Genomic DNA, 72,089 nt, shown 5'->3' on the forward strand with positions numbered 1-72,089 from the left:
CTCGTAGTATATTTTTCACTTACCCTACTTTTTAAATTTCTTCATGCATCTATTAAGATTTAAACCAGAAGCGAGTTGCAGAGAGATTTACCTTCCAATTCCTTGCTGAAGATATTCGTGCGAATAATGAGACGTTGCAAATTCAACTAGATCAAATAAATAACCAACATTCATATTCGCTCGATCAGATTAACAATCTCATGAAAATAGTCACCTTAATTAAGAGATTGAAGTATTAAATACTCAGATTTCCCACATGTCTAAATTGTTATATAGTGTTGATTTAAGACATCCATCCTTATCAGAAGAGAATCATGTTGATTTAAGACATCCATCCTTATCAGAAGAGAATCATACTCTTTTTATGGAGAAACACTCTTTTTTAAAGAAAGAAGCAATGTTTTCGCATCAGTACTTAATTCTCCAGAAAATAAATGATAATCAAGAACAATCCCTTCGTTCACTAGAAGTTCAGCATGAAGCATCACTTAAGGAATTAAATACCCATAAAGAGAAAATCATCCAAAGTAAAATAAACTTGACTGTGAAGATGAACCAGCTTCAAGAACAATATGATCAGCTGAAGTATTCTCATGATGACCTTAAGAAAAAGAATAATTCCTTCTCTGCTGATAAAAAGAAGATTCGATCTCGTCTCAATGGTTTAGTTGGTGAAGATTTTGATAAGGCTATGAGAAGTATGAAGAATAACACTCTTGCCTTTTATAAATTCTGCAAAGGTAGTCAGCTTGAGTTGACTGCCTTAAATTTATAATCCTTTTATTTATTTCTTCGAATTTTTGTTTTCAAATATGATTCCATATTAATCTTTGCAGAGTCCGAAAAATCGAATCAATCCACTATATCCCAGTTGAGATCTGACTTAGCTAAAGTTCGCAAGGACCGTACGAACCTGGAGATTGCTTATACGAATCTTTAAGTTTCTCTTACTGCTTCTCGAGACCGAGCGCAAAGAAGATTCGCATATCTTCATAATTTCGCAGAAATCAATGCCAGAAATGTTGAGAAAGAAGTTATTCGCAAAACTCATGTTAATGCTCAGACTTTAGTTAATCAAATCCTTTTGAGAAACTCTCTTTTTCCAGTAACTGCCCCTCCTCTTAATATAAGAGAAGACGAGAAGTATCTAGAACCGGATAGTGACTATGAATTTGTAAGCGATGATGAAAAAGATCTTGAAGATGATATTGATGCTTCTTTGTCAGAGGATCAACTTGAGAAGAATAACTCTGGTAATGTTGATTCTGTTGATAAGACTACTGTCGAAACCAAGGAACCAAATCCAAGCCACAAGATTGATGCTGCAAAGTTTTTAATTGAACATGATGTACCTTCCAACAATGCTTAGTCTTCGCACTCCTTAATTATCTGAATTTCCCTCTTATGTTTTGATACATTTTGAACTTGTTTCATAATCAAGAAAGATAATATCTTTTATTTTAACTCCCCTACTTGCCTCTTATTATATGTCTTGTAAGAAACAAGTATATGGATTTTACGGCTCCTGCTATTTCCCGTGAATTCCCTGCAAAACAACATTAGTATATATATAAATTTTCTCATAAGGTCTTATGTTTCCTTCCTAAGTAAAGGTCTTATTTTTCCTTTCTTTATCTTTTATTTTTGTGTGACGAAATCGCAGGCGGTCGTTACACCTAAATGTAAGGACCCTTTGATTTCGCCTTATCATATTCTTGTATTATTGCCTCTTCAGGTTTTTATCGTGCGTAAATATGACAAGCCTTAATACTCCCTTGAGTAAAAAGCCTCATGACATTTACGTCTTTTGACACTATTCATCTCCCTATGGAGGGTGCCGTCCTTATTTTCCCCCCGGTTACCCCATGAAGGAAGCTTACCTCTACCGGGTTAAGGTTGGATCCTCCCATCTGGTAATACAACAACCAGTTGATTTCGCAGCCTCTTATCCCTCCACCGATAAGGTTTATGGTTACGAGACCGCACCCTAAGTGGGGTATCTTCGGACCGAGTGCATCATAGTCAAGACTTGTCAAGAGTGGCAAGGTACGCTCCAGACGCCCCGGGCACTCTTGACTCAACCGTGTACCTCGGCGCTCTGGTCGAGTTTCTGCACTCCTTAAGAGAGACTTTCTTACCTTGGTCTCTCAATCTAAGGCAATGGACTTAGACTAAAATTTTAAGGCACCTCTCCTGGATGGGCTTTTTCGTTTTTTCTCACCCCAAATCTCCATGACTCAAGTTCCAGGGTCGATGTAGCTTTCCCTTGAGTCATGCTTTTCAGGTTTTCCCCAAAAGTGACGTGCGATAGGTCTTACTTTTTACCTCTTGCATTTATGCGAACTAGGGTGCACGGCACAATTGGATGCCTCTCTTCTGTGGTTATATATTCTGTTGCCTTATATTAAGGTCTTATTATAAGGACTTATATTTGCCTTTTTATGATGAGAGAAATTCTTGAGAACAAACGGAATCTTCAAGCTTGTTTATTGTATTGAATATTACATCCATGTTTTTAAAATAAATAAATAAAAACTCACATCCTGTGCGATTTATATCGCATATGTTTATGGATAATATTTCTTCAAATATAACCTATTCCAAGGACAATCTAATTTTCGTCCTACATCTCTTCCTTCAGGATCTCCCAACTCATAAGCTCCATTTCCAACTATTCTTTTATTATATATGGTTCGTCCCACTTCTTTTCTAACTTCCCATCTCCTCCTCTCTGATAAACCGGTATTTCTCGCAATACTAATTCTCCTGGTTGAAATTCTCTTATCTTAACCCGTTTATTGTACTCTCGAGCTAATCTTCTTTGATAATTTTCCATATGTTGCAAAGCGAGCTCTCTAGATTCTTCCAGATCATCAAGTTTTGTTAAAATTAAATCCGCACTTAAATTCTTCTCCCAAGCTTCTCTCTTTGTAGTAGGGATAATGACTTCTGTTGGTAACACTGCTTCTACCCCATATGTTAAACAAAAAGAGGACATTCCTGTCGCTTCCCTCCTTGTTTTTATATATGCCCATACTACATTATGTACTTGTTCGCACTAACCTTTATTATCCCCTTCCAACTTCTTCTTTAATGTGTCTGCGATCGTTTTGTTAGTCGCTTCTACTTGTCCATTACTCTGCAGATAGAGGGGGATAGACTTTCCACTTTGAAATTTGAACGTATTGAGTAGCATCTCTATATTCTCACCCTCAAACTGTTTTCCATTGTCAGATACTAACTGTGCAGGGATGCAAAATATGCATATGATATTTTCAAAAATAAATGTGAATATGTCTTTATCACGAATATGCTGAACTGCTTTCACTTCTGCCCACTTTGTGAAATAATCTGTTGCGATAATTAGATATATTTTTTGCCCCGTTCCTGGTATAAAATGACCAACAATGTCAATTCCCCATTTTCCGAATGGCCATGCGTTTGCTGACGTGTTTAGCATTGCTCCTGCTGCGTGTATTTTCTTCCCATGACGTTGACATTCTTCGCATCTTCTTGATACTTGTTTTGCATCTTCGTGCATGTAAGGCCAATAATATCCTTGTATCTTCGCTCTGTATGTGAGTGATCTTCCACCACTGTGGTTTCCAGCGTCGCCATAATGTAATGCCTTTAAGATTTCCATTCCTTCTTTTCGCGTGAGACATCTAAGCGAAGGTCCGAGAAATGATCTTCTATATAGAATACCATCCCTTAATTCATAATTCGTCGCTCGACTTTTTAACTTGTGTGCTTCTAATCTTTTTCTAGGTAACTCTCCCTTGTCTAGATATAAATGAAGCTCAATTCTCCAATCTTTGTCCTCATTCATTTGTTCTCCTTCCTTGTCTTCTACTATCATCACATCTACTTCTGTTTCGTCTTCTTTTTTTATAGATGGTAAATAAAGTGTTTGTATCTTTATATCTCGTGAAATTGGATCTATTAACATGGAAGGTATGTAAGCCAATGCGTCTGCGATCCTGTTATCTTTTATGCCTATATGGCTCCAGCTTATGTTTGGAATTCGCTCTGCTAATTCCATTACCAATTTCTTGTATTTCTGTAAAGATGGTTCATTTGTACAATATTTTCCTTCTATCTGTCGAATTACTAATTGGGAGTCACTAGTTACTCGCGCCTCCTTTATCTCCATTTCAATTGCTAACTTCAATGCATGTACAACTGCCTCATACTCGGTTTCATTGTTTGTGGATGTGAACTCAAACCTGAATGAGTAAACCATTCGCGCTCATTTTGGTGAAATAAAGACAATACCAATACCATTTCCTTATCCATTAGATGATCCATCTATCAGTATCTCCCATCTATTTGAATTTCGATCTATTAATAAATCATTAAGATTCCCATGTTCCTCATCCACGTCCATCATATCTTCTACATACTCATCTTCCTCCAATGGAAATTCGGCCAGAAACTCTCGATGATTTGTGACTTTGGTGAAGATAATACTTCAAAACCGATTTCAAAATTTCCCAATTGTGCATTCCATCTTTCAATTCTCTCTGATTTTTTTGAGTTTTTCATCGCATGCCAAATTGGTACTTTGTTAATACCTTAATCTTATGAGCCTGAAAATAAATGCGAAGTTTAAAGGATGCATACAAGAGTGCGAGAATTAGTTTTTCAATATTTGAATAATTTTTCTTTGCAGAATTATACGTTTTGCTTATGTAGTATATTGGTTTTTCTACCCCTTGATCCGAACGTAATAATAACGCGCTTAATGCATATGGTGTTGATGCCAAATATAACAGCAATTCTTCTCCTGGCTTAGCCTTTTTCATAATGGATAAATTCATTAAGTAATTTTTTATGCTTTGTAATGCCTTGTCACATTCCTCTGTCCACTCAAATTTTGCTCCTTTCTTTAATATGTTGAAGAAATGTTTACACTTATCCGAAGAACGTGAAATAAATCTTCCCATCGAAGCTATTAACCCATTTAACTTTTGAACATCCTTCACCGTTGCTGGGAGTGGGATATCTCGAATCGCTTGTACCTTGGTTGGATCAACTTCTATTCCCTTCTTAGAGACTATATAACCCAAATTTTTTCCTGATGATACTCCAAAAACACATTTTTCTGGATTCACTTTGATATTGAACTTTCGCATTTGCTCAAAGATTTCTCTCAAATCATCAACATGATCTTCCGCATCTTTGCTCTTTACCATCATGTCATCGACATAGACCTCTACTTTTTTATGTATACATTTCTCAAACACCTTTTCTACCATTCGCTGATACGTCGCACCCGCATTCTTCAATCCAAACGGCATTTTCTTATAGCAATATAATCCTCGGGGTGCGAAAAAAGCGGTATGTTCTTGATCTTCTTCATCCAAAGGAATTTGATTATAACCTTTATACCCATCTAGCAATGAGATTCTACCATTTCCTAAAGCTGATTCTACCATTTGTGGAATATCTGGTAAAGGATAATTGTCTTTCGGACATGCTTTATTTAAATCACTGAAGTCTATGCAAATTCTTATCCCCTTTGTTTTCTTTGACACCACCACCATGTTTGCTATCCATTCTGGATATTTTGCTGGTCTTATAATCCCTGCTTCTAACATTTTTTGTAACTTTGTTTCTATTTGAGGATGATATGTTGTTGCGATTTTCGTATTCTTTGTTTAAATGGCTTTGCATTCTTTTTTAAATCCAATTTATGGAATGCAACAGATGGATCTATTCCTGACATTTCTTCCATACTCCATGCGAAGATATTACTATATTCACGCAAGATGTTTATTGTTTTTTCTTCCTCTTCTTTATCCATCTTTGTTCCTATTTTCAGTATTTTTGGTTCTTATTTTATACCAACATTTACTTCTTTCGTTGGCGTTGTTGCAGTAAAATTCGCTCTTGATTCTCCCATTGGTGTTGACTCCTTAATCTCTTGAATTGGTTCACCTTCCTTCTCTGGTATTTCCCTTGGTATTCCTTTCCCTTCCTTCGCTCTAATCATGTATATCCGACATTATTCTTATTTCCTTAACTCCTTTGCTTTTCTCCAGCGATTCTTTCGCTTCTTTGCACGTCCTTCATAATTTTTTACATCTACCTGATGGCAGATCTTCGCACTTGTAACATCTCCTCTAATTTCACCTATTCCGCTTGGAATTGGGAATCTGACGCATTGATGTAGTGTGGACGCTACGGCTTTTATCGCGTGCACCCATGGCCTCCCCAATAACATGTTGTATGGTGATTCGATATCAACCACACATAATGTTGTCTTCACTTCTACTTCTCCCAACAGTATTCGCATTGTAATCTCTCCTTTTGGTTTTGTGACTGCTTTATTAAATCCATGTATATTATAAGCTGGACATGTCATGTCCACATCTCTGTATCCCATTGCTCTGAACTCACGATAAAATAGGATATCAACAACACTTCCGGTATCTATCAACGTTCTATTAATTCGCCCATTCTTCTGAGCTTTCCGTCCTATCACCAACTTTTCTTCGCTCAGCCGTTATTGTAATCACCAATGGATCTGTTCTTCTTAAATTTTCTTCCGGAATTTCATCTGCTGCAAACGTTATCTTCGTCTTTTCCCACTCTTTTAAAGGAGATTCTTTTTCCACCGTCGTCACCTTCTTTCCTTTATAATCTCGTTATGTATTCTTCCTGTGATTCCTGCTTGAAAATGCGCATCAGAAAGTGGTGCTTTAGTTATAGAATTACACTGTATACCTCTACCTCTTCCTTGTATCGTCATGATTTTTATTTTTCTTATAGATCCTATAGATTCTTCGCTTTTCATCTTTATCTTCTCCAAAATCTCCAGATCCAATTTTTCAAGATTCTACAAACTCGTTGACAGGATTTATCACTCCCTATTTCTAGCGCCAAAATGTAGTTGCAGGAAATCCTACAACCACATCCATTCTATACTATATAATTCTCTAAGTAATCATGATGGAAATCACTTGTTTATTAATCAAGATCTTGATATCGAATACAAAATATTACAAAGACCTTACTTGTTCTCCAAATAAACTTTCTCTCTCCTAATTTCTTGTCCAACACTCACCTTAGAGATCTCCCTCAATACACAGTTTCCTTCCCCTTATATAAGGTAATACATAGTGGATAACAACTAATAGATCCCCTATTTTCGGAATCACTGTGCGTTACAATCGCTCATGTACATCCGTTCAACCTCGCATATTTTACTCTTTCGCACAGATCATCACACTTTACTCATGACTATGTTGACATCATTAAATACGCCATCCTAATTTTCTATATGCGATGAACTTCGCTTACATTAAATGACCTTTACTTCGCATATATAACGAATGTGCGATATTTCACTCCTACAAAAGAAGTGAAAAAAATGCAAAACCTACTGTGTGAGCTGAGAACCAGGCCAAAATATCAAATAACCAAGGGAAAATGGACCAGAACAACTTATCGTTAAATTTCGCAAGGGACATATCTAAATCTTTGTACCCCTATGTAAGAGTTCACAAAATTCAACAAATAGGCCGCCATTTATTTTTATTACCTAAAATGTGCACTGAATATTGTGTTTTCAGTATCCTTGTCAAGTAAACAAATTTGCACAAGTTAGGAAAATATGAAGGAAAATAAAGACACTATGCAAAATTATGAACGTATGAACAAGTTGTAGTTTCAGGAAATCCTACAACTACACACTTAATGTAATCTTAATATCAACTCAAGTAAGCATCTTAAAATTCATACATTCATTCATAGAATCTTCAATATGGTTATAAGATTTGAGATGAACTTTAACTTGGAGAGCAAACAATATTTTTCTCTCTCCTAAATTCCAAGTCTAAGCTCTCAAAAAGATCTCTCCCTTTACATGGTCGCTCGGTCCCCTTATATAGGGATTTTGCATAGCGGATGACAGCTAATAAAGCCCTTATTTTCGGATCTGGCGTGCGTAATTAACGCACGCTTACTCTGACCCTTCTCGTACATACTCCATAACTTCGCGCGATCATCAAACTTTTCTCGTGATTCTTCTGACGTCATATGATGCGTCATCTTAAATATACTGTACGCGATAGCCTTCGCTCATTCATCGAACCATTTCTTCGCATACATAACAGATGTGCGGTATTTAGAATCTACATTTTGCCTCTTCTCATGTCGTTTCTTTGGAAAGGGAGCGATATGAGAAACTCCCATTTACAGTGCCGCACTCACTCACCTCTTCATATTCTTATCATCCGACAAGCTTCCGTGATTTGAGTGTAACAGTCTACAAGTACTGATTTTCTCCCTTTTTACCGGCACGTTCGAATTTAACCGGTCACTTTTTCATCTATTTATTAACCAAATTTGAGGAAAGATAATCTTTTCTTGTCCATTTCAACTTCTCTTCTTGTCTCTGCAAATCTTTATCTTCTCCAAATTCCTCCATCATTCTTTCAAGGCTTCATCTCTAAATTTTGATGTTGTTCCCATGGATCCTGATCAAAGGTTTGTATCGTTTGCTGGAATTGATATGATCTTTCTTTATGTTATCGATTTGTCGTCATATTAATCTCCATACTTATTCTGTTTCAGCAAAAATTCTTCTTCTAGGAGTATAAAATTCACAATTCCGAACCCTAATTCTTCTTCAAGCTTGAAGGACAAAGAATCTCTCAAGAGGAAGCCATCAAATAACAAAGGAGTAAGAAATACTTTCTTTTGTATAAACAATATTGTTGCCTCTGTTTCGTATCTGATTTTTTATTTCGCAGGAGTCCGAATGTGAGATTGATGGTGGTAAGAAACCTAATATGAGAAGAATTCGCAAAGCAACTCCACTCAGCAAGAATCTCTTAATTCCTGACTTCGATTGCCAGGAGGTTGATGCTTCTTCTTGCGTCAATACTGGAGCTCCTGCGCCAAACTTGAATGCTCCTATTTTTTTGGATTCAACTACTTCTCCAAATGAGACTATCGCTTTTCAGGAGAATGCTCCTACTGATGAAGTAGCGAAGAACATTCCCTTTTCTCCTTCAGTATCCGCACCACCCGTGGTCCACACTGTTTCTACCTTCGTCAATATTCCTTTGTCTGCTAATATCCCCACACCTATAGAAAATGTCATTGCTTCTGCTTCTGCGAATATTCCCGCATCAATGGAGAATGTTACTGCTCCTGACTCTGCGAAAATACCTCTTCTTCAATAATGGGAAAATCTCCTTCCATATTAACAAACTCTTCTTCTCTTTCTTCTAAATTTTCTCCTTTTTCTCTAGAATCCCTTTCTATTGATAATGAGATTTTATGAGAGATGAGTTCCACTTCTCAAGCTTTATCTGAGCTTATAGACTCTGTTCTCTCATCTTCTGATGACCCTTTTAAGCTACGCATCTGTAGGGCTCTGAAGAAATTGGTGTGTGATTCTCCACCCAACAAACCAACCAGGGGCGAAATCTTCTCTGAAATCAATCCAAGCGTACATATTCTTTTGGATGTCCTGGTAAACATTTTTTCGCACATCTTTTTATTCTCATTGTATTACTTCGTATTTATTCATGTTTCTTATTCCCCTTTTAGGAAGCTCGTCGTCGCATGATTTTAGCTGAAGGCTATTTTGAATTCCATAATTCCACAATGGAACTTTCTCATCAAAAAACCATCCTAAAAAATGAAATTAACAAATTCAAAGAAGAGCTTCAGACCGCAACTCTTAAATCTGATGATCTTCGTAAGAGGAACCAAGACCTAAGAGGTACCCTTCTTTTTTCCTTTACTTTTCTCTTATTGTAATCTGTTTTTCTTTTTTTTTTTGAAATTCGCATACACGTTAAGATTTAAATCAGAAACGCGTTATGGAGTTATACGGGTTTCAATTTGCTGATGAAGATGCTCGCTCTGATAATGAGAAGTTACAGAATCAGATAATTCAACTAAACAACGAACACTCGTATTCGCTTGACCAGATTGAAAATCTAACAAATGAGAATGTCTATTTGTCTCAACAATGAGAAACATTGGATTCCCAACTTTCCCATCTGTCTTATTTATTAGATATTGCTGATTTGAGACATCAAACCTTATCACATGAAAATTAGGGTCTTTCCCAAGAGAAACGCTCTTTTCTGAAGAAGGAAACGATGTTTTCGCGTCAATATCTTATTCTACAAAAAGTTTGTGAAGATAAAGAAGAATCTCTTCGCTTATTACAAAAACAATATGATGAATCTTCAGAGAAATTGACCGCTCAGAACGAAAAGATTATTCAGAGTAAGATAAATTTGACAGTGAAAATGAATCAACTTCGAGAAGAGTATTCCTAATTGAAAGAATCTCATGATGCTCTTATGAAAGAGAAGAATTCCCTTGCTTTAGATGAAAAAAGAATTCAACTTCATCTTAAAGGTCTAGTTGGTGATGATTTTGATAAGGCTATGGAGAATATGAAGAATAATGGTCTTGGTTTAGCTCAATATCTCATTCTCAGAGGGAAGGTAGTCACACGGAGCTGACTGCCTTAATTTACTTATCTTTTTTAGCTATTACTTCAATTCTGTCGTTGCGAGAACTTCTCCTCTTTTATAACTCTGAATTTCTTCAAACAGATTCTGAAAAATCGCACCAGTCTACCATCTCCCAGCTAAGATCTGATCTGGCCAAGGTTCACAAAGAGCGTGCGAAGAAAACAGAAATATCCAAAGATCTTTCAGTTGTACTCAGTTCTTCTCGCGACCGAGCTGAAAGGAGATTTTATTTTCTTCAAGATTTTATGGAGGTTGATAGAAGGAATGCTGAAAAGAATATCGCTCGCCAAGCTCACACTAAAACTCAGAATATTTTCAATAAGATTCTTCTAAGAAAATCACTTCCTCCGGTTATTGTTCTTCCTCTTGAGATAAGTGATGATGAAAATCTCCCTAAGCCTGATAGTGACTATGATCATGTAAGTGATGAGGAAGAAGCTCTCAACATCCCACATCAAGAGAATCAACTTGGGGAAAACAAATCTGGTGAAGATTTATCCAAAGATCCTGAGAGTGAAGTCAACATCGAAGCTTCTACAGGTGTTTAAGATTCGCCTTCTAATCATACTTCGCTTTTTTCTTTTCTTAATTTCTTGTCTTTTCGCAAATGTATTTTGGGTTACTTCAAACATTCACTTACTTTACATACTCGTTTCTTGATAAGGAAGATAATATGTCTTTTCTTTCAATCTCCATACTTGACTCTTATTTATTTTACTGGAAAGAAACGTGAAGTAATTTTGAACATCTCTTATATAACCTGCAAAATAATATTAGTGTGAGTTTGTGTTTTCTCATGAGGTATTATCGTGCCTTCCCAAGTAAAGGTCTTATTTTTCCTAGTATATTAAATTCTTGTGTGCGACGAGATCGCAGGACGTCTTTACGCTTTCGCGCAATGACCCATTGATCTTGCCTTATCATCTCCTTGTATTATTGCCTCTTCAGGTTTTATTATTGCGCGAATATGATAAGTATTAATGCTCCCGTGAGTAAAAAGTCTTATGATATTCGCGTCTTTTGACACTATTCAGCTCTCTAATGGAGGGTGTCATCCTTATATTCCCCCTGATTGCCCCTTCAATGAGGCGTACCCCTACCGGGTTAGGGTGGGCTCCTCCCATCCAGTAATGCAACAACCAGTTGTTTTCACGGCCTCTTATACCTCCACCTATATGGCTTATGGTTACAAGACCGCACCCTAAGTGGGGTTTCTTCGGACCGAGTGCATCATAGTCAAGACTTGTCAAGAGCATCCAGGTACGCTCCAGACGCCCCAGGCACCCTTGACTCAACCGTGTACCTCTGCGCCTTGATCGAGTTTCTACACTCCTTAGGAGAGACCTTGTCACCTTAATCTTTCGATATAGGAGTCTCTCCTGGATATGCTTTTATTTCGCCCCAAATATCCATGACTCAAGCTCCAGGGTCGGTGTATCTTTCACTTGAGCCATGCTAACTAACATCCGAATTATAACGTGCGTTAGGTCTTATTATTGCCTCTTGCCTTATGCGAACCAAGGTGCACGCCGCAATCAAATAGCTAGGCTCCTTAATTGGAGACTTTATTTCTGATGCCTTGTATGAAGGTCTTACTATAAGGTCTTAGTTTTTCCTTTTTCTTGTATAATATCTTTATAACGAAATCTTCAAATTCATTCATTTAATTAGTACATTCTCATTGAATATTTAGGAATTCGCATCTTCATTTTCGCTCTCTTAACTTTCACATACATGTCTGCCTCTTATATGTATGCGATCATCATCGCATTATCTATGTATAATATTTCTTTAAGTATAATCTGTTCCATGGACATTCTAATTTTCGACCTGTGTTCCTTCCTTCAGGATCCATCAATTCATAAGCTTCATTTCCAATTATTATTTTAATTATGTAGGGTCCATTCCATCTTTTCTCCAACTTTCCATCATTTCCTCTTTGATAAGGCGGTATCTCTCGCAACACTGATTCTCCTGGCTGAATGTCTCTTATTTTTACGCGCTTGTTATATGTTCGAGCTATCCTCTGATGGTAATTTTCCATATGTCGCAAAGCAACTTCCCCTCTCTTCTAGATCATCCAGTTTTGTTAGGATTAAATCCACACTTAAAATTATTTTCCCATGCTTCTCGCTTAGTTGTAGGAATTATAACCTCAGTTGGCAATACTGCTTCAACTCCATATGTCAAGCAAAAAGGTGACATTCATGTAGCTTCTCTTCTAGTTGTTCTGTATGACCATACTGCATTGTGTACTTGTTCGCACCATCCTTTATTATATCCCTCTAATTTCTTTTTCAATATATCTGCGATTGTCTTATTGGTCGCCTCAGCTTGACCATTGCTCTGTGGATACAATGGGTTGGACTTCCCGCTTTGGATTTTGAACGCATTAAGCAACATTTCTATATTTTCTCCTTCAAATTATTTTCCATTATCGGAAACTAGTTGTGCTGGGATTCCGAATCTGCAAATGATATTCTCAAATATGAATGTGAAAACATCTTTATCTCGAATGTGCTGCACTGCTTTCACTTCTGCCCACTTTGTAAAATAATCTGTCGCTATTATTAAATATCGTTTTTTTCCATGCCCCTGGTATGAATGGACCCACAATGTCTAGCCCCCATTTTCCAAATGCCCATTCACTTGTTGATGAGTTAAGCATCGCCCCGGGTGGGTGTATTTTCTTTCCATGACATTGGCACTCTTTGCATCTCCTTGACACTTCTTTCGCGTCTTCATGCATGTATGGCCAGTAATAACCTTGTATCTTCGTTCTATACGCCAAATACCTTCCTCCACTATGATTTCCTACGTCTCCATAATGTAATGCTTTCAAGATTTCCATTCCTTCTGTTCTTGTTAAATATCTAAGCGACGGTCCAAGGAATGATCTTCGGTAAAGTACACCATCTCTCAGCTCATAATTTGTTGCTCTGCTCTTTAACTTGTGTGATTCCAACCTGTTTCTTGGGACTTCTCCTTTTTTAAATACAAATGAAATTGGGTTCTCCAATATGCGACTTTATTCGCCTGCTCTTCTTCTTCATTGTCTACTAGCATTGCATCTACATCTTCGCATTCTTCTTTATTAATTGATGGTAAATTGAGTGTTTGAATCTTTATGTCCCTCGTAGTCAGATCCACCATCATAGACGGAATAAAATCAAGTGCATCTGCTAGCCGGTTATCTTTCCACGAAATGTGCATCCAATTTATTTTTGGAATTTGTGCTGACAGCTCTCCGACAAGCTTCTTGTATTTTTGCAATGATGGATCATTTGTGCTATATACCCCTTCTATTTGGCGAATGACCAACTGGGAATCACTAGTGATTCGCGCATCTTCTATTTTCATTTCAATGGCTAAACGTAACGCGTGCACAACCGCCTCATACTCACTGGTGGACGCGAATTCCAGTCTGACTGAATATGCCATTCTTGTTCATGCCGGTGAGATGAAAACTATTCCAATTCCATTACCTTCTCCATTTGATGATCTATCCACCAATATCTCCCATCTAGTGTTATCTATCTACATGTCTTTAGGGTTCCCACACTCGTCATCTATATCCATCATCTCTTCCACACTTTCATCATGTTCTAAAGGGAATTCTGCCAAGAAATCTACAATTACTTGCGACTTTGGGGAAGATAATATTTCATACTTGTTCTCAAAGTTCCCTATTTGCGCATTCCACCTCTCGATCCAACCTGATCTTTTTGAATTTTTCATTACTGACTCAATTGGTATTTTTGTTAACACTTTGATCTTGTGAGCTTGAAAATATATACGAAGCTTTTGTGTTGCATACACCAGTGCGAGTATTAGCTTTTCTATTTTTGAATAATTGTTCTCTGCGGCATTATAAGTTTTGTTTATGTAATATATCGGTTTTTCCACTCCTTCATCCAGACATAACAGTACGACACTTAATGCGTGTGGTATTGATGCTAAATATATTAGTAACTCCTCTCCTTTTTCCTCCTTTTGCATGATGGACAAATTCATTAGACGGTTTTTTACACTTTGTAGGGCTTTGTCGCATTCATCCGTCCACTTGAACTTAGTCCCCTTTTTCAGAATATTAAACAAATGTTTGCACATGTCTGATGATCGCGAAATAAATCGCCTTAGTGAAGCTAGCAATCCATTTAGTTTTTGGACATCTTTTACAGTCGCGGGTGATGGAATTTCTCGAATCGCTTGTACCTTCTCTGGATCAACTTCTATTCCCTTCTTTGATACAATATAACCTAAAAACTTTCCCGATGCTACTCCGAAAATGCACTTTTCAGGATTTACCTTAATATTGAATTGTCGCATCTGTTCAAAGATTTCCCTAAAGTTGTCTACATGATCTTCAACTTTCTTATTTTTTACCAGCATATCATCAACATAGACTTCTAATGTGGTATGTATCCACTGTGCGAGCACCTTCTCCACCATTCTTTGATATGTTGCACCCGCGTTTTTCAAACCGAAAGACATTTTTATATAAAAATATAATCCTCTAGGCGCGAAAAAAGCAGTATGCTCTTGGTCTTCTTCAGCTAACGGAATTTGATTGTAACCCTTGTATCCATCCATCAATGATATTCTGTCATTTCCTGCTGCCGACTCAACCATCTGTGGTATGTCTGGCAATGGATAACTGTCCTTCGGGCATGCTTTGTTTAAATCACTGAAGTCAATGCAAATCCTTATTCCCATATTTGCTATCCATTCTGCATACTTCGCCGGTCTTATGATTCCTGCTTCAAGCATCTTCTGTAGTTCTTCTTCTATCTGAGAATGATATGTTGTTGCTATCTTCCATATCCTTTGCTTGAATGGTCTTGCATTCTTGTTAATATCCAACTTATGACATGCGATGGATGGATCTATTCCTGGCATTTCTTCCATGCTCCATGCGAAGATGTCTTTATATTCTCGTAAGAGGTTTATTGTTTTTTCTTCTTCTTCTTTGCCCATCTTAGTTCCAATTTTTAATATCTTTGGTTCCTCTGTTATTCCAACATTTATTTCTTTTGTCGATTCTGTTGCGATAAAATTCGCCTTGGGTTCTCCTAGTGGTGTTGGCTCTTTTATTACATGCATTGGTTCGCTTTCTTTTTCTGGAACTTCGCTTGGTATCCCTCTTCCTTCTTGTGCCCTGATCATGTATATTCGGAATTCTTCTTCTTTCCTTAATTCTCTTGCTTTTCTCCAACGATCTTTTCGCTTCTTTGGGCGATCTTCATAGTTTTTTATATCTATCCGGCTGCATATCTTCGCACTCTCAATATCTCCTTTGATTTCTCTTATTCCACTTGGTAATGGAAAACGGATGCATTGGTGAAGAGTTGATGTTATGGCTTTTATCGCATGTATCCATGGTCGTCCCAAGAGCATATTATACGGTGATTCCACATCAACCACACACAATGTCACTTGTGTTTCTATTTCTCCCAACAATATTTGCACTGTTATTTCTCCTATTGGTTTTGTTGTTGTTTTATTAAAACCATGAATATTGTAACTTGAGCGATCCATATCTGTATCCTTATATCATATTCCTTTGAACGTGCGATAAAATAAGATGTCCACCGAACTTCCTGTATGTACTAAGGTTCTATCCATCGCCCATCTATCTTGTTCTTTCACTCCAACATGTTTTTCTTTGCATTATACAACCAATGTAACCACCAAAGGATTTGTTCGTCTTAAATTATCTTCTCGTATTCTTCCGCCGTGAATGTTATACTCTGTTTCTCCCAATCTTTTAGTGGAGAAATTTTTTCTAGCGTCATAATTTTCTTTCCTTCGAAATCATGCTTGTGTATTTTTCCTGTAATTCTTGCATGGAAATCATCAATAGTGTTCTTGGTTATTAAGTTGCATTGTAACTTCTTGCTGCCCTTAGCTGCTTCAATGATTTTTGTCATTTTTGTTTTATTACTTCAATTAAAAGAATAATCTCTTTGTAAAGATCCAAAAATTTGAACAATGAAGATAAAATTTCTGAGGCTATCCTTCTGAACCTTTAGGTTTGAACTTCTAAACCTTCACCACCACAGTATATCATTCCAAGCTGTTTTCTAGCGCCAAAATGCAGTTGCAGGAAATCCTACAACTACACCCTTAATGTAATCTTAATATCAACTCAAGTAATCATCTTAAAATTCATACATTCATTCATAGAATCTTCAATATGGTTACAAGATTTGAGATGAACTCTAACTTGGAGAGCAAAAAATATTTTTCTCTCTCATAAATTCCAAGTCTAAGCTCTCAAAAAGATCTCTCCCTTTACATGGTCGCTCGGTCCCCTTATATAGGGATTTTACGTAGTGGATGACAGCTAATAAAGCCCTTATTTTCGGATCTGGCGTGCGTCATTAAAGCACGCTTACTCTGACTCTTCTCTCACATACTCCATAACTTCGCACGATCATCACACTTTTCTCGTGATTCTTCTGACGTCATCTGATGCGGCATCTTAAATATACTATACGGGATAGCCTTCGCTCATTCATCGAACCATTTCTTCGCATACGTAACAGATGTGCGGTATTTAATATCTACACAAGTTGTGATTTAGGAGGAACGCGCGATTGGGGATACTTATATTAATTGGGGGTATGAATTACTAAAGGGGTGTTTTTGGGGGCGAAAATACTAAAATACCCTTCCATCTAAATTAAAATTTAAAACTAATAATCAAAATCAAATCCTAACAAGTTCTTAAAGATATGTTAAATTGAATTGTTGTTGAACAAGAAGAAGAAGAAGAAGAAATGGCTTCATTGAGAAGGTACATGATACCCAATCATATTTAAAGTGTTGTTGTTGTTTTAAAACTTCGTTTGGGTTATAATCATAAACTGAAGTTTCAATCCAACTCCTGGCTTGTTGAATACTCTACTGTTTTTTTTGCCGGCATGGTTTTTAGGATGAATACCATGTCAATCTCTAGTGCCGGCATGGTTTTTCAGGATGAATACCATGCTGATACTAGTGCCGGCATGGTTTTTAGGATGAATACCATGCCGATACTTTCTATTTAAGACAGAATTTTTATATGTTTTTGTCCTCAAACCGGCATGATATACTTGGGAATCGACCATGCCGGCACTACTACCGGCGTGCTCGATAATGAACTTTCCCTGCCGGCAGTGTACTTACAATTTCAAAATTGGGGTATATTGCGTATCGGCATGGTGAAAGTATGAATACCATGCCGATTTGGGCATGGTTTTCATACTTTTACCATGCCGACACTGAGTTTTTCAGGCGTAACAATGGCGGATTCGATGTAAAAGAAATCAAATTTCAATACATTAATACCTATATATAACTAACTGGAGCACTTGTATATTCAGCTTGTTTACTTTCCTGGGTTGGTTCTTCACCGGAATCTTCATGATCGCAAATATTTGTGATTTAATGTTAATGCATCAACAAATTCAATGATAATGATTCATTCTAATGATTATCAAACTAATCTATTAACTTACCTAATTATATTTAACCACTAAACTTAATTAGTGAGGGGTATATTGGGAATTAGTTAAACTACATGGATAAGGGATGACTCTGATTTACTATTTATATCCTATTTTTGTCTTTTCCTTTATCCCTAATTAATATAAGTATCCCCAATTGCGCATTCTTTAGGAGCATGCTTAGCAACTAGGAGTTGAAACATGTATTAATACAAACTATGAGTTCAAATATAAATTGATAATTAAAACAACTACTAGTTAAATAAACAATTAGGATATTGAAAGGACTCTATCCTCCGAATTCAAGAAAAAGTTCCTTCAATTCAACAGGAAAGTCATCAACTGAAAGTTCCTCTTTCTTCCCACCATGGGACACCATCTTAGCCATGTAATCATCGGGTATGTTCCAACCTTTACAAAAGGCATTTACCATAACACTACGTCGCCTATATTGTTTTCATGCATCAATTATTTGCTCCATAATTTTAACGACATCAGGAAGTGAATCACCCTCCCATAACAACTCCGACAGACAACCGACACATAACATATCACTTTCTTTATGGGGGTGTCGACGACAACCACCCTCACGGCCGCTAATAAAGCATTCTTGAACGGCTTGATTCACCCTGTGTGAATTGCACACACAATAAGCCCACTTAATGTCATCGAACTTCTTAGCAAGATATAAACCATGTAAAAGACCCTCTAAAGCGTGATACAATGTTGAGAATTTCTTTAAGGAACTCCCCCCTACAGCAGCAAAAGGGCCACCATCTAAGCCACCAGTCCATATCACAGCTCCATACCCACCAGTTTTAACTTTGTTGTTTTTCCTGTAAAATCCATCAAAGGTAATTAGATGCACATCTTTTGCATCCTGAAAACACTTGTTTTCTTCATTTATGGCCTCGTATAACAACCTTTCATCCTCTGCATTAAATAATGATGAAGTTGTTTGAGGTGCAGTTATGGTTTTATTAGCCCCATCATCAGTTTCTTCAGATTCCTCATCTTCATTCCATGTATCAACCTCCTTAACAACACCCATCTCATCTCTTTCAAATTCAATTCGCTTAAGGGTATCATAATATGTAGGTTGCTTGATGGAGGAAGTGGAGAAACCAGAAAGCAAACCATGAGGACGGATAGAATCACCAAGATGATCAACTTGAGCACACCACTACTACTACCACACTCCATCTCATCAATGTCACTGACAAAAAAAAAGCAGATGCAATATATCAGAAACTGTGAAATAAAAGAGATATATAATTTTGAAAGTACTCAATCTCTTAATCTCTTGCATAATTATTCTTGAGAGTTAGATCATCACCGAATAGCTTGTACAATAACACTTTCTTTTTTTGATGGCATTGTCCGGCAACGAGGACACCGTTTTAAACTGTGAGGATAACGATGAGCACAACAAGTACACCTACAAAAAAAAATATATATATACCAAAAAATTGTCTAAAAAATTGAAATAAAGGATTTAATTAAGAGACTAAACATCCGATCATTACCTTAGAAGAGGACCACCACGACTACCAACTTCAAGCCAACCGTCACCTTCCTCCATGTGTCAATGAAAAGGACAAGTAGGCAAAACATCACTAAACATCCGATCATTACTTAATTTAAACAAAACAAATATTACTGACAGAAAGTTGGAAGTTGGGTTCCGACCGAATCAACTTATTTACATGAAGTGAAACTAGACAGATATGACGTCCGAACTGAATTTTAAGATGATACAATAAGATGTAAGGGTTCTCCATTTATAACACTACTATGGAAAAGCTAATTATAGTTATAGCAGAGAATAGAAATCCAGAACAGAAAAAAAAAAACCTGAAACACACTATCTAGGGTATTCTTTTTTTAGAACGCGCAATTGGGGGATAAAAAAACTAAGCGGAAATAGAGGAAAAAGACAAAAAATAAATTTAAATATCAAATCAGGGTCACCCCTTATCTAAGTATTTTATCTAATTTCTAATCTACCCCTTACTAATTATGTTTAGTGGTTAAATATAATTAGTTAAGTTAATAGATTAGTTTGATAATCATTAGAATAAATCATTATCATTGAATTTTTTGATGCAACAACATCAAATCAAGATATTTATGATCTTGAAGGTTTAGGTGAAGAACCAACCCAGGAAAGTAAACTAGATGAACATATAAGTGCTCCAATTACTCATATATAGGTATTAATGTATTGAAATTTGTTTTTTTTCATTGAATTCGCAATTGTTGCGCCTAAAAAACTCAGTGCCGGCATGGTAAAAGTATGAATACCATGTCGGTAGTGACCAAACCGGCATGGTATTCATATTTTCACCATGCCGGTACACAATATCCCTCAATTTTGAAAATTGGAAGTACACTACCGGCATAGAAAGTTCATTATCGAGCATGCCGGTAGTAGTGCCGGCATGGTTGATTCCCAAGTGTACCGTGCCGGTTTGAGGACAAAAACATACAGAAAACTTGTCTGAAATAGCAAGTACCGGCATGATATTCATTATAAAAAACCATGCCGGAACTAGTACCGGCATCGTATTCATCCTAAAAAACCATGCCGGAACTAGTACCGGCATGGTATTCATCATAAAAAATCATGCCGGCACTAGTACAGGCATGGTATTCATCCTAAAAACTATGCCGGAACAAAAAAAAAGTAGGGTATTCATCATAAACACAAGCCGGGAGTGGATTGAAAGTTTTAAAACAACAACACTTTAAATATGATTAGGTATCATGTACCTTCTCAATAAAGCCATTTCTTCTTCTTCTTTCTCAAGAACAATTCAATTTAACATATCTTTAAGAATTTGTTAGGGCTTGATTTTGATTTTGATTTTTAATTTAAGTTTTAATTTAGATGGAAGAGTATTTTAGTATTTCCGTGCTCCAAAAACACCCCTTAACGGATATTATTGGATGTGGTTAGTAATTCATATCCCCAATTAATTTTTTTATTCCCAATTGCGCATTCTTTTTTTACCCAAAACACCCCCTTTTCAGTAGCGAAGACATTGAAGAACATGTAAAATATTTAAAGTACAAGGAAATAGGATTCGGAAGAAGTAGCAAACCTTAGTGGAGATCGAAGGTCTGGAGTTACCGCAGAAGCTGGTTGTATAATACCTTTCCTAATATAGTATAGGAAGTGAATCGTAGCCGTTGTGATTATAACCAAATTTAGTGGGGCGTAAATATAGAGAGCGTGAGATGGTGGGCGTTAGTATAATGCACTTCGTAAAGGTGTAGATAAAATTGTGGCAGGCTCGTTTGATTCGCTAGATTTCCTGAAGTTGGAAATCTATCCTGGAGAAAAAAGTAGAAGTGTAGATAAATTCAAAAGATGCAACTGTAAGTGGTTTCGGTGAGGGTGCTGGTGTGGCTGATGTGAGTCGTCAAACAAACAAGGAAGCCCTTTGTATTGGGACTTCGGATAAGCCAGATGATTGGATCAAAGATGAACTCTAGTAATGCACTTCTAGGATTCAACTCATAAGAGAAAAATGGGTTTCCAATTATCATCTCTCCTCCACGAACTCACACAACCTCGTCAAACTCTTTCCGTATCGAAACAGTTACATGCCTTGATCGTCAGACTAAATCTTTCGTCTGATCCATTTTTTGCAACAAAAATAACCCGATTATATTCCATTAATCATGATCTTCATTCCGCCCGTAAGCTGTTCGATGAAACTCCTGACAGAAGTGTTTATCTCTGGAATTCCATGATCAGAGCTTACGCTCAACAACACAAATTCAAGGATGCTTTCTATCTCTTCACACATATGCGCTGCTCAGGTACACCACCCGATAATTACACTTATGCGTGCATCATACGTGCGTGTACTGAGAGAACGGATTCTTTCGGATTGAGAATTGCTCATGGTGGAGTTATTGTGTCAGGTTTAGAGTTTGATTCGGTCACGAGTAGTGCACTGGTTAGTGGTTATTCGAAACTAGGACTCGTTGATATAGCTCACACGGTATTCGATGGAATATGCCAGCCGGATTTAGTTCTTTGGAATTCCATGATTGCAGGTTATGGGTATGGGAGGCCTTGGTGTGAAAGCTTAAAATTGTTTAGTAAGATGAGGAAAATGGGAAAAGACCCAGATGGGTATACTTTTGTTGGATTAATTTCGGGTGTTAATGATCCACGATTATTAGGAGTCTGTCAGGGAATTCATTGTTTATGTTTGAAAAATGGGTTGGATTCAAATTCTCATGTAGCATCTTCGATTGTGAGTATGTATTCCAGGTGCAACTGCTTGGATTCAGCTTATAAAACCTTTAGCGGCTTACCGGATCCTGATATAGTTCAATGGTCATCTTTGATTACTGGACTTTCTCAAACCGGTAACTCGGAAGAAGCATTGTTTTTATTCAGAGAAATGATTCTGGAAGGTGAAAGAGCCGATCCTACTTTAATTGCTAGTGTGTTGGGAGATTGCTCTAAGTTGGCGATGGTTGAACCTGGTAGACAAATCCATAGTTTTGTTTTTCGCCATGGGTTTGAATCCGATGTTAAAGTTGCATCTTCACTCATTGATATGTACACAAAATGTGGGGCTCCCAAGTTGAGTGTTAGAGTTTTTGAGATAATGCACGACAGGAACGTTGTCACATATAACTCTATAATTTCAGGTCTTGGTTCAAATGGACTAATTTCAGAAGCTTTTTTAGTGTTTCAAGAGATGGTGGAAAAAGGATTCAAACCTGATGTTTCAACCTTTTCAGCTCTTCTTAGTAATTGCAGTCATGGGGGATTGGTTAGGGATGGCAGGGAGATTTTTCGAAGAATGGAAGAAGATTTCGGTGTCACACCTAGAATTGAACACTATGTATATATGGTGAAGCTCTTAGGGTTGGCTGGAGAACTGCAAGAGGCTTATGATTTGATTAAGAAAATGAAAGTGCCATCTGATTCAGGAGTTCTGGGTGCTTTATTATCGTGTTGTGTAGTCCATGGGAATTCAGAATTTGGCAGAATTATAGCTGATATGCTTTCAGAAATTGATCCCAACAAAACTGCATATAGAGTTATGCTTTCTAACATATATGCTGCAAATGAGAAATGGGATGAAGTGAAGAAAGTGAGGGATGAAATTTCTGTTTCTGGTTTGAGAAAAACACCAGGAATTAGCTGTATTTGAGTTTTGAGATAATCTTCAGTTCAGCAAACACATTATGGACCAAGATGCAATTGTTTGCAACTAGTGTTCATCGATTCAACAAAGAAGTCAATTCCAGCTGCTTAAACCATAGGATAGGAGCTCAGTGTCAATTTGCTCAGACCATTGTTGTTGTTGTTGCTGTGGGCGTAAGGGAGGTTCCTCTATCGAGTTTCAGACCGAGCAAAGCAGAAAGTCAAGCAGAGGAAGTAGTGCCTGCAACTATGGGACCCTCGTTCTTACACCTCACACAAACTGCATCTTTAAAGTCTCTCTCAGCTATGAATTACAACTCCCAAGGTTCCTTTCCTCATCTCCCATTGCTGAACTGCATAAATTTTGCACTGGTATGAATGAATCCTCATATGTAATGAAATGCTTCCCAACTCTCCCATTCCATTGGGTAAAATTAAAATCCTCTTTTGTATACAGAGTCTCAGATTTCTACTCACTGAAGCACTATTATATACTAAAATTTTGATCTCTTTTTCATCATAGAACTAAAAATAATACTGAGAGAGAGTGATGCTTGGTTGTTCCATACTTCCATGAAATTAGATCCCATCAAACACAACTTAGATATATCGTCTTATGTTCATGTGGAGACTAGGATCAGGTCTATTTTCATAACAAACTTATTCCAAATGGAGATTTAAGCAAATAGATACGTCTTATTTCTTACACTGATTGCTCAAATATTTAACAACATTTTTCATTACATAACCTTGACATAACCACATTTTATTGTCTGGTTGTAAGTGGGTGGTCATGCCTGGTGTGCCTGGTCCTATCCAGCGTCAAGATCTTGATAAGGTTGCCAAGACGTATGGCAAGACCAACCATTTTTGGCAGGTTGACAAAGGTGATGCATTTCCTCTTGGGCTGCCTCAAATCATGATGGCCCTCACTAGAGACGGTCAGCTCCAAGACAATCTTGCTAAAGGTACCTTTTTATGCCATGAGTTTTTTGTTTTACAAATGATATGTTTTTAGTTGCCCAAGATTCATTCTTGCAATTGATCACTTATTCTGTAATGACAAGAACATGAATAATTGTTTTTTTGTAGATGTGGAGAAACGGTTCAATGTATCATTTGATGCTGAAAGAGAGAACAGAGCCTACATGAAGGGATCTGAGCATGGAATACATCATCTGGCGAATGGTGGAGGGAAAGGGATTAAGACTGTGTTGAGGGAGACTGATTGCAAGCCTGTGGAATCTGTGCCCAGGGTTTTCGTCTGAAGTGTCTACTTAAGTTTTTCTCCTGCTGCTGTTGCTCATAAATATGTAGTAGCTGTAGAGTTGTTATTTCGTCTTGCAGACTAGGTAAATAGTTTTTGTTTGTACCCATTCTGTAAACAGTGTGACTAGGAACAGGTCTATTTACAACTAGATACGCATTATATCTTACACTGATTGCTCAAATATTTAACAACATTTTTCATTACATAGCCTTGACATAACCACATTTTATTGTCTGGTTGTAAGTGGGTGGTCATTTCTGAAGCACAGAGAGGTTGAAAAAAGCACCTCCCTTCCTATTAAGCTCTTGAAATGTTCCTCTTTCGACCACCCTCCCTTCCTCAATCATGGCAATCGAGTTAACATTCTTAATTGTATGGAGTCTATGCGATACTACAAGAGTGGTCCTTCCGAGCATTACCCGCTCTAATGCCACTTGTACAAGGTGTTCTGATTGCATATCAAGGGCGCTCGTAGCCTCGTCAAGTAATAGTATCATTGGATTCCTAATGATAGCTCTTGCAATGGCAATTCTTTGCTTTTGGCCTCCTGACAACTGCACTCCTCTTTCCCCACATTCAGTTGCATAACCATCTTTTAATGTTCTACGTTAACAATTAAGTTTTAGTAACTACGGTGGACAACTAGATCGGATGCATATAAAAACTTGTGAGATAACTTACGAGATGAAATCATGTGCGTTAGCAGCTCTGGCAGCTTCCACCAACTCACTTTCCGACGCTTCAAGCTTCCCAAAGATTATATTATCGCGTATGGTACCCGAATAGATTACAGGTTCTTGACTAACCAGTGCTGTGTTCCCTCTGTACCATCCTAGGTTGAGTTCCCTCAAATCTACACCATCCACCATAACTGCGCCACTCTTGACATCATAAAACCTCTGAATTATTCCCAGCACCGTGGATTTTCCGCACCCACTTCTTCCAACAAGGACAGTACTCGTACCTGTCTTTACCTTCAAACAGAATTGGCGCAAAACTAGATACTCAGGCCTACTTGGGTATGCAAAATCAACTTTCTTCAACTCTATCTCACCGATCATTCTACTCCATTTTTCGCCTTTCGAATTTTCGCTCACCTGATTGACAGGTTCAAATTAGTAAAGCTAAAAGTTAGTTCAGAAAAGACTTGAACAAGATTTGATCTTACATTGTAAGTTCCTGGTATCAGCGATTTCCGATCAAGCACCTTGAACACTGAAGCAACTGCTGTTGCTCCCTTGGCCAGGTCAGATGTCATGCTGCCAGTTTCGGCAATAATCCTAGTTGTGCTCACCCAGATGATGAAGATCTTAAAAACATCCGCAGCAGGTATTTGGCCTAAGTCAACTAGTTTCCCACCATACCAATACTCAAAAGCCCATGACATGAAACTCGCGCACAATGCTGATGCCATCCCTATCCCTGCATACAATGACTTCTTGGATGCCTCCTTCCTCGACTTATCTTGAGCGTTATCAAAAAGTTGAAGCATCTTTGCCACACTTCCAAATGAAGTGACAATTCTGTGATTGCATACTGCTTCAACTGCAGTTTGAGTGCTCATATGTTGTGCGTTCACAATGCTAAGATTAACACTTGAAAGTAACACTTTTTGTGTATAAATAGAAAAGATGGCCAACGGCTGAAGCGCTATAATGACCAGTGCAAACTTCCAAGATATGACTAGACTCATGATTGCAGCTGTAATAACAGCTGAAAATGATTGTAGTAGTAAAGACATCCGATCAGCAACTAGGGACTTGACCATAGAGGCTTGGCTGCTAAGCCTAGAGCACAATGCACCACTTGAGTTTTCTTCTTTATCGAACCAGGCAGTTTCAAAGCTGAAGATCTTCTCAAGCATAATCAGTCTAATTCTTCTAGTTAAATGTTCACCCATATAGGCAAAACTGTAGTGTTGGATTACACTTAAAATAATGGAGAAGACTGCAAGCAAGGAGAAGATTAAGGAAAATGTATGTATACGAACCTTCATTTCATCATGCTTTTGTGTAAAGAATGCTGATATCATGCTACCTACTGTTAATGCGGCAATGGGTTGTATTGTACCAAAAATTATCGTGGATATGCCACCTATTAGACCTTGTTTCCACTCGGGATAGTTCAAAGCTAAGAGCCGGCCGAAGGAAGGAGATGCATGAGAGGGTTTTGTAGAAGATGAGTTGTCAATTGTTAAAGGAAACGAGGAGGAGGAGATGGGGCTAGATCTTTCTATGCTTTGGCGGTTCGTAATTGAAGGAATACTAGATTGAAGTAGATGTTCTTTTTTGGAAATGCCGAACTTGCTCTGAAGTTTTGCTAGTTTGGCATAATGACCATTTTCCCTGCTAATGAGGTTTCTGTGAGATTCCATTTCAATGATACGGCCGCCATCAACTACTGCAATTTGATCCGCTTTTTCTATCGTGATGAGTTTGTGTGCAACAACCTGGATGATGACAATATATTGAAGTAAGTTTAAAAGGTAAAAATGGCTGAATTGGTGCGATATATTTAAACAATGTGTACGTATACCAGTGTTGTTCTTCCGATGGAAGCTTGTTCAAGGGCATTTTGAACCTGTGCTTCAGACTCTGAATCAAGAGCACTGGTAGCTTCATCAAGAAGGAGAATTGCCGGATTCTTAATAATGGCTCTAGCAATGGCGATCCTCTGCTTCTGCCCTCCAGACAAAAGATCTCCATGTTCACCCACCTTGGTGTCATACCCTTCTGGTAGCTGCCTTATAAACTTATGAGCATTGGCTGCCACTGATGCAGCTACGATCTCATCCATGGTTGCATCTGGCTTTCCGAACAATATATTCTCCTTTATTGATGTCCCGAACAGTGCATGTTCCTGACTAACAAGGCCCATTTTTGCTCTCATCCATTTTAATTGTAGAGTTTTTATGTCTACGCCATCAATCCTTATTACTCCAGAATCTGAATCATAAAATCGTTGTAACAATGCGATTACAGTCGACTTCCCACAGCCGCTTGCTCCGACAAGTGCAATTATCTGTCCTGCTTCAACCTTAAGATTGAAATCTCTGAGGACAAAAGAGTCAGGTCGTGAAGGGTATGCGAAGTTAACATGCTCAAATTCCAGTTCACCATGAAGCTCATCTAAAGCCAGGCATTGTGGGTTTTCCTCGATTTTTGGAACCCTATCAATCCTCTCGAAAATTCTAGCTGCAGCAATAGAAGCTTTCGTGATATATTTAATCTCAGGAAATGCCACTCCAAGAGTTCTGCAATATGTCAGAAACACCAAGAAAAGTTGTTGAAACTTGAAATGATATCCTCCAACAACATGCTACTCCTTTCGTTTCAGAAAAAGTTATATTTTCACTTTTCAGTTTGACCGGTTTTAAGGCAAAAAAGTAAAAAGGTGAAAGTATCATTTTTCCTGAAACGGAGGTAGTATAATGTAATAATCCATATCTAGTAGATTAAAATTTGTAGTTGTAAAGAAACAAGTGTGTAATTACCTTCCACCTATGATGAAACAAAGCCCTGCTGAATGAATATTTCCTCCACTCTCTCCTTTGTGCATTATTAACTGACTTCCATACCAAGCGATAAATGCCCATATTAAGAACGCAAGGCCATTGCTCCCCACAGCTAAGCCTTTCGCAAGGCCTTGCTTTAACCCGATTTTCAATGTTGTATTTAGCATTTCCGAATATCTCTCTATAATCATCCTCTCAATTGTCAACGAGTAGATGGTTTTGATGGAGCTTAACGCTTCTCTTATTATTGTATTTTCTCTGTCGTATTCTTTTGAGGATTTCTTAGAAAGATGGAGTAGGTACTTCGCGTAGATTATTCCCGGAATCAGTAGTAGAATAACTAGAGGAAAGACTACTACGAAGAGCCTCCACGAAAGGTACATCGAAAGTGCAAGTCCGGAGACAAAGGTAGATGTATGCATTAAGAACAAGGGTACCTGAATGAGTGAAGAGCAATGAAGTGATTAATTAAGTGATGTTATACCTCTCTTGCAATAATATTGTACTACCATTTGGATTACCTTTTCACTTAAAACTTCTTGAATGAGTGAAGTATCCTTAGATATACTGTTTATAATCTCTGAAGTCGTTGCCTCTTGTGAATCAAAGAACCCAACTTCCTGTCTTAAAATAGCTTCCAAGTACTTGTGTCTGATTCTACGCACTTGTCTTTCGCCCGTCCAACTCCAACAATAACCCTCTGCAAAAATTCTTCTTAATTCACCATTAGTACTGAGTTAAGTATATTACTACGTGCAAGGTGATTTACATAAAAGAATTTAGTATACTTACCCATAAAAGCTGCAACCGTGACTGCTAAACCGACGTAAACAAAGTGCAAGATACTCTGAAGACAATGAGAAGAAAAAATTAAGTAAAAACTCAAAACATGAGAAGCAAAAAGAAAAGCTTAGAGGCTCTAAATGTTCCAACCTTTTCGACCTCATTCATGAAATGTCCTTGATCATCTTCAGTCTTACCATGTCCTAATGTGTTCAAAAGATGGCTTGCAAAAGCTAAAAATAAGTTTATGGCCATTCCATCTCCTATTGCCCCGACACTTCCTAGTAGCATTAGCAAAACATCAAGTCTGTTAGAATATCTGAAGATGACAAGTATAGATTTCTTGTCTACCATTTTCTTCTCTTTTTTATCTAACTTATCAATAGTTGTCATTTTATTGCTTAATTTGGACAATTCATGTTTGTTTATATAGGTTGGGGAATGACAGTTGATGTCATACTAGTAATGTTAGTATTGAATCTTCAATGAAGGTTCACTATTTTGTGGAGTTGTTGGGTCTGAATTCTGAAACACTAGTTTTTGCTTCCTGCCATTCGACTCGCACTATTCTTTCTTTAGTTACTTTATATTATCCTACGGAAAACTTTCCAAAGTTTGTTGCATTCGCTCTAATCATATTCTGGGAGGAACCTGGTAAGTCTTCGTCTTTCAAACACGTTTTCAATAGTGGTGGTTTCTAAATTGATGGATGTCTGCATGTACGCAGTACGCACCACTTTCTGAATGTGCAACCAGATGTTGCTGCACTTCATAAAAAGATAGGTGTCGGTTTGGTTTTTTCTTTACTATCTGAAGTATGTGTGGTATCTTTGTGCTTGTTGTCCGTGGCCAGGGGAGGAGCCAGATATAGCAAATGGAGGCAGTTACCACTACCAGCACTTGCCAACTCGCTGCAATGCATATAATTTATGCAACAAAAAAGAAAAAATCTTTTGGGAAAACTTGTTTCTATCTAGAGTGGGGATTTTTTAATTAACTATTCCACAAGATACGCCCATGAAACCCAACTACAATTTTTAGATGTTTTATTAGCTTACTAGTGATTTTATTGTATGCAAAAGTTTGAGCTTTTTCTTGTCACTTTTGTATTCTTAAAAGTGAATGTTATGCTCGACTTTCAAGGTTAGAAAAAGACCTGAGATTTATACTCGGTCAAGATCCAAAAAAAACTTAAATACATAATGGCTAGATTATACATGGTATTGGATATCTACAATTTTCCACTATTGAATCATCAAATTAAACAATCTTTTCTGCCTTGCAATGACTATCATCATGTATATGAGTCATCCGGGATATGACATCACTCTTGCTTGTTGTGTTACCGTCACGCAGTATGACGTCATAGAGTCATAGGCACTTCATATAGAAATTTGATGGGATTTGTATTTTTTGATTTTGAGTTGGAAGTTGGAGTTGAGAATTGGCTTAACAAGTTTTACTCTTTACTCTTTCCTCGAACAAAAAAAAAAACAAGTTTTACTCTTCTAGTCTTCCGCTTGTGAGTTGTGACTACTCCATTCAAGATTGGTTTAGATACAAATACCCCTAATCTTATATTTTATTTGCCTTACAGGTATGGATAAAAATGACATTTCCTGCTAGTTTTATACGACCTTTTTGTCTTTGGTCAAATGACCAAGGAGTTGTAATGGTTTCTCACCTACTCAAAAGTCAATTTATTAGTACTAATTTGATTAGGGGCGTACCCAATCAATCAATCGTAAGAAAAGTTTACCCCCTATTAATAACTAAAAAAATGTTTTTTATTTTTTATTTGTTTCTAAGTTACAGTCTAATGTGGCAGTTGGGGCCCGATGCGGGTGGTTCAAAACTAAAGGCTTGGTTAAGAAAACAATCGCCTCTGGTTTGGTTTTTCATTCATTTGGCATTTGCACGATTTATAAGGACTGATACCAGCATTACTAGGGGCTGATATCATTTTAAAATCTTAAACGATCTTGATCGTTTGATCGCCTAAATGGTATCAGTCCCAGTAATGCTGGTACCAGTCCTTATAAATTATGGGCATTCGGATCTGAAGAATGACGTGCAAATGTTGTTCTTTTCTTCTTGCATGCATGGACTATAACTACTGCACGCATGCATGATGCATGGTTCGGCCTCAACCATATTCCGGTAAAAGCTAGTCGTGTTTTTAATGTTGCACCAGCTCTCTTTTCCTCTGTAAAGTTATTTCTAGTGGAAATGTTTAATTCATCAAGACTTGGAAAATTGATGGAACTGATAGGCACATGTTTTAGGTCCAATAGAAGGAAGGGATAGTTTCAAAAGATGTGTTCATTGATTGATAATGGTAGTTTATAAGGCTTAAAGTGCATCACTGCCAAAGGAGGGTACCGTTATCAGCAGGAGGTACCATTATATATGAGACAAAAAGTTGAAACGGATACAGAGCGTCGGATCATTTAGACGGTACTTTTGCTAACCCCGGTATCCGTCTTTAGCAATCATGTTAAATTTAAACAACAAAAATGAAATTGTCAATTGCTAAATCTGTCTTGCTCTTTAATAGATGTGTGTGTACATCTTACACTAAGCCAAAAGTAACTAAATTGTAAATAATGCACATTGATTAGTCCTATAAGCATGTCTGAATAATATGGGCACAACAACATTACATTTCATCTAAACACATACTATGGTTTTAGTGATCCTACACACACTATTACGTCTAAATACCACATATGAAGTTGGGATTAGTGTGGACATTTTAACGATCAGAAACTTCAGTTGTTTGATTAAAATTTGTGAATAAAGTTTGCAGAAAATGGGCTATATAGCTAAAATTGTGTGTTTCCTGGGCTAAATGGACAGTTAGGATTCAGTCTGGGTCAAATGGACAGAGAAATCTTTTTAATTGAAACTGACCCAATTACCCCTCTCCAGATCTCCACCATTTCCATTCTTTCTTCTTCTGCTCTCGATCTTCTGTTTCTCCACCACCACCGTTTCAGTCATGGCTGCTGTTACTTCCGTGAGATCGAGAATTGAGAGATTTGATGCGCAGAGAAGATGGTGGTCGACGTGATGTGTATGATGGCTAAGATCGAGAATCAGTAATGGGTTGACTCGAATTTGGATTATGAAATTGAGAGTTGCAGTGAATGAATGGAGTTAGGGTTTGCTTCTTCGGGTAAATCAGATGAAGAAATTGTGAATTGATAAGGGTTTCTGAAGATAGAGAGGATGAAATTAAGATGGGTTCGATCTGTGAATCCGTGATCTGAGAGCTTCCACAATTAAATTGATTCGAGACTGTGTAGTTGATGGGTTTAATGGTCGATTGAGTTCAAGAAGATGAAGTTGCAGAAATTGATATGGGACTGAACTTAGTTACAGCAGTGGAAGATTGAGAAGCAGATGGGATAGAAGGAGGAGCAGCAGATGCTGCTGTTGAATCTGAAACGAAATTGTAATGGTTTTGAGGTTGGATATGTGATGGCTTGCAGTGAGGTTATGAACTTGAAATTCAGGGTTTGACTCAACACAGGAAACGGGGGTTTGAAGCTGCTTCTGATTGAATACAATGGTGGTGCTGAGCATTAAAAATTTTCTTCCATCAATTTCACTGGTAAGTTTCTTGATCCTATTGGTTTAACTTTTGTAAAATCCATTTTAAAATTCATTGAATTTTGTTTGTATGTAATTAGTTTCATCTGGGTTAAGCTTGTGTAAAATCTGGATTGACCTGAAATTGCTTTTATCCATGTTATACTAGGATGAAACCAATATCATCCTGTTTTGAATTGACCTGAAATTATTTTCATCCATGTTATACTAGGATGAAACCAGTATCATCCTATTTTGGATTGACCTGAAATTATTTTCATCCATGTTATACTAGGATGAAACCGGTTTCATCTAGTTATACTCTGTGATATAATTGCGTTTTCGTCAAAATACTCAAGATGAAATCAGTTTCATATAGATCACTCATTGGTATAACTTTATTTCGTGAAAATACTCAAGATGAAACCGATTTCATCTAGTTGTAGTTCTGGATTGGCCTGAAATTGTTATTATCCATGTTATACTAGGATGAAACCAATATAATCCTGTTTTGGATTGACCTGAAATTATTTTCATCCATGTTATACTAGGATGAAACTGGTTTCATCTATTTATAGACTAATATATAATTGTATTTTCATCAAAATACTCAAGATGAAACCAGTTTCATATAGTTTACTCATTCATATAACATGCAGATGGTAGTAGTACCGGTGGATTCAATTTTACAAACAAGTAAGTTTCTTAACCCTAGTTTTCTTTTTGATTAAATTTTATGAACGACATAAATTGGCCTGTGTAAAATAGTTTAAAATCGATTGAATTTGGTTTGGTTTCACATAATTCTAGTTGTTGATCTACCTGTCAACCACTGGTTTGCTAATTGAATTATTAATTAGTTGATTTTGTTTTAGATTGATTTGAATATGGTTATCCAGCTGCACTTTTGCATTGTCATCTATAAAAAAATATATATATTCATTTTGACGAATGCTTGACTAGTAATTAAATGTACATATAATCGATCCCCTGTCTGGCATTTAGTATATATATATATGCATTGAATTTTTTTCCAGAACGTTGCAGTAGTAGGCCTAACACACATGCACCAAGCTATGCAATCAAAATGACTATCAATTTGCAGTGGCTAAATAAAGCAAAATATTCTCTTTTATTTATCTCTTGTCCTGGTTGTCATATGTTTAAAACTAGGTTGATAATGATTTCGTTATGTTATAAATTGTATTGAATTTTCCTTAGCCGATGGTTGGACTATGATGAAACTGGTTTCACCCATGTTTAAACTAGGATGAAACTGGTTTTCATCTTATTGTAGATTAGGTTGAATTTGGTTTCACTCATGCTTAAACTAGCTGAAACTAGTTTTCATCCAGTTTTGCATTAGGTTGGATTTCGTTTCACACATGTTTCAACTAGGATGAAACCTGGTTTCGTCATATTTTATCATAGTTTTAGCAATACGATCACATTTTTTGCAAACTGAATTTAAATCCAGTACCATATTGGCATGTTTTCTACCTTTAATTTAGTAATTTAGCAGTAGTACTCTCTTTTTCTGCTGCATTACCTGTCTATAACAGCTATCTCTCAGCCTTTATCTCTTCAACTTGCTTTCTCATTTATACCATTTGGTCTATTTTCTTGTGGTGGGGAAAGAAGGAATCTTAAGGAGAGAAAGAAAGAATATAGTTGTATCCTTTGAAAGGCAAGAGCTGTTAACTTTGTTTTATTGTCTGCTGAAAAAGGTATGCCATGTTTTATCTTTTAGATACACAGTTACTGTGTCCATAACTAAACCTTGGCTCTTGGTATATTTTGGTAGGCTAGTTAATCATCATTTTCTTTCTTAGCTTTCCTTTTCTTTCTGCATACATTGTATATTGCAGTAATACTATTATCATTATTGATAGGACGATGATGGTAATGGCTTTGAAATTGACTTGACACGTTTATCAATGGAGGGTTAGTGTGTGTTGATTGATAATCTTCATGAATTATTGATCAAAGTAGTGTGGGGGTGGAAATAGCCAACTCATTGTATAGAGAAACCAACAGCTAGGGGCTCATGAAGTTGATTCAATACATGCGTCATGCATATAGTACAGTGGCTAGCTAGCTAGACCAACTATGTAGCCAGGGACCAAGTGTTTCAGGTGGGAATAGTACCAGACAGTACTGCAGCTACTGCTTAGACAAGCACATCACACATTATATACTAATATTTAATTTATGTTTGTTAATTATTGTTTAATTATTTAGTAAGTGCAGGAGTTAGAATTTTACATGAAGAATATTTGATTAATTAGAAAGACAGCAAGGAGAAATGTACTCGGTATGGAGGAAATGAAATGTGTTTGAGGAACTGGGGAAGATGCAGCTGTTATGAGTCCAAGTGCATCTGAAAATATGAGTAAATAAGTCATGTGTGTTCATGGTGGAGCAGTTGGATGCAGTGAAAGTTGAAGTTGCAGCTAGATGTAAAAGTTGAAGTTGCTGACTTTCTTCTGACTCAGTGACTCAGCCTCGACATATTTTTTTTTCTTTCAGATTTGGTATTGTTGGTGTCGCTCAAATACTCAAAGATTTTGGGATATTGATGTTAGATTAAATTTGTACGTGGGACAAATTTGTTTGCTATAAAAAACTTAGTTTAAAGGGTCAAGGGGTATTTTAGGTGATTGATATTTTTTTGTTTTTATTTTCCTGGGTCAAATATCCATTTTGGCTAAATGAACAGTATTTTTCTATTTTTTGGCTATATAAACAGTATTTAAAGCTAAGAATCTATTTCACCCATGAATTTTCTGTTTTGGTCTTTTTGACCAATTTTGTGTTAAGTTTGACTGTAAACCTCGTATTCAAATAAGAGTTTCTATCTCAAGTTTTTTTGTTTTTTCCTCCAACACCAGGGTTTCTTTTTTCTTGCCTCCAACTCCAAGGATATCTGTTATAGATTTCCTCTCTTTAAACTAAGTCTTATGGGCAAGATTTAAGATTAGCTTTGTGTTGTAATTCAAAAACAAAAGTGTTGTCTATTTGTTAACACTAGTTCTCTCTCCTAACATTTGCTCGTAGTTGAAGTAGTAGCGAGATAGTTTTGCGGAATGATTTAGCGCAATCAAAATCACCTTTTCGCGGAATGGTTCAGCGCATCTAGGTTTATTTTTTGATCTGACGGCTGAGATTGGTTGCACTGAACCATTCAGCGCAGCTTCCTAAATCCACTTTTCGTTGATTCAGCGCGTCTAGTATGCTAAATTAGAGCTACCATAAGACTTAGAAGGTTGTCCTACCTGATGTGGACTGCTAATCTAACAGCTAAATTAGCACACCATATATATATATATATAGGACTAAGCCTTAGTGGCCCTTAAAGGGCCCATTGTTTTGTAAAACAAAAATCTCTCGGACCGTTGCCAAGAATTTACTCATATGATGTGACCTGACGGTCCCGACCTCTTACCGCCTACCTGCGGCTCAAAAATTTGCTCATGTAGTGTAGTAGTTTACTCTATGACTTTTAGTCTACATTTGACCCAAATAATTCTTATAGGGACGAGTGGTGGTGCCAAAAATATAATTCTAAGGGGATAAAAATTTATATAAATAAGGAGTTTTTTGTGGGCTAAGTTCTAATGTTTGGTGAACTAAACAAAAAAATTTAAAGATAAAATGATGGGCTTTTATGCCGTGTTGGAAGCTTTGATAATTGTAAAGTTTGGAGCTTCTCCAACGGAATGTATGTGAAGATAAATGTCTAAGTCCACCTAGGATTGATATTCATTTTTCTTAAAAATTTTCTCCAACCCAAATTTCTTAAATCAATGTGAAAATGACATGGCTTAACTTTTGTTAGACATTGTCAAGGTGAATGTCAAGTTTTAGACATTCACCTTTACAATGTCAAGCTATCCTCGTAAGTTTTTGCTTAACTAAAATTAATTTCAGTATATTAAATAACAACTTTTAGCTCTAATAAAATCTAAAGGCTACTAAAAATAAAATTTATATTTAATCCATAAAAATTACAAAACAACACCATTGGTGATGAATTATTTTAACCCCTTAAATCTAATGAAAAATTGGAATCAGAATGTTTTGTTTCAGTTGCCACCTAGAAAACACACACAACCTCCATTGGAGAAGCTCTTAGGTTTGTCTCGCCATACTTTAACCCAATATTTTTACAGAATAATTGTATATGGTGGAAAATTTTGTATGGTGAAAAAGATAAAAATATAAAAATAGATTAAAAATTAAGTTGAGAAAAATATGGAATGAAGTAAAATAACTACCTATATAACCGTCTAACTTAGGTAAGGATATTAGTATCAAAAAAAAAAACCTAGGTAAAGATATTGATATCCTCGTTATTTTGGAGAATATCGTAACCTTACTTTTTTTAGCATCCTAAAATTAAGGAAGGTTTAGTAGTTCCTATCGAAGATTAGGATTAGAGTGAGATAAACATATTTTAACTGTAGTTTCTTGATAATCCAACCTAGGACAGGAATTTCCAAGAGGCCAAACATGATCTTAGGGGGACTAGAACCAGGGTCAGTCAATTCTTGGCTCCGCCTATGATTATGACCTAAACTATATCAAATGATACAAAATCTACTCCATAAAAGTATATATGCCAATTCTAGGTGATAGTAAGCTAGAAAAACCATGTAAATTATGAAATTTTGCCTTTTTTAATCATTATAAGCTTTAAATACATATTTTGAGATTCTTACCATGTATTACTGAACAGGATAACCATTTTTGCCTGGTATGATTCTTCATTGGCTTGAATAAAATCCTTAATTATGATTTGGTTTACATGTTCTTGTTCATCCAACAAATAGCCAAATCGATAGGATTGAAATCAAGATAACCTACCGGCGAGATGTAGATGCACCCGGTTTCTCGTCCCTACTACAACCTTGGTTATCACTATAGATTTTAATATTTGCTAGTTTTTCTATTTTCCTCAACGTCTTCTTGTACTTCAAACCTTTCAAAAAATGAAACTCTACTCCAATTAACTAACTATAATCCAATTCTAAATAGTACTAATTAATTAATTACTAATTGAATGAATTAACACTAATTAATTAAGAGTACATTAGCAATTAACAAAAATAAGTGGATAAGGTACATATGAAATTATTTAAAATGACCATGTTTTAAATTATTTGGTTTAGTAGGCCTCAAACTAGTCAAGATATCTATATACAAAAATGAGTTTAAGTTTTGAAAACGGCCGAACTGAATCCATGTTTAATACAATTTCAATGATAATAAGTCTCCCTCCTCCTAATGACACTTTTTTCGAAGGTGTGAGATAAATCGATCCATATGTGCGAAATTTCTTGAAGGTCAACCATGCACGATATGTGTCATGTCCCAGCTAAGAGCCACCTATGTCTGGTGTTTTAATAATTGTATTTGATTTACTTTTTTTTTATCGTTAATTAAATAATAGTTAGCCGTTGGTAATCATGAGTAGGAGTCCATGGAGGTGGCGCGTGTGCCAATCCACACTTATCCTTATATTCCTCTTCCCTTGTTGTGTGGATGCTATTGAATATTGAATCTATGAACCCTAGTTTTGTTTTATCTCTCTGTGTTGACGATTTGAGTTGTTCTTGAGGCCAACTTATAGTGTAGATCACTAGAATATGTGTTTGAAAATATTTATGAATAAACTCACTTAAGTTTTAAAACATGGTTAGGATATAATGTAATTTAAATATTTTATAAGGATGTTGTAGTAAATTTTTTAGATGGTCTAGCTAGTCACTGGTCAGTTGACGACCCTAATGCAAATTGTATGCTTTATGACCCAGACCCTAATTAGGCACTTATAGCACACTAGAGGAAAACGAAATATGAGGATTATAGCGCACAAAAAAAAGGGGTGAAGGATTATTAAGGTGAATAGCTTAATTTTTATTTAAACACGCAAATCAAGTTGGTCTAGATGATTTCAGCTTAACGAACTTATAGCACACTAGAAAACAATGCTTACCTATAATTGTGATTAATGGTGCTTCTCTCACTCTATTTATGAAATATTTTTATGTAATTCTTTTTTGCTTTTCTAAGAAAATTATAACCTTTTTCCTTAAACAAAGTTCTCTTAGTTTTAAAGTGAACTCTAAGATAAAAAGGTGGTACTGAAGTTCATTCCAATGTCTAGTGGCAGATTATTATAGACTTTCCTTTATTAATTATTCGGTCGGCGAAGCTAGCGATTTTATTTTTATTTATTTTTTGTTTTTGGATTAAGTGATAAAAACATAGATCCCAATTATGGTGGTAAATGCAACATTTGATTGACTTCATAGAAAAAAATATATATGCATTGCCAAAATATCCAGCATTATCCAGGATTTATGAGATGTAGAATAAAATACAACAATATCAATGCTACTAGATATTTCTGATTCTTTCATTAAATATCATTGATGATACACGAATGTGGAAAAAGGCTAGAGATAAATCATCAGGATGAAATTTCAGAGGATTGCTTCAACTAAATGGGGTAGAAGCTATTTTACAATGGTAAACAAAGTTATTTGGACATAACATTGAATTTCAATGTGACTCGAAACCAATCATGTTGATGGTAGTTGTAATGTATGCCAAAGCCAAAGAAGATAGATTCAAAAACAAAACTTTCTTTCGACGTCATAATAACAAAAATTTTAACTTCAAAGATACGTCTTTTAGTCTAGTTAACATACAAACACAATACTCTTACAACAAACTTAGCAACATTTTGTAACAAATGGGTAGATGAAAAAAAATGAAAAACTAGTCAACAGATGAACCATCTCAACATAAGAAATGATATATTCATAGATCCGTAGATTCTATATTATTCCCACACTTCTCGTTGAGAGCATTGGGTGAATTCTTTCATTTTCTTATAAAATTTATATAGAAAATGATAGAATAAGAAAGAAAGAAAGAAAATAAATAAACAAAAAAAAACAAAGACGGTACCATCGGATTTTTACATAGTAAAATTCAATATAACGTTATACCCTGAGGCATCTCGTAACGATACCGTATGGAGAGTTGTGTGGTATCAAATTTTCTTTTTATAACAATTTTCTTGGTTACACTGAGTGAATCAAAATTGGCTCAAAGAAAGAGAAACCCTAGTCTACCCTCTTCCAATTGATCATTATCTCGGTAATCTCTAATCACTCTTACTCTTCATTGATCATCATCTCGGTCTCAGTTCACTCTTACTGATTTGATATTTCAAACTTTCTTAAATATTTCAAAATATCTTTCCATTTGATTTAATTTCATAATTTCTTTGTATTAATTTGACAGTTAGATTTCAAAATTTTGTGTAGCAACAATGGTCAAAACAAAGAAGTCACAAAAGAACCCACCCCGAAACTCATGAAACTCGTGGTAAATCAATTCATCTTTGTAAGTAATTTCCATGATTCATTGAAATGTATGATCTATAAACATCATTTTTTTGAAATTAAAAAAAAAATCTAAATGAGACTTAATATTCCCCTTAAAAAGACAAGACCGCAATCGAAAGAAGAGTAAACAAAAAATCGAGTTCAAGAATTATTTTATTGTATATGTGGGGAAGGTTTCAACACCGTTTACCTTCGTTGGGCTCATCAAGAAAAAATCGAAAAACAAAAAAATGGTGCATTTATAAAAATTACCATTAGATTCTTTTGAATAATATTTTTCTTTTTTTTTCACCCGACTGTGATGAATGAGCATGTGAATTTGACGATTGTACATCTTCACTTACTATTGATGTTGCAAATATACAAAAAAGTACTCATTTATTGATTTAGTATCTTAAATTATTATTTTTAAATAGAAATGTAAAACTGTAACTTTTAATGGTAAACAACAGATAAATATTATTTTAGAAAAAGGTCATTAAGATAACAATATGATGCATCTTTTTTTTATTTGAATAAATCGTTTGTAAGTAGTACAAATCCGAATTAATTTCTAGACTTGGCCATAATAATTACATATGTTAAGAATGATAGTAAAGGAATAACAACTCAATCGTGGTTTGATAAATAAGAACTTTGATTCATTTGCTAACATTAACATGTGTTTGAAACTTTATGAATAAAAAACCGCAATACTGGCGATACTTTATTTGTGTGTTATAAAATTTTTCTCTAAAACCCTAAAAAAAGAAAGAAATATAAACAAAGACAGAGGAATAAGAGGACAATTTATAAAACTTGGTGCATATAAGACTAAAAGTAAACCGCGTACATAGTTTAAATTAATAACTGAGAGTTTAAATATAAGCTAATATCTAGTAGTTCAAACATAAATTAATACAAACTACATAAATTAATACAAACCAGGAGTTCAAATATAAATTGATAATTAAAATAGCTGCTAATTAAATAAACAACTACAGGATATTGAAAGGACTCTATCCTCCGAACTGACGAAAAAGATCCCCAATTCAACATGGAAGTTATTAACTGAAAGTTTCTTTTTCTTCTCAGCATGGGACACCATCTTAGCCATGTAATCAGCGGGTCTATTCCAACCTTTACAAAAGGAATTTACCATAACACCGCGTCGCACATATTGTTTTCTTGCATCAATTATTTGCTCCATAATATTAACGACATGAGTAAGTGAATCACTCTCCCATAACAACTCTGACAGACAACGGACACAAAACATATCACTATCTTTAAGGGGGTGTCGACGACAACCACCCTCATGGTAGCTGATAAAGCACTCTTGAACGACTTGACTCATCCTGTGTGAATTGCACACACAATAAACCCACTTAATGTTATAGAACTTCTTAGCAACATATAAACCATGTAAAAGACCTTCTAAAGCGTGATAAAATGCTGAGAATTTATGTAAGGAACTCCCCCCTACAGCAGTAAAAGGGCCACCATCTAAGACACCAGTCCATAACACAGCTCCATACCCACGAGTTTTGACTTTGATATTTTTCTGTAATATCCATTAAAGGTAATTAGATGCACATCTTTTTCATCATGTGAACACTCGTTTTCTTCCTTTATGGCCTCGTATATCGAATTATACCCTCTGCAGTAAATATTGTTGAAGTTGTTTGAGATGCAATTATGGTCTTTACATCGTCATCAGTTTATTCAAATTCCTCATTTTCATTCCATGTATCAACCTCCTTAACAACCCCCATCTCATCTGTTTCAAATTCAATTGGCTTAAGGGTATCATAATATGTAAATTGCTTGAGGGAGGAAGTGGAGAAACCATAAAGCAAACCATGAGGAAGGATAGAATCACCAAGGCGATCAACTTGAATAAAACCACTACTGCTACTACACTCCATCTCATCAGTGTCATTGACAAAAAAAAAGTAGATGCGATATATCAGAAATTAAAATAAGAGATAATAATTGTCTAAGTACTCAATCTCTTAATCTATTGTACCATCATTCTTGAGAGTTAGATCATCAACAAATAGCTTGTATTGTAACATTTTATTTTTTTGATGGCCCGATCCGGCAACGAGGAGACTGTTTTAAACTATAAGGACAATAATGATCACAACAAGTACACCTATAAAAAAAAGGCATCACTAACTGAGATAAAGAAATTTGTCTAACAAATTGAAATAAAAGATTTAAGAGACAAAACATCCGATCATTACTTTAAAAGAATACAACTACGACGACAAACTTCAATCCAACCGTCACCTTCCTCTATGTGTCATTGAAAAGAACAAGCAGGCAAAATATCACTAAACATCCGATCATCATTACTTTATTGAAACAAAGTAAATATTATTGGTATGGGAAGTTCCGACGGTTTACAACTATTTAATTGAAACAAAGTAAATGTTAATGGTATGGGTAAAAAACCCACTTAACTTCAAATCTATCCAAATAAACTAATGTCACATTTTTTTTGTTTCAGAGCGGTGCATAAAAAGATAATTGACTTTACCAGCTCTCTGGAAAAAATCCAGAGTAGGAGCACCCTTGTAAAAAATAGAAGATCAGAGAAGATACCTTTATTGGTATCTTCGGATTCCGGACTTGATTATAAAGAAAAGCCAAAATTCATCCACATCAAGAGTTGAATAACAATATTTGCAACTGAGAGTTTTGTGACATAATGTTGTCATCCATAGATGATGAGTTGTAAACCGAAGCAGTAACACCTTGTTATAGTATTTTTCAAGAGGTAAGTAAAAGTTCGTTGCTCGGACTTGAATAGATTTTAAAACGAAAATATATGTACAAATTTGTCACAAGATGTTCGAGAGGTATTGGGACTAAGGACTTGGCCAATTCTTCATGCATGTGGTATATTTTATTTATTCTTAACAATTACTGCTCAAAACATAAATATATGAACTCTTATTTTGCCAAAATAGATTCTCAGAATATTAGTTATAAATCGTAAGCATGGGACATCAAACATTTAAGCAAGCATGCCGCATCAAATAAAATGATAACTAATTAATTAAAATCATTTTTCAATTTTTAATCGGTGCAAAAGTCATAAAAAGAATAAATTAAATTTACCACAATGACGAAAATAGACTCCCTCCGTCATCCCAATGTTGGGTTTAGCTCCTCATATTAATCATAATCTCAAAATGTTTTATTATTGCTCCAAAGTTGATTACAATTGAGTAAACAATGCAACAGAGAAATCGCAACAGCAGTTCCTGTTGCGAAGACGATGTTGGACTGTTACAGAGAAACAAATGGTGACGGAAAATTAAATGCTGTGGTTTACTTCTCTGTTGCAAAATATGATGAAGAAACTGTTGCGATGAAGATAAACGTTGCAGAGCAGTTGAAGAAACAGTTGCAAATGGATGAAGGAACCGTGGCCGATTCCTTGTTCTTCACGGGCAGCAGCAGCAGCAGCAACAGAGTTCTGAAAACTCTGATTTCTGCTCCTCTGGCCCTCCTTTCGACTCCCAACTCTCGACAGCCTCTCTGTAGCACATTAGGAACATATTTATACGTAATTGAACCATTGAATCTCCTCCATTAATCCAAAAAATCTTCCCATTACTCGGCAGTGAATGAAAATATTCCCGATATTTTTTTCTTTAATTCTCTGATTTGTTACGGATTATTCCATGTTTTATCTCTTCTCACGCGTCATACTTGAGCTGTAGGGATTGTTTCCAGCCAATAAAATCAACCCATGCACGTCTCTTCCATCCAAGAATTCCAAGAATAGAATATTTTCTTATTTTAGAATATCTTCCCTGATTTGATTACCACCGGTTATCTAACCAATTTTGACCGAATCCAACACCCATACCAGCTCTATATAGGCCCTAGGAACAAACCCATTTAATTTGGGCCATTGAATCTCCTTTAATCCCGTCCAAACTTCCAACCCTAAATCTGCCAGTTGATAACAATTTTTTCCCGCCAATTTTGTTTTTTTGAATTTGGGAAGAAGATGTCCTCCCCCTAACCAGAACTTGTGTGCGAATAGCAGCTGCCTTGGGGTGACCTGGGGGTGCCCCTTAGTAATTAGGTTACCCCTTATCCAAAAGCGAGAGTCCGAATAACACTTGTCCTCCGGGTGCCAAAATCAACTTTTCGAGCCGAATTTTCCAAAAATATTTATTTCCAAAAAATATCTACAAATACATAAAATAACAAAATTAGTACAAAATCGAGTGCCAACAATACGGACATTGAGGACAAATTAGACACAAAAATGTGTCTATCAAATACCCCCAAACTTATTATTTGCTAGTCCTCGAGCAAAATTTATTCTTGAAAAGTGACCGAGTTAATCTCGGGTGGGTTTATCAGAGGTGTACCCACAAAAACCAATACTCCAGACCCTAGCTATCTACGCAGAACCTTGGAAAGCACTAAAGAACCTCCTTGGTTGGCATACAATTATTGACTTTAAGAGGAAGAACCCTGATGCGAAATTCCAATTGTTGTACACGAGTTTGCACTCAAGCATACTAAAATTCATATAAGTGACAGAGCTCTACTAAGATAGTTTCACGATGGACACCACACTCGGAGTCAGACTAATCACATGAAAAGATTAAGAAGATGGAAAAAGAAAAATGTAGATGGTTGAAAAGCGAACGGTGTTTCCCATATCTGTCTGAAGGCCTCTGCCAAGATGAACCTAACCTAAATGACTGAGATACCGGTCTGACTAATATTAACACACTGGCATATACAAGGGAACCAGTGGTCAATAACTTAAATCTAGATCAACAAACTGGCAAATACAAGGGAACCAACAGTTGACTACACATAACAATAATCATTTTTTTTTTTTTTTTTTTTAACTTAACGGCATGAATAGATCTTTTGGATCCAAGCGCATGCTTCTTGTCAGCAGATTACACGATAGTTCCCACGGGTCCTGCATTCCACGCTTGCTTAGGCGACGGAAACAGGGAGAACACACGCATATTGCTATCCAAGTGTTAATACTTATTCCGATTGGTCTAACTGGTCCGGTCTAATAATTTTTTTTTTTTTTTTTTTTTTTTTTTTGAAAAGGTAACTCAGTCACTCTATTTCACCCTAGCAAAGGTAACAACTTGAATCGTGTTCCCCACCAAATCACTTGAAATAAAAGAAAACTAAAAATAGAAAGTGAAAAGGACTCGACAAGATATGGCGAAACTAGCTCTGTGCTTTTATGAATAGACTCTATAGATGTTTCCATCTAGTCAGATTGGTTCCTCAACTCCTAAAACAAAAATGTTTCCATCCACTTAGATTGGTTAGTGCTATCCTTAATAGGCGTAAATTTCTAGGCTCTGGAGTTTATTTATTATGCAACTAAAAAGTTTCTCCCATACCCCCAAACTTAAATCTAACATTGTCCTCAATGTTCTAAAGATGAAACTAAAAGCATGAACAAGGAGAAACTGTTACCACTTGAAGCAAAAGAGATAAGGAAGGATATTACCGTGTCGCAAGAATATTGGGTTACCTCCCAAGAAGTGCTAAGTTTAAAGTCTTCAGCCAGACTTAGGAAAGGATTAGTCAACTCAAACCATAAAGTAACAGTCGAAATAACTGTGGGTCTTCAAAACGAAAAAGAGCTGACCAAAGGAAACTACAATAACCCAAGAAAGTGAACAAGAATAACATGCCCTTATCTAGTTTTCTGATTAAGAAATTTATATCTAATTGTGGTTCAGGTTCAGGTTCTATGAAAGGGTCTAAATAAAATATTTTCCTCGGATGCATTTCCTCATAGGTTGGATCCAAATTATTAGGTCCTAGAGTCTGGAAAAACTCAAATATGATCTTAGAAGCGCACAATAATAACCTAAATAACTGAGGATCCTCTAAGCCAATAAGATTTGACTTAAAAATTTGACCACAATGAGAGTAGTGGTCATTCTTAAGCAAATGTGTCGATTCTAATTTCCTAAAGCATTTAGGTCTAGTCTCACAACTTAATATTCGACACATTTGGAATATAAACGTTCCCACAGTTGGAAGAAAACTATTTGGTGGGAAAACAAAGTCAATCTGGGGATCATAGCCTGGGCAAACCACATCAACCAGAGGATGGGTTTCTAACGACTGAACTCCTTCATGGACATCATTAGGCTCGGGAAAACGAGTATGAAGGTAATCTTGTAAAATGGTCGAGGCACAGATATCAAGTCCTAAGTGTAGGGACTTTCTGAGAGTTAAAGGTAAGGCACTAGGGAAGTGATAATCACCCCCAAACTTAGAGTTTTCAGTGTCTCTAGATAGACCTCTAATTATTTCTTGAATTTCCGTATCTTCAGAGTTCTTAAAATATTCAAGAGATTCTTCTAAGTTATTATCAGGTAGTGCATCTTTACTCATCTCTACGGGTCTATCTTTTTCTTCCAAGACTATTGTTTCTAAGTCGCTAGACTCTAAAACAGTATTTTCGAAATGAACCCGTTCCTCTAAACCACTATCGGCTTCGTAAACAGGAAATACTACATCGTCTAAAACGGTGGTATCCCTAATCAAATCCTCGTCCTTTTGAATAGGTGAATAATCATAAAAATTATTTGGATTTGAACTAGAAATAATATAATCACTATACAACTCAATTGGATTACTAGACTCCTGATCACTATGCCTACAAATTTCAGATTCTTCATCACTGCTATCCTCATCATCATAGTACGAAAATGATTGAACCTTATCTAAATAAGTAGTGTCTTTTATTCTAACCTCGTCCTCTAAATTAGGCAAATATTCACTATTTATATCAAGGGTAGAATTGGAAACACTATTTTGGAAAATTAGATTATTTCGAGCAGCATTAGATAACTGTTCATTTTCTTCCTCTAAACGTGCTTGAATTTCACTGAGCGTAACACTTATACTTTCACAAGTCTCATTGAATATCTTAGACCGTTGTGTACTCTCTTCTCTTGAACTAACTGCACGTTCATACTCCCTTCGAATTTGTTGGTAGGTTTCTTCTAGAGATTGAACAGGTTTAGAAATGTCATAATCAGGACTAGTTTTTAGGTAATTTTCCAAAAACGCATGACTAGTACTATAATATTCCTGATTTTCTTGCTCGTAAGACCAATTTGTGTGTGGATAGTAATTGGGCTCAATATGGTATGAACCATAACCTTGAAAAGGTTGGCGTTCCCAACTACTATTCCCACCATGGTCATAAAACTGATGATGTCCATATTCAAATTCAGGTCGATACTCATTGTATTGGCTTCTATCATACCAGTTCGACATTCTTAATTGCAAGGGAATTCTACACAATCACAAACAAGGCCGACTCGACTCCACCAAAACAAACCTAAAGATTTCTAGCAAACAAAAAGCATGATGGCTCCACTTAGATTGTTTCTAGACCAGCTTCTATCTTTCGAAAGGGAATTCGTTGCAATTTGAGCAAACCCCTCTGGAATCAATCCGAGTCAAAGTAAGTTGAATTGAGGCGAGGGAAGCTCAGTGGAGCTTTGATACCCAAGGCCTCACCGCTATCGCAAGGCGGCGCAGTCACGCATTCAACTCACAGAAACCATCATGAACCTTGGAGTGTGCTTAAAGAGCAACCAATATTTTTCGAACGAGTTTCCTATTAAGCTCGTTACCCTATCGGTCTCGTTCTATTCCAAATTTTAAAGCTTAGGTTCGCGTTCGGTTTCGTTTTCCTAAGGCGGGCAAGAAGAGAACGGTGATGAAATCCGAACCCTTATCTTGTTTAGGCCAGGCCTTGCCCTTTACTAGGAAAATAAAAACAGTCCGGTTCGTCCTCAAACAATTATCACCTTAAGGCAGACAGTAACCCGCTTGCAGGAGATTCGCGGGTGTTTCGATTGGACTTACCTCCCGTACCAGACGGGCGATGAACCGTTGTCGTCGACTCGGGCCACGACTCCTATGCCGTGTGCGAACCCGAGGGGCCGAGACGATATAGTAATCGTCGTCCTTCCCTGCACACAGATTATATAATATTTTTTTTTTTTAATAATAATACCCCTCCGTAGGGTTAAAAAAATGTCCAATGTTCAATGTCCGGAAAAAAAAATGTCCAAAAATAAAAGATTACAAAAATAAAAACTTTAATTACAGTTTCTAAAAAAAAAATATCTAAAAAATAATAATAAAAAAAAAGTCCTTCGTCTTCGTTCCGTTCTTCTTGCTTTAAGCTTTGCTCCTAGTCTTTATGAATCGCCAAAAATCTTTGACAACTTCTTCTTCTTCTTTTTCTTTTCGATCCAAGCCTCAAAACCTGTATCACATAGACAAATACCCAAAGAACGTAAAAAAGAACAAAGAAAAATAAATCTAAAAAATAAAAAATAAAAAAAATTCTACCTAAACACAATTCCGATTTAATATTTTTCGTGTTTGTAGTAATGAGGTTCAAACTCTCGGACTTGTGAAGGATAATTTTTTAGAAAATAAATATATATACAAATATTGACAAATTGGTAGAGAGGTACTGGGACTAATGATTCGGCCAATCTTCATAACATAAGGCTTAATGATTTATTCTCAACAATAATAGCTCAAAACATATATGGACTCTTATTTTGCCAAAGTCGATTCTCAAAACATTGGTTGTAAATGTTAAGCATGGAACATCAAATCACCTAAGCTAAGCATGACCCATCTAATCAAATAACACCCAATTTAATCAAATCATATTTCACTTAATTTTTAATGCAAAAGTCTTAAAAAGAATTAATAAAATTACCCATTTATGAAGCTCGGCCTCCTCCGTCGCCCCAGTGTTGGGGTTTAACTCATCATAGTAAAAATGCTCTCAAAATATTTCATTGATGCTCAAAAGTGTTTTACAATGAAGAGAAATACAAGAAATTGATGTAAAACAGAACTCTGCGACCCACAGAAGGCGTCCAGAATCAACGACAGAGATGAGGTGCTGTTGTCGTTGAAGAACTACGACCCACAGGGGACAGTCGATGTTGCTGTTGAAGAACGACTGCTTCTGAGAGTCCGTTCTTCGTGTTCTTCAGGCGTGTTAATGGCAGCAGCAGCAGCAGGTAACTTCTCTGCAACTCCTCCTGCGCCTCTCTGCTCGCCTCCAAACCTCCCCAAACTCTCGACAGCCTCTCTGTAGCACATTAGGAACATATTTATACGTAATTGAACCATTGAATCTCCTCCATTAATCCAAAAAATCTTCCCATTACTCGGCAGTGAATGAAAATATTCCCGATATTTTTTTCTTTAATTCTCTGATTTGTTACGGATTATTCCATGTTTTATCTCTTCTCACGCGTCATACTTGAGCTGTAGGGATTGTTTCCAGCCAATAAAATCAACCCATGCACGTCTCTTCCATCCAAGAATTCCAAGAATAGAATATTTTCTTATTTTAGAATATCTTCCCTGATTTGATTACCACCGGTTATCTAACCAATTTTGACCGAATCCAACACCCATAACAGCTCTATATAGGCCCTAGGAACAAACCCATTTAATTTGGGCCATTGAATCTCCTTTAATCCCGTCCAAACTTCCAACCCTAAATCTGCCAGTTGATAACAATTTTTTCCCGCCAATTTTGTTTTTTTGAATTTGGGAAGAAGATGTCCTCCCCCTAACCAGAACTTGTGTGCGAATAGCAGCTGCCTTGGGATGACCTGGGGGTGCCCCTTAGTAATTAGGTTACCCCTTATCCAAAAGCGAGAGTCCGAATAACACTTGTCCTCCGGGTGCCAAAATCAACTTTTCGAGCCGAATTTTCCAAAAATATTTATTTCCAAAAAATATCTACAAATACATAAAATAACAAAATTAGTACAAAATCGAGTGCCAACAATACGGACATTGAGGACAAATTAGACACAAAAATGTGTCTATCACACCTTCAAAAATTTGGAGTAAACAACTGCAACCACTTCATGATCATTAAGACTCTTAAAATTAAAGTTTCAAGTATGTTGAGTAGACATTATATCTCTTAGAGAAGAATGATAGGACCTTGAAATTTAATAAATTTCAGGAAAGTTATCCTTCAAAGTATGATTTGCAATTCATTTATCAGTCTCGAATTTAATGTTGATCCCATTTAATTTTTTAGGTGTAGAGAAAGCCACGAAAAGATCAATATGAGATAATTACCAATTTTTAATTCTCGCACATACCAAATACCAACCAATCAACTAATACTATTTGGAATTTCATGAAGTTAATATATGTCATACTTCATCACCATATTTATCCTCACAAATACTACAAGCTAGAACATCATGTGGCAAATAATTTTTGAGGAAAACCTATAAGAAAGGCATCCAGTATGTTGGGTATATATGAAGATTCCACATGGCATCTTTGGATCAGCGTGTATCGAAAGAAAACAAATAAGATGCGAACTAAACGAAACGACAGAGGAAAAACACAAGATTTAACGTGGTTCAGAAAATTACATGCATCCACAATCGTCCACAAACAACTCTTGATTATAAAAACATCTTATAGAAAATACACACTCAAAGATTAATGAATCAATTACAAACTTATGAACACCGGGTTGGATGTTGATTATAACACTCAAATAACCTTCCATGCACAAAATAATATATAACCTCTAAAATCATTTTCTCAATCTAATTAAACTAACTCTTGATATTGATTTTTGTTCTTCATAGCTGCAATACCAATTTATGTATGTCACAACATTGATCTCTAAGTATCTTTTTCATCAATAAAAATAATAAACGAGCATTCCTGATCGAATTTGGAAAGCCAATTAGGAAACCTTACACGAAATAAAAAACTTTCTAAATCAGGATTTTCCATTAGGTGTCAAAATTAAATAAAGTTCATCAAGTTTGGTCACGAAACCAAAGTTGTTACTTAGTTAAGTAATAACCTAAACCCAAAAAATCTAATAGCCTTTCTTTTTTCCATATTATGTAACAAGAATTTTAAAAACATCACATCTTTCTTCAACTATTCATCGATCTTTCAACACACAGTCCTGCCGTCATCCCCTTTAAAAAAATATAAATTTTCACAAGTATACATAATTATCTTTTTAAAATTCATTTTATCAACTATACTTTCAAAGTGTACGAGTCATCATGAGTTCATTAATGGATCCATAACGACATAGTTCACATGACTTCAAACGTTTCTTCAATTTGTTTACTAGGTATCAGTCCGGCCTACATCCCGGGCTCAACCTTTTTGTCATTAGACAGCTTTTAAGTATCAAATATGATTAGACAGTTGAGGAAACTATTCGTTCATTAAAAAAAAATCCATTTTTTTTCTTAAATAATCAAGACACATTTTGATTAGTGATTTGGTTGTTTGTGACATCTAGCAGTTTCAACTTCATTGGGAACTCGATATCCACCTTCGGAATAGAGTTTTCGAAAATAATCCGAAGGATTTACCAATGAAATTATTGGAATCCTGAGAAATATAGTACAAAGTTTGAGAAGCCGGTTTTCGTGAGCATATCTCCTCCATTATCGTTAGATAAACCTCCATCTATTTCGGTACAATATGTTTTTGTTATACCATTGCACCTCAACAAAATTAAGCTGTGATCGGGTGAAGAATAATATGTCCACCATACAATGCTTGTACGGAATTCTTAATACCCTTTTTCACATATTGTTTAGACATTGTCCTTTTTTGTAGAGGTCTATCTTTTTCTTTAGAAATTAACTTCTTCAGAGATGGGTTGAATTTACATACCCAAGATGAATTCGACTTCTGAACAAGTTTGAGCTTGTTTGTTAATCAATTTTCTTTCTGTTGAAGTATGTTGACATATCTTATTTTATGTTTGTACTTGAAACACTTCGAGAGTTCATGACCTTTAAAAGTACAACAAGAACATGTCAATGTGGAGGACGGTTCAGACACCATAGATGAGCATGCTGCTAAAAAAATTGAGGTACCTGAAACATGTGAGATATAATTTTCAGTAGACGGGGAAAAATCCATTTTATCCTTCAAAGTGGTTGAACAAGTTTCTCCAGGAAGAATATCAAGATTGATGTTCGTATTGCTACAATTATCAAAATCAATATTTTAACCAAGGAGTGCAACACTTGATTTTTCATCTTCATTTGAATCATAGTGATCAAACATTTCATCAAGAGTTGCAGCAAGACCTTTGTTCCCAGTGTATTTTCTACGATTTGGATACTATTTAGCAAAGTGACCAAAACCTTTATACTTGAAGCAATGTAGCATATCCTCATCATCCGTATCGACAGTGTCCCTGTTTTTAGGAGAGGTATGTTCATGAGGTTTGACTGATAACCTGGGTTTATCTCTGATGAACTGTTTGCTTCTCTTCAAAAGAATATCTCTAAACTGTCTTGTAATCAGTGAGACTGAGTTGTCTAAATCTTCATCTGATGAATCAGTCTCAATAGGATCAATTACAGAGTTGCCAACACTTTTACTTTTGTCAAGTAATTTAGTGTTCTTTTGTTCTTTGAAAGCAATATCCTTTCCAGATTTGGATGTATGCTCATGATCAAAGATCTTTAACTTCCCAACAAGAGTATTTCTGGAAAGAGTATCAAGGTTATTTACTTTAATGATGGAATGTTTCTTAGAATCGTATCTAGATGGCAACGATCTAAGAATTTTCATCACAGTATCATTTTCAGGAATAGTCTTACCCAATGCAAAGGATGCATTATCAATTTCAGACACTTTGTGATTAAACTCATCAAATGAATCTTCATAACCATATGAAGGTTTTCCCGATTAGAATTTAGGTTTTGAAGCCTAGCTTCTTGTTCAGAGGTATTTCCTTCAAATACGGTTTCTAAGATATCCCAATCATCTTTAGACCGAGTGCACGTAGTCACATGGTGCTGAAAATCTGGGGTAGTGGAATGTATAATAGCATTTAAGCCTTCTGAATTTTGCTTTGCAGTGAGAATCTCGTCAGGCTCATACCTACCAACATCCTTTGCAACAGATACACTGTCTACCGTAACCATTGGAGGATCATAGAGATTAAAAACATAAACCCATTATTGAAAATCACGTGCTTGAAGAAAGGCACGCATAAAAGTAATTTGAGTCATCGAAGACTGGCGGTACGTTCATAGAGATAACGCTTCTGTCCATAGAGTCAGATTGATACAAACACAAACTTATGAGGTCTTTAACGTGTTTGCCTGCGCTGATACCAGTTGAAAAGCGGGGGTCTAACAACCACACCCAATATTTCGTTAGGAAATCTGTATGGACTAACTCCAATATAATTCCATGAGAATCAACTAGACAGTCAGACTCAATCAAGGAAATATATCCAAGAGTTATATCTCTGTTTCTCAATGTAATCAGCAAATCAAACAGATATAATCCTTGAGCCTGATTATTATGAGAAACAACTTGAAAGGTACCAAAGACCAATGTACAAGTGTCAATCAATTTCAATCAACAACCAAAGGTTGGATTTACCAATTGATTGAACTAGCACAATCTGTGATATTTCAATTATATAAACAAATATAATACGGGAAAGAAATAACACATACACCACAAGTTTTGTTAACGAGGAAACCGCAAATGTAGAAAAACCCCGGGACCTAGTCCATATTTGAACACCACATTGTATTAAGCCGCTACAGACACTAACCTACTACAAGTTAACTTCGGACTACAATGTAGTTGAACCCTAACCAACTCTCACACCAATTAAGGTAAAATCGCATTCCTTACGCTTCTGAATATCAATAGGACTCTACGAACTTGATTCTCTTAGATGATCTCACCCACAACTAAGAGTTGATACGACCCAAAGTCGAAGACTTTGTAAACAAATCTGGGGAGCACAGGAAAGTCTATTCTGATAGATAAATGTGTCTCCCACATAAATACCTACGAAGTTTTTGTTCCGTCTTTTGATAAATCAAGGTGAACAGGGACCAATTGATAATCCGATCTTATTTTCCCGAAGAACATCCTAGAAATATCAATCACCTCACAATAACTTAATTATATGGTAGTAGAACAAGTTATTGTAGAATCACAACGAATGAGACGAAGCGCTTTGTGATTACTTTTTATATCTTACCTATTGGAGATAATACTCTAGCAAATCTTAGAGAAGATAATACTCAATACGATAGAACAAGTAAGATCAAAACACGCAACTACAAAAAAAAATAGTTGGGTCTAGCTTCAGAATCCCAATGAAGTCTTTAAGTCGTTAACCTATAATGGTTTTAGGAAAAACCTAGGTTAAAGTAGAATCGAATCTAGCCGCAACTAGTATCACACAAGAGGTGTGGGGATTAGGTTTTCCGGTTGCTAGTATCCCTTATATAGTCTTCAAATCAGGGTTTGATAGCTTTGAAACAATGCAATCAATATTCACCGTTAGATGAAATCCTGATTTAAGATTCAAGCTAAGTTTGTTTAAAACCAAAGCAACATATCTCCACCGTTAGATGGTCTTATCTTGTTACACACAAATGAAATATACCTTCATTTAGATATGGGTAACCGTACCTAAACGTGTATATTGAGTTGGTTCAACAATAGTTAACCAAAGTTAGCCATATGAACACTTTTGTATTAACCACATTCATCTAACACTTCTAGATCAAATGATAATCAAATGAATCTAATTGTGTTACTCATAGAGTTGTTCAATTGTTTATATTCTCCTAGAAATATACAAACACAATTGAAGTAAAATCGGATTTGATTCAAGAGAATCAATTCATGAAAATTTTTAGCCACAGTTTGCAAAGATTGCATTCCTTAATATATAAATGTATTTGTTCATGAGTATGAAATCATACTTCACCGATTTTAGAACTTAAACCCAACTTAGTTTGTAAACGGGTACACAAACCTAAGTTCCGGACTTTGGTCATGTTCGACAGTTCACAAACGGGTATGCATATTGTCGTATCGGACCTAACTCAGGTGAAACTGTTCGCATACTGGTATGCAAACTTGGTTCCCAGACTTTGACAGTTAAAACCATTCGCATACTGGTGCGCATACCCGGTTCCTGGACCTGGATTATACTATAACAGTTTGTATACTGATATGCATACTGTATTATATCCAGACAATGGTTTAATTGTTTTAAACTCCCATTTGAAACATACTTAGAAGACGACAATAGATGTCTCACACAAAATATTAGCTTATTATAAGTAATATTCAAGTGATCGAATGATCAATAAGAACATTCCGAGTCTATATCAAATGACTGTCTAACACAAATCATATAAGATGTTACAAGGCGATTTTCACATGATCATCTTTTGACTCATTATTTAGTTTCTAACAAATAAATTGTTTCCAACTAAACCCGTCAAGAATAATGATGAACGTAGATAAATCAAAAGGTTTTCCAACACATATTTCGAGAAAGATATAAGCGAGTTAAACTGAGCTCCAAAATATCAAATGTATATAAAAGTCTATATATCTGTATAACTTAGTAACAATAGGAGATATAATAGAACATACTTCTGAGTGATAGATGAGTTCAAGTCTCCACATACCTTTTGTTGATGAAGTTCCTCTAAGCTCTCCCCAGTAGATCTTCATCTTCAATCGGTGAACGTCGTAAAGTCTAAAGCTCAACTACACATTTTATCCTAATCCGAGACATAGCTATAAGTAGACTAGAAATAAAAACTTATAGTTTTTATCACCTAAACTTGACAAACAAGCTTGAGATACAAACGCTTGAGAGTTCGACCGAGCAGTGCTCTAATAGTAAAACCAGTTTTGTAAAAGTTGTTGAAGAAGATAAACTAATGTAAAAACGTTTTTGGTAGAGACTAGTCTTATTATTAATGAGAATTAAACTATCAATTGTTTTGCAAGTCTTAACCACTTCATATGTTACTTAGGGAGTTTATGATTCATTGTTTAGTGCGTTTCATTATTTTATGCTGTATCATTTGCATTCATTGTGTATACGACATAAAGTGACTCCGCCACTGTTGTTGTATATGTTCCATTTAATGAACTTGTTGAACCGTCACTCCATTAGACTGCATTCCCCACAAAGATTTGGCAATTAAGTACAAGTTCAATTAAGAACTCTCCCCCATAAAATGTCATTCCCGAAAGAACAACAAGAGCGACCTTACATTTACAAGAAAAGAAGGATTTCTTTGGATATTAAAAAATTACACGAAACATGAATTTGTATCCAGAAAACTCAATTATATTAACCACAAAGGAACCTCAATGATTAATTTGATCGGAAATGCTCAACATACGAAAACTTACGGAGCTCTTAAGTACTTTCACATATAAGTGGATAAGGGAAAGATCAATACTACGAAATATTCAACGATTTATTCTATTTTTCATCAATATTTGTATAATGATACCATGGACTTCATCTTTGACATCAAAAGTTCATTCTATTTTCCATCAATATTTGCATATATATAATTACATAATATACTTAACTTTTGACATATATGGGACAATCATAGTTCACGGACGTAAACACACATATTCCATAACATTATTTGCAATATATAAAACCAATAAAGATTAATACTGCAAAATCATCTTCCAAATAAACTTTAGAATTTAAAGAAAAAACATTGCAAGATGAAAATCGTTGGCAATAGCTATGTGTAGTCACAATAATTGCTATTCAAAACCCTAGTTATCCTTCTTAAAACACAAGAATAAATTCTCATAAGAAGTTTCCTAGAAAAAAATGATAAGAGATAGAGAAACTAATCATCATCGGAATCCATCCAAAATGCTTGAACTTTTTCCATTTCTTCCTTGATTTCGGGAAACTTTATAGCAATCACAAGGATTTGTTCTTGCGCACATTTTACCTTGGAATTAATCTTACGCACACGCTTGTGAATTTGATGAAGAAGACTCAAGGTGGTAGGATCACAAGAACCGTCAATGGAATCACATCTTTGTCTTTTGCAAGCATTCTCCTTCATACGTTTGAAAGTAGAAAGACGAACAAGTTTGGGAGTTCCAAGAGAGTTTCCAATGGGAGCAATGAAATGTTCATGACAAATTTGCTTAATTAAGCAAGGAAATCCTAACTTATTGTTGGATGACGTCATCGAGATCATTTGAATAATGATAAATCCACAAATGTCGAAACATGGAGTACCCAATTCAAGGAAATAGACCAACTCCGTAAACTCAAGACTCCACCGAGAATTCACAATTATTGAGGGATAAAGATTAGGAATATTAAGTTTTTCGAAAGACATCAAAGCAAGACTAAGATAATTAGTAGGAAATTTCCCTTCAATCCAATCAACACTCTTGCCGCAGAGACCATTAGAAATGGTTTCGTATGATGGTATTTCTTTCCTTGGTCTCGGAAGACGAAAATTACCCAATGGAATTTTGGTAATATGAAATCAACTCTCCATCAACAAGAATCCATTTTTATTTATCATGGTCTTGAATTCCATGTCATCAAGATCAACATCATGGATGCTAGAATAAAAGATTTTTTGTGAGAGTGTCAAAACCTTCACCAAGACCATTAAAGATGTTTCCAAGATTATATTTTTCAAAACACATCAAAACTTCTTTATGACCACTGACCAAATCTAATTTCTTTTCTAGAACGAAACCATTATAAGAAATCCTTTCAAAGGTCTTATCACTAGAATCATTGATAAATATAATTCTAATGGAGTCTTGGTCCTTAGGTATGTTCATGCTAGAAAGAGAAGAGGAATCCAAGTTTTTTGAAGCCTTCTTTGAAACCTTGAAATTCCCCATGAAATCTAGAAATTGAGATGACTAAGAGAAGGAAAAACTTACTTAATATACACCTTGAAGATGAAAAGAATCCTTTGCCTCCTTTGTACCACCAAGGGTGGTTTCAATGGAGTTGATACATGAACCCTAGAACTTGGTCACGTACGCGGACAAGGGAAAGATGAAGAAGGGTACACGTACCACACTCTTAAATACCCAGAAGTGGGATTGAACCCGTACTTGAACCGCACCCACGAAAGAAAAGAAGGATTTTTAAAACATTCAACCACCAAGGTTCGCACACTGTGAAGAAAATCAACATAGTGCAGTAAAAGGATAATAGTAGAACTATATCACTTTATTTAACCTCAGGTAGACAGATAGAGAATAAATCTGTCAAGGAGTTTTTCTAAAAGAAAAAATTAAAAGAAACTTAACCCAATCACAAAGTTAATCAACACGTTACTTTTCCCATCTCAAGTTATATACAAATGGGGTAGATCTACCCTTGTTACCAAGAGACTTGATGTGCAGAGTGCACCTCATGCAACTTTCGCGGTTGATACTTGTGAAATGTACCAGAAGTATAATCATAGTAATGATGATACTCAGGGTTAATAGATTTTTCTAACTCATTTTTCTTATGACCAAGGAATGAAGTTTTCCGACATCTCAAACATACACCAAACTCATTAGAATTTTTTTTATCGATTTCACAGGAGTTGACAGCATGTTCAGTTCGTACATCATGTATACATGATTTGACAGGTACTGAACTTTTATCAGAACGATTCTTTTCCTCAATCGAATTGAGTCTTTCTATGAATTTAAAAACACCTTCAAAATATTTAAATAGATCTTTGTCAATTGATCCATTATGATAGTATTCCTCAAAAAGATTAAGAAGTAATATAGTGAGATTTCATACCTTTGAGCTTCGAACATGTTTTATAGAGCGTTTTTTCTTAGAAAAACTTTTATTTTTTCCTTTAGACCGTATTTCATCATCTAAGATTTCCAATGTCTTATACGGAATGAGATTATCTATGGAAACAAGAGGTCTTGTGGACAATAAGCTCTGAACGGTCTTTAAGGAATTCTGGTATGCGTTACAGATGCTCAAAACAAGTTTCCCAAAGTAATTTCCCATAAGGAGACTTTTAGGATCACTCAAACACAAACTTATTAGGTTTATAGTGTTTTCCTGCTCTGATACCAATTGAAAAAGCGGGGGTCTAACAACCATACCCAATATTTCGTTTCGTCAATAATGTATGGACAAACTCCAATATAATTCCAAGAGAATCAACTAGATAGTCAGACTCAATCAAGGAAAATACATCGAAGAGTTATATCTTTGTTTCTCAATGTAATCAAAAAATCAAACAGATAGAATCCGCGAGCCTGATTATTATGAGAAACAACTTGAACGGTACCAAAGACCAATGTTCAAGTGTCAACCAATTTATAGCAACAACCAAAGGTTCGATTATCTAATTGTTTGAACTACGCACAACCAGTGATATTTCAATTATATAAACAAATATAATGCGGAAAAGAAATAACACAAACATCCGAAATTTTGTTAATGAGGAAACTGAAAATACAGAAAAACCCCGGGACCTAGTCCGTATTTGAACACCACACTGTATTAAGCCGCTACAGACTCCAGCCTACTACAAGTTAACTTCGGTCTGGAATGTAGTTGAGCCCTAACCAGTCTCACACTGATTAAGGTACAGTCGCGTTCCTTACGCCTCTGAATACCAACAGGTTTCTACGCACTTGGTTCCCTTAGCTGATCTCACCCACAACTAACAGTTGCTATGACCCAAAGTGGAAGACTTGATAAACAAATCTGTCTCACACATAAAAGTCTATTGAATAGATAATTTGTCTCCCACAGAAGCAGCTACGAGTTTTCTTCTGTCTTTTGATAAATCAAGGTGAACATGAACCAATTGATGCGCCGGACTTATATTCCCGAAGAACAGCCTAGTAATATCAGTCACCTCACAATAACTTAACTGCATGGTAGCGGAACAAGATATTGTGGAATCACAACGAATGAGACGAAGAGCTTTCTGATTACTTTTTTTATCTTACCTATCGTAGATTAAATATCGAGCAAATTTTAGAGAAGATAATACTAAATACAATAGAACAAGTAAGATCGGAACACGTAACTACAGAGAAAATAGTTGTGTCTGGCTTCAAAATCCCAATGAAGTCTTTAAGTCGTTAACTTATAATGGTTTTAGGAAAAACCTAGGTTAAAGTAGAATCGACTCTAGTCGCAACTAGTATCACACATGATGTGTGGGGATTAGGTTTCCCAGTTGCTAGAGTTTTCCCTTATACAGTCTTCAAATCAGGGTTTGCAATCAACATTACCTTGGTAACAAAGCATTCAATACTCATCGTTGGATGAAAACCTGATTAGATTCAAGCTAATATGTTTCAACTGTTATATTGTCTTAGCTTGTTACACACAAATTAAATGTACCTCTATTTAGATATAGGTAACCGTACCTAAACTTGTACACTTAATTGGCTCAACAATAGTTAACCGAAGTTATCCGTAAGAACACTTTCATATCAATCTTGTTCATCTTGATCACAACCAATGTAGTCAATATCGGCCGTATCGGACGATATATCGGGGATATTTCGAATATCGGTCCAGAACGATACGATAAGAAGGATATAGGGGATACGATATTCACCCGATAATATCGGCCGTATCGGTCGAATATCGGCCGTTTCGGTCAAATATCGGCCGTATCGGTAGATACGAAATTTTCCTACATTTCCCGATATGAGACGGTATTGGTCGTTTTCTATAAAGTTTAAGGTTAATTTTGGCGAAGAAAGTCTTCCAGGTGGTAGTAGAGGTGCATGTAGCTCTCGAAGCAAGTTACTAAAGTTACTCTTTTGTCTTTTTGATAAAATTGATGTTATCTATTATATCTTATCCGAAAATGTGTGGAGAAAATGTTTAATATAAAATTATAGTCTCTAAATCTAGAACCGATATTTCAACGATAATATCCCCGATATAAAATCGTACCAGTGTATCGGTCCGGACGAGATGAACCGATATCCGATATTAACTACATTGATCACAACTAGTTCAAATGACTCAAATGAAACTAGTTGTAGAGTTGGTCAATTGTTTATATTCTCATAGAAGTATACAAGACACAATTGAAGCAAAATCAGTTTCGATTCACTCGAATCAATTCATGAACATTATAGTCACGGTTTGCAAGGACTGCATTCCTTATTATATAAAGGTATTTGTTCATAAATAACCGATTTTAGAACTTAACCCACTAAAGTATGCAAATGGGTGCGCATACTTAGAGTTCCGGACTTGGTATGTCCGTTAGTATGCAAAAGGGTATGCATATTGTCGTTCATGACCGAACTCAATTGAAATCAGTACACATATGGGTATGCATACTATAGTTTTCGAAGTTCAACTGTTGAATCAGTACGCATACGGGTATGCATACTAAATTCCCGGACTTGGAATACACTTGTAACAGTTAGCATACAAGTATGCATACTGTGTTATATCGAATCAATGGTGTAGTTACCTCAAAGGTTGAGCACGAATAGTCTTCGCATAAACTACGCACATAGTGGTCGTTCAAAGGATGCTTCAGTCACAAGGAAGAAGGATTAGGGCTGGTCTTAGGGAATCAGATGAAGAGAGAGATCAGAGAACAATTTATTGCTCTAAGAGGTTGTGAGAAAGATGATCCTATCTTGGAAAATAGATAACCTATTTATAGCTGAATTCTCTAATATCAAGTAGATGAACATAAGGATTGCTTTCCGTGCCGTGCTGAACAATTCTCCCATCTCTTTAGGAATAGGGATAAACTAGGTCGAGTTTATCTCATTATTCCACCGCCATTATTCTCTTCTGCAGTGAGAAATACGCCGAGTATTTCTCACACGTGTCGTAGACCGCCAGACCAAAGCCCTAATTGATATCCCCCCATTTGTGTGAAGCTGAATCAGCCTTTATGATGATGTGTTGAGAGAGAAATATTCTCTTTAGCCGAGTTGGAAAGATAGAGAGATATTTTCTGATTTGTGAGAATTACTAGGATGAGTCACGTGAAAAGGCATGGAATTCCTCAGGAATCGTGTGCAGAGTGTGAGAGAAGCTGAAGCTGATCTCCCTCTCTCCATGTCCGGTCACATATGTCATTTGAAGATCATATTATTGTTTGTGGGTCCCTTTGTTGAGCATGCAGAGCTCAAGAGAGCCTATCCACGTTTTTGGATAGCCATGTATAGTTCAGGCTCAATTTACTATCCGTGAGTGTATTTGAGAGGCTGAGAAATAGGCTTGAGCACTAGGTAAGGCGTGTGCCTATCATGTGAATCTATCCGATATTTTGAGGGTAGATTTGAATCTCTCCGAGATTTTGCGGATGGCTCAAAAATCTCTCCGTGATTTTTGTAGAGAGTTTTGAATCTCTCCGAGATTTTTGCGGACGGCCCAAAATCTCTCCATGATTTTTGCAGAGAGATTTGAATCTCTCCGAGATTTTTGCGGACAACCCAAAATTACTCCGAGATTTTTGTGCACAGCCCAAAATCACTCCGTGATTTTTGCAAACATATTTGAATCTCTCCGAGATTTTGCGGATGACCCAAAATCTCTTCGTGATTTTTTCAAAGAGATTTGGATCTCTCCGATATTTTGCAGACAGATCAAAATCTCTCCGAAGATTTTATTAACGGATCCGTATCTCTCTGTGGTCAGCTGGGACTCGTCCTGGAGAGAGAAAAAGAGAGAGAAGTCTTTGTACACCCGATTAATGTCTCTACGAGACTTTGGCTCACTTGTCTTTGACCAGCGTATATTGCAGAGATGTGCTAGGAATCAACTGTGTGTCCATATATGATGATCCAACAAGACCAGTGTATCTCGAAAGGATGTTCTAGGAGTCTATCGAAAAGGCTCAGAGGTAGAATAACCAGCGTATCTCGCGGGGATGTCCTAAAAAGTTATCCGGAAACCTCAGTAAGTTGAGTAAGATCCTAGAGCAGACATGACCAGTGTATCTCGCGATGATGTACTAGGAATCATTCTTTGACCTCAAATAGGTGAGTCGTGCTTACAGGAGATATACAAATCTCCACTCTGGGTCATAAGTCCGTCGGGGACGTATTTACGCATCTACAGGGCCTACATGACCAACAACATCTCGTTAAGGCCGTATACTAGGAATCATGGCATCACAATCAGTTGCATCTCACGATGATGTGCTGGAATTATGGCTGTTCAGGTTCATAAGTATGCCGGGGACGCTTTACGCTCTACAGAACCTACGTGACCAGCAGTAACTCATTGAGGTTGTGCGTTAGGAATCACGACATCACGACCAGCAGTGTCTCGACGTATACTAGAAATCATGGCTAAGGATGCCTTGAGGACCAAGAGCTTAATCTCTCCCGTGAGAGCTGAATTCTGTCTATTAGGTTGAAATGACACTTTTGCCCTTTATCCAAATTTCACCATCTACATTAAGTCCTCTACTCATAGTAGAACCTTGATTGTTCTATGATGAGTATATAGATGGTAAAAAATCATTCGTACATAATTACAATTCTTTCGTCCTTTTGGACTTGCAGAATCCCCGAATTGATGTTTAGCCTTCGATTGTTATGATTCCGATCTTGGAATCGATTCTGGACCTTCAAATTTCCTGGGACTTTGTATTGAACGTCAATGACATGATAATGAACTCTTCATGGGACAAAATTTCCGTCTTGGAAGGACGGAATTCGTTAATTAGGGTTTACTCGGCCAAAACCCTAATTCTCTCTCTTTGTGCATCCTTGAGTTTCTGAATAGGCTAGCATGTAGGGAAAAGGGAATTTCTTGAACTGTTCCTGACTAGCCTTGATGTTAGTGAAGGTCCGTGATAAAATATGAACACTTACTTTTGAAGTAACGGAGTCCCTATCCCATGTAGACTATGAATCCAGGCTTGTGATGTACCCTAATTTCTCTCTTCTTCGCGTATAACTGCTGCAACACTCTGGAGAATCTTGACAAGGCTTGTAAGGCGTGCATATATCTTGTGGGATCAGCACCTTGTGTGATGAGATCTTGTTTAATTCTTTGTACCAATCAAACTTCTCTTTATTAGAGAAAGTACATACCTTTGAAACTAAGGGTATTTTCGTCAAAAACCACTATGAGCTTGATTTTTCTTTGGCATGAGAGAAGCATGGAGCCTCCCTAGGAGTAGTCTCATCTTGAAAGAGGGATTTGAGCCAGATTCCCTTTATTTTCTCTGAAATTCTGCTTTTCTAGATCCGTTTCAACCCCATTCTTCTTCAAACACTTAGAGAACTCAATATTCACGTGTATGAAGCCTTTGTAAGGAGTAAATGAGAGCTTGGTCGTCTCTAGCTGCATTAAGGCTCTCTTCTTTGAAAATACTCAAAATTATAATATAAGGGTATTTTAGTCAAAGTCCCTTGTGAGCACGCTTTTATTGAAGAGTGTTAATGGTGGTTTTTAGTTCAGGGTTAAATTTGTAAAAGTATACCTACCTGACCAGGCATCAGATGTAGTAGACATTGATATGTCTATATTCCGCAGGTAATTTGGAGAATATATCAAAATCTGATGAACGCCTATGTCTCTCTTCATATTATATTGAAACTCAAGATCCTAGATGAATTGTTCATTAGCATAGAGCCTAATGAGTGCATAAGATCCTAGCTGCATTACTCACAAATGTCGGAGCCTCACTGAGTACTTCTCCTGTGTTATGTTCCCCGGCAGAACCCTTAATATCAGTATGGCATGACGGATTTGTGTTCACTCGCAGCAGAGTAGCACAGATTTCCAAGTACCAAAGTTAAGGTCCTTGCACAAAGTAATCAATCAGGGAGCATACTGATCTCTGTAAATAAAGAATTCTGTGTCAAACACATAGAATTCAATCAATTTTGTGATAATTCACAAAATTCATGAATCTGACTAATTTGCAAAAATTAGGGTTTTGTGCCATGCGCAGTATACCGTTGGCATGTGCAAATGGCGCCACTGTGCCATTATCACGCGCGAATAGGATGTAGCCATAATCAATGGCTACCCTTCCTCACGAGATACAATCTCAGCCGTCCAAGTTCGCCACCGAACTGACAGGCTTGCGGCAAGTTTTAGGCGACTAGCCGAGATAAGCCTAAAAGCACCACATGTTATCTTCCTGCGGCAAGTCTCTTGACTTTGACTTGCCACACGTAGCAAAATGTTACATGTTTTCCACGAAAACACTCGAGACATCAAACATGTCACAAACTGGGGAATACTCATCAGGTTATTGGTCTGGCGGTTTACAGCGTGCGGCGTGCAATACGTCCGTTATAAGAAAGTGTCAGGAAGCGGGACAGTTAGTGGCGGAAAGAAGTAATGGGTGTAAACGGATCCACTTCCTTCGTCTTGGAAGCACGGTTTCTGACGGTTACACGTTACTCCACTCTTCCATCACTCAATCGTTCCCATTTCCTACGAGACCAGGATACGTTTAATTATGACTTGTATAAATAGGTTTCACCTATTTCCACCAAACGACAAGTTTTGGTCAGAAAACAACACAATATCCAGAAATCACCAAAGAACTAATAACTTTCATTCCGCAAGCCAGTTCAACTTTCTGATACAAGTCATAAAACAGTCACACCTTCAGAATTAACCATTCTGGTCTCAACACTTTCTTCGTTTCCCTCCCTAAGGCCAACCTTTCTCCTTCACTTTGTGACCGAAGCAAGCCTGGAACGACCATTTCTTGGTTTAGGTCAGGATTGTACATATTGATCTCTCGAATCAAAAGTACTCCCGTGCAGTGCATTGTTTAGGGTTTAGATTTGTTACTCATCCACACACCCGAATTTACCAAAACCGGCAGAAATATTTTTCACCCACAAACAATTGGCGACCACAGTGGGAGATTAATCTCTCGGTTGCAATATCAATTTCCAATTTCCAATTTCATTTTCATCCCAATTGGTTTAGTCCAAATTCGAACCCATTTTCAATTTCCTAAGTTTCTCAAGATGGTTGATCTTAGGAATGCTTCAGAAACCCTCAATCCCAATTTTACTTCTCCTAGCACCGAAAATACTCCACATGTTATCCCTGAATCCGTTCTTTCATTCAAAAACATTGTCGAGGCTATGGAGTCTCGATATTTAACAACTATTCATGACTTGACGAAAATCCTAAATGATATTGTCGAGGATCAAGCTACTATTCTCAAGACGCAGGACGAAGTATTTACACTTTTGAAAGCTCTCACGGATCAACTGTCAAAGGAACCGACGCGTATTAATTCTGTAGGAAACGTTATCAATCATTCATTTTGGATCAATGATAATGGTGGTAGTTCTTTTTCCAAGATTCATATTCCTACTCCTAGTGAGGACGATGGAGCCTATGGTCACGCTGAATGGAAAGGTATCCACCAAGCTAACTTGTCTGATCATGAAGATCAAAAGATGTTTCCTCAAGATCAGAAATAAGACTCATTGGATTTATCACGTTCTCATCAGAGTCCTCACAATGAAAAGGTGTTTCATTATGTGCATCCTTCTTGGAAAATATTAATTCCCATATTGCATCAGAATTTTCTAAGAGATCCGCTGCTGCTTTACTCAGTCGATCCGAACCGTTCCAGAATGAAGAAGCTCGTAAATACGTTCAGGAAAGTAGGCGTCTTTCTAATAAAATATCCAGCCTCCAGTCAATCTCTAATGAAGGAAGAAAGAGAAAAACTCCAGCAGCGGAACAACAACCCAAACGTGTGACACCAGCGCATCAGATGGCTTTACCCCAGAAGGTCGTGGCTAAGGTTCCTGTGCAACAACAAGAAACTAGATATTCCAAACTTCCCGTTCCCGATCGAGAAAGTAATCGAACTATTGGAGGTATGGATTTAATACGATGCCATTAAACTACCTCCTGTTAGGCGCCTACCAACTGAAGAACAAATGGCAAATCCCAAGAATTGTCATTACCACTGGTTCATCATTCATCCTACCAGTGAATGCAATGCTCTAAAGCGCATCGTGCAAGAAAAGATAGATCAGGCGAATTGCGCCTGGGGACTGGAGATCCTCCGTCTTTTCGCGGATCGGCATAAAAATGTTACACATGCAATAAAGGACGACTAGGGGCTTCTCGCGGCCAAAATTGCGTCACATAATAAACTTGGATTTGCAACCTGAAAATTCAGTTTTGTGGAGAGACCCCTAAGAGAATAGAGTATGTGGTTGTATCGGACGAGAGCAAAAAGGGAATGACCAACACTATGGCGTTACATCCTCTACCGCCGACACCAGCAAACACCAGAAGCATCCCCTCTGACGTGATGCCTCTTATTACCAGGGACGGAGCCGCTGCTACTCCAAATATTTCTTCGAGCATGACTCCTCCAATCATTACCAGGGCTGCCACCAATTTTTTGTAAGGACGCGAGGCTGGAGGATCCAGAGGAAATCAATCTTTCCCATCACCATTATCGATTTGAGAGAGATATAGGAAGTTCTTTCCAAGACTCATACGGACATGACCGCAACTCAGAAGTAGCCGCCTCAACATTATCTCCAGAAGCCGCTCCGTTTCAATGTTTCTCTCCAGAAGCCGCTTCAATGTTCTCTCCAGAAGTCGCCACTTCACTCTGTCAAGGATCGTTATCACAACCAGCCAAGGTTCGGAGTTGTGGCCACCTTTTGATCCATCTCTCCAAAGCTCGTGGTCGTGGACAATTTACTCGCTTACGCGTCCATACAATCCCTTTGCTTCCATGGACGCCCATGCAATTCCTGCCAACCTATTTTGTTTCCACGACAATATAGTCTCTTCGGATCACATCTACTGCCAAGAACTGTTGTTGCTCGTTTGTTGATACCAGCCAGAGGTTTACCATAAAAACAACCACTACAAATCTCAGGAGACACGGTCAACCCAAAAGTCATAGAAACGACGAGGTCATATACTCTTCAAAGGTGTAGCGTAAGGATATCATCACCTCTCTGCCTAGAAGGCGTGTGCAACACTTTACGAGGCCCACGACGGATCCCGAGCCTACTTAGAGGAAACAACTTCAGTAACCAAAGAAAAGTGCGACTGAGGACTACTCATCGCGGTCCATCCCCGAAAACAATCAAGCATTCATGAGATAAATCTAGAGACGCGGCTGAAACATTTTTCTTGAAGAGACAAAGGGAGCCACGATTAACGACATAACTCTCTCACTGCTACCTCTTCGTTATCCAGAATTTTTCGTCCATGAGATGATTCCAAGAATCCCAGCATCACATCCAGAAGAGTACAATAAGCTTATATCAAATCCCATAAGCGTGGATTCAAAGAGATGCAATTAAAGTAGGCTACAGTTGGGGACTGAAGCCTCCTTCAGGTTTAGAGGTTTGAACGCAGTCACCACCTTACCAGTGAATACAGTATGAAAAAGAGGGGGTCTAACAACACCACCCAATATTTCACTTAGCAATCTGTATGGACTAACTCTAAAATACTTTGCAAGAGAATCAACTAGACAGTCAAACTCAATCTAGATTAAAGTATCTCAAGGAGTCAATATCTCTCACTTGTTTTGATTTACTCAAGCTAAAAAAATAGCGAGTCTTTAATCAAACACAGGGAATAACTTGGACGGTACCAAAGACCAATATCCAAGGATCAATCAATATCAATCAACAACCAAAGGTTAGATTTCCAATTGATGATCTTAACGCACAACCTGTATTATTTCAATTATATAAAATATAATGCGGAAAAGAAATAACACAGACACCAGAAGTTTTGTTAACGAAGAAACCGCAAATGCGGAAAAACCCCGGGACCTAGTCCATATTGAATACACACTGTATTAATCCGCTACAGACACTAGCCTACTCCAAGCTAACTTCGAACTGGACTATAGTTGAACCCCAATCAGTCTCCCACCGATCGAAGGTACAGTTGTACTCCTACGCCTATGATTCTAGCATGACACTGCGCACATGATTCCCTTAGCTGATCTCACCCACAACTAAGAGTTGCTGCAACCCAAAATCGCAGACGTGATAATAAACAAATCTGTCTCACACAGAAAAGTCTATCAAAGGAGAAATCTGTCTCCCACAGAAAAACGCTAGGTTTTGTTCCGTCTTAAGATATAAAATCAAGGTGGACAGGAACCAATTGATAATCCGGTCTTATATTCCTGAAGAACAGCCTAGATTAATCAATCACCTCTCAACAATCCTTCTTGACTGCACAAGCGGTTTGTCGAGGAATCACAAACAGTAAGACGAAGATGTTTGTGACTTCTTTATCTTTCCTATCGGAGAACTCTCACGATCTCAAACCAATCAAAGATTGTACTCGTACAATAGAAGATGCAAGATCAGATCACACAACTACGATAAAAGTAGTATCGGTCTGGTTTCACAATCCCAATGAAGTTTTTAAGTCGTTAACCTGGTTTTAGAGAAGAAAACCAAAGGTTAGAGGAGAATCGACTCTAGCGAGCGCACTAGTATCACACAGACGTGTGGGGTTTAGTTTTGCACAATGCTAGATGTCTCCTTTATATAGCCTTCAAATCAGGTTTTTCCTTAGTTACAAAGCAATCCATATTCACCATTAGATGAAAACCTTATTTAGATTCAAGATAATATTTCTCAACCGTTAGATCAAAAACTTAGCTTGTCACACACACTGGGGTAGACGTTTACGGGGTTTGTGAAAACCGTGCCCAAACGTGTACGTGTATGTTGGTTCAACATAGCAACCCAAAAGGTTAACCATATGAGCATTTTATACTAACCTAGTTCTTCTTCACCATAACTAGTTCAATTGACTCAAATGAACTAGTTAGAGAGTTGTTCAATTGCTATGAGATCTTATGTAACTACACAAGACACATTTGAAACAAAGATGATTCGATTCGATGAATCGGATAATGAAATTTATCCACGGTTTGCATAAAACATTCCTTAGTAATTTAAGTTTCATGTACAGAGCACATGTTTAGATCATAACCACTTAAACTCACAAACAAGTTCGCGGACTTAAGGAAACCGACAGAGTTTTCCAAACTCAGCAGAAAATCTCGGCAAGGATACTTCTGCCAGTTTGCGGACTAGGTTCGCGGACTGAGTTCGCGGACTAAACACGCAAACGAGTTTTTGGAAAATCCCAGCAGAAATTCTCGGTAAGAGAACTTCTGTCAGTTCACGGACTTGGCAAAGCCAATTCCTACGGTTTCTCTCAATCCACAAAGTTCGAAAACTTCGGATTAAGGAATACATGGTTATGTAATCTAAACTCTCATTCTAATCATTGAGACATTCTCAGAGGACATTATATGGCCGTTATTCACAGACCGTTTCACGTCAGAGCAATTCTCAAAGTAATTGAAATTTTTCATGACTTTCATCACTAGGTGAAGATAAGCTTGATCAAAGCTAAACGCTTTACCAACACATGATTTCGAGAAAACGATAAGTAGTGAATACTCAGCTCGAAATGTCAAATGTGTATGATCCAATCTATACAGCATACGAATTTTTGTCTCGTAAGAAGTAGGAGATAGAATAGACAGACTTTTGAGTGATAGATAAGTTCAAGTCTCCACATACCTTTTTCTTGATGAAGTTCCACAATTCCTTGAGTAGATCTTCGTCGTTAGATGATGAATCGCCATGAAGTCCTTGAGCTCAACTACACTTTTCTATCCTAGTCCGAGACTTAGCGATAATAGACTAGAAATCAAGACTCATAGTTTTGATCACTAAAATTGACAAACATGCTTGATATAACAATGCATGCAAGGTTGACCGAGCTATGATCAAACACAGTAAAAGCACATCTTTCACGAGAAAATAGGCGCAGGATAATTACACACGGGGACTACCACCATCGGATGCTTTCACTCCCCTCAACCAGGTTATCTCTGATTTCAACATCATCACTGTCGAAGTTTTACGAGCCATAGGAATTCCTCAACATGAAGTCGTACGCGTGCATCAAAGACTCCAAAAGCACGCCACAGAGATACATTCCCATATCCGGCCACACCATTGGATCTAACAGAAGTATGACTGGGGACTTCTCACCGCATCCCATTGCATACAACAGTTCAAGATTCAGAAGATGGTTCAAAGGATGTCGCAGAACATCGGCTACGGAACGCTCTCAGCTCGTCTACTTCACCCAATGGCTCCAGAAGATTTCGACCATGCAAGCATCCACATCATATCATCATCGCAATTAGAAATTCCAGGCACCAGATAACCTAAAGTCAAGGATGGACCAACAATGCAACCACAATCTCCAAGATTAGCCCTGACATGATCATTGCCGAGCATATATTTCATCTTTCCATCCCAAGAGTGCAATGGAGTTTGGTAAATTTGAAATCTACTAGAGAGGTCAGATACTCATTCTTCTGGAGTCAGAACCTTATTACACATTCTGGAGAAGATCGATGGTACTATTGAGTGGCTACATGCGCAAAATGGAAAATAGCACCTACCTTGAGTTATCCTGGCTCGCTTTGATGCTGATTACAATTACCGGAGATTGCTTTGTTGTTGTTAATGCTCTCTCTACCACCGCTAAAAGATGACGAAGAGGAGCCGGACGCTGCAGACAAAAGCACGGAGCCGGACGAGCAACAAAAATAGAAGAGGGTCGAAACCCCTTTTCATAAGAATGGAGTTTCTAGAGTTTGAAAAGAAGCAGGATTCCTCCTTGCTCCATGAACGGGACTGGGCGTATCACACTCATGATCCATAGCCGAACAAGCCGTATGCCAACATCTCCGCTACATGGCCGAACCAGCAGTACGCCAGCACGAGGAACACCAACCGATCTACCTGCAACACTCCGTGATCAGGCCAGTGCCAACGCTCCATGCCACCAGCACTTCGTGGTCAAGCCAGCGCCGACGCTCCGAGCGCTAACATCAACAGTTCATGGTCGAAGTTGCAACACCATCAGCGCTCCGTGGTCGAAGTTGTAGCACCATCATCACCGCTCCGTGGCCGAAGTAGCAGCGCCATCCATCGTTACACGGACTGAATCCAAGTGTCGTTTTCACCATCCCATGAGCTGAATCCAAGTGACATTTCCACCGTTCCACGAACCAGGAGCCATCAACACCATCTCCATTCTCTAGCTCTACGGTCGAGCCAAAGTTTCAATGCCATCTCTACCCGTCCCGTGGTCAAGAAAACGAAGACGTTTCCACCATTCCATGGACTGAAGCCGTTTCCACCATTACAGGGACTGAAGACGTTTCCAGCATTCCACGGATTGAAGTCGTTCCACCATTTCGTGGACTGAAGCCGTTTCCAGTATTCCACGGATTGAAGTCGTTTCCACCATTCCACGGACTGAAGCCGTTTCCACCATTCCACGGACTGAAGCCGTTTCCACCATTCCACGGACTGAAGCCATTTCCACCACTCCACGGACTGGAGCCAAGCGCCATCTCTGCTGATCAGTATCCAAAATTCCAGCGCCA

At 36.9% G+C, this 72,089-nt stretch overlaps 4 protein-coding genes across 5 annotated transcripts; 2 read left to right on the plus strand and 2 right to left on the minus strand.

The window, feature by feature from the left end:
- Nucleotides 1-6,013: 6,013 nt before the first annotated feature.
- On the minus strand, nucleotides 6,014-6,388 carry LOC113352028. Its single transcript, XM_026595912.1, has one exon. It carries the CDS (start codon nucleotides 6,386-6,388, stop codon nucleotides 6,014-6,016), a length of 375 nt encoding a protein of 124 aa, XP_026451697.1.
- Nucleotides 6,389-21,293: 14,905 nt separating this feature from the next.
- On the plus strand, nucleotides 21,294-24,678 carry LOC113349217 (putative pentatricopeptide repeat-containing protein At1g64310). Of its 2 annotated transcripts, none has more exons than XM_026593146.1 (3): nucleotides 21,294-23,546; nucleotides 23,959-24,142; nucleotides 24,267-24,678. In XM_026593146.1, the coding sequence occupies exon 1, from the start codon at nucleotides 21,532-21,534 to the stop codon at nucleotides 23,179-23,181; it is 1,650 nt and encodes a 549-aa protein (XP_026448931.1). In that variant the 5' UTR covers nucleotides 21,294-21,531; the 3' UTR covers nucleotides 23,182-23,546; nucleotides 23,959-24,142; nucleotides 24,267-24,678. The 2 variants fall into 2 exon arrangements, with proteins under 2 accessions (XP_026448931.1, XP_026448932.1); XM_026593147.1 differs by having other exon boundaries at nucleotides 21,294-23,499.
- On the plus strand, nucleotides 23,968-24,442 carry LOC113352029 (oil body-associated protein 1A-like). Its single transcript, XM_026595913.1, has 2 exons — nucleotides 23,968-24,142; nucleotides 24,267-24,442. Exons 1-2 carry the CDS (start codon nucleotides 23,968-23,970, stop codon nucleotides 24,440-24,442), a joined length of 351 nt encoding a protein of 116 aa, XP_026451698.1.
- Nucleotides 24,679-24,683: 5 nt separating the features above from the next.
- Nucleotides 24,684-29,134, minus strand: LOC113349216 (putative ABC transporter B family member 8). The gene is made up of 8 exons (XM_026593145.1): nucleotides 28,892-29,134; nucleotides 28,751-28,805; nucleotides 28,480-28,658; nucleotides 27,938-28,395; nucleotides 26,980-27,697; nucleotides 25,613-26,893; nucleotides 25,126-25,541; nucleotides 24,684-25,047 (listed from the first exon to the last, which is right to left on the minus strand). Exons 1-8 carry the CDS (start codon nucleotides 29,132-29,134, stop codon nucleotides 24,696-24,698), a joined length of 3,702 nt encoding a protein of 1,233 aa, XP_026448930.1. The 3' UTR covers nucleotides 24,684-24,695.
- Between the last annotated feature and the right edge of the window lie 42,955 nt (nucleotides 29,135-72,089).

Source organism: Papaver somniferum, chromosome 2 (genome assembly GCF_003573695.1).
Source record: "Papaver somniferum cultivar HN1 chromosome 2, ASM357369v1, whole genome shotgun sequence".
Classification (NCBI taxonomy): Eukaryota; Viridiplantae; Streptophyta; class Magnoliopsida; order Ranunculales; family Papaveraceae; genus Papaver; species Papaver somniferum.

Bases quoted from the DNA above. Each gene is read 5' to 3' on its own strand.
- LOC113352029 (XM_026595913.1), top strand. From the start codon at position 23,968: ATGCCTGGTGTGCCTGGTCCTATCCAGCGTCAAGATCTTGATAAGGTT. The intron at 24,143-24,266 runs GTACCTTTTTAT...GTTTTTTTGTAG, and splicing joins CCAAGACAATCTTGCTAAAG to ATGTGGAGAAACGGTTCAAT.
- LOC113349216 (XM_026593145.1), bottom strand. From the start codon at position 29,134: ATGACAACTATTGATAAGTTAGATAAAAAAGAGAAGAAAATGGTAGAC. The intron at 28,806-28,891 runs GTTGGAACATTT...CATTGTCTTCAG, and splicing joins TCATGAATGAGGTCGAAAAG to AGTATCTTGCACTTTGTTTA. The intron at 25,048-25,125 runs GTAAGTTATCTC...TTGTTAACGTAG, and splicing joins AACGCACATGATTTCATCTC to AACATTAAAAGATGGTTATG.
- LOC113349217 (XM_026593146.1), top strand. From the start codon at position 21,532: ATGGGTTTCCAATTATCATCTCTCCTCCACGAACTCACACAACCTCGT.
- LOC113352028 (XM_026595912.1), bottom strand. From the start codon at position 6,388: ATGGGATACAGAGATGTGGACATGACATGTCCAGCTTATAATATACAT.